This window comes from Garra rufa, chromosome 16, assembly GCF_049309525.1.
Source record: "Garra rufa chromosome 16, GarRuf1.0, whole genome shotgun sequence".
Taxonomy (NCBI): domain Eukaryota; kingdom Metazoa; phylum Chordata; class Actinopteri; order Cypriniformes; family Cyprinidae; genus Garra; species Garra rufa.
The window spans coordinates 13,925,414-13,991,829 of NC_133376.1; the positions used below are offsets into that span (position 1 = coordinate 13,925,414).

Sequence of the window (66,416 nt, forward strand, 5' to 3'; positions counted from 1 at the left end):
GTTTTCGTGAACTATAATCTATAATCAATTTCTGCACTATAAATATCAGGGCATAGTTTATTCAATTTTTGCCTTAATTTAACATTTAATATTTAAACATTTTAATTTAACATTTAATGTTTTAAAATGCATTTATTCAAATGGCTACGCATAAATCTGTTCATTGTAAAAACAATACATTTATATTCAAATAGTTCAAATATAGAATGAAATAATAATTATGTGTAATAATTGTCTCTAATAATTGTGTAGTGTATTTAAAATGCTTTCATTTTATTAGTACTATTACAGAAATATGTAACCTGTTTCATTTATAACACGTGCATCACATTATATTTATTCGTTTGTGTTAAAACATTAAAACGTTTGTGCAATCCAATGGATGGAATTGTATAAGCAATCCAAATGCATACATCTTCAGTTTAGGCCTAAATATTTGAGTGTTTTGAGTGGCTATTTTACCTCCACCTATTTTAATAATAACTGGAAGGGCAATATTCAGTATGCGAGTGTGCATTGTCGAGTAGAGCACTGAAATATGTTTGGAGTAACTGTATAATCAAAGATTCTGGATAATATTGGTACATTTGTCCTATATAAATTGCTATATTTATTTGTTACTTTTTTCCATTTTTATTTGTGTTCAGTTGTTGTTTGTTGCACATATCTGTGTGTATAATATAATGCATTGTACTGTATATAAAATGGAAGTAATTCTGAATATTTCAATAAGCAGGATGTACAGTATTTATCAACCAACTTTAGGCAGGGATGTTTGTTGCATTCTATCTTTGTCCATTCCTTGGGAAACTATTAGTGTAACTCTAAAGCTACAAAGTAGACAAAATATTAGTGGTCTGCCGTCCCTAAAACCTTTAAGATGGAGAGACCTTCTGAGAGCTTCTAGCACAAATCTATGCAGGGTAAATGTTTTTCTGTATGTTGTCCTGATCTGACAAATTGTTATTATTAATAATATTATTTATTGTTACTGCCACTTTAGTTTTTGTTTTGTTACAGTCAAGTTAATTAGCTGTTTACTGGCTTTGCATTTAATTAATATTCAGGACTTGTTTCCTGAATTTAGTTTCAAGCAATAGTTTGCCCAAAATTAAAAATTCTGTCAATTCTATTTTGTTTGTTTTAGATTTGTTTGTAGGTTTCATGTCAGAACAGATATGTATGGAAGCCTGTTTCTGCCACTGAATAAAAAATAAAAGGTAATTGTGACTTTTTATCTCTCAATTTTGACTTTTTTTTTTCTCAGAACTGTGAGATAGAAATGAAACAATTAGTGAGAAATTCTGACTTCATTTCACAAAATTGCAAGTTTATATTTTGCAATTCTGACTTTATAACTCGCAATTGCCGGTTTATATCATGCAATTGTGACTTTATTTCTCAGAATTGCGAGTTTATATCAAAATTCTGACTTAATTCTCAAAATTGCGAGTTTGTCACAATTCTGACTTTATTTCTCAGAATTGCGAGTTTATATCTCACAATTCTGACTTAGCTTGCAATTGCGAGTTTATATGCCCTCAATTCTGACTTTATTACTCACAATTGCGACTTTGTCTCGCAATTCTGGCGTTTCTTTTTGTGATTTTTAAGTCCAGTTCTGAGGAGAAAAAAAGACTATGTTCACAGAGTTTATATCTCGTGACTTTATTTTTCAGAACTGCACGTTTATATAAATTCTGACTTTGTTTCTCAAAATTGCGAGTTTATATTTTGTAATTCTGACTTTATAACTCGCAAGTGCGAGTGTATATCTGACAATTCTGATTTAACTCGGAATTGCGAGTTTATATCACGCAATTTTGACTTAATTTCTCAGAATTCTGAGAAAAAAGTCTGAACTGCGAGTTTATATTTCATAATTCTGACTTTATAACTCGCAATTGAGTTTATATCATGCAGTTGTGACTTTATTTATGCAATTGTGCAATTGTGAGTTTTATAACGCAATTCTGACCTTTATTTCTCAGAATTCTTAGAAAAAAAGTCAGAATTGCAAGTTTATATTTCGTAATTCTGAATTTATAACTCGCAGTTGCGAGTTTATATCATGCAATTGCGACTATTTCTTAGAATTGCAAGTTTATATTTCGTAATTCTGACTTTATAACTTGCAATTGCGGGTTTATATGCCCTCAATTCTGACTTTATTTCTCGCAATTGCGACTTTGTCTCGCAATTCTGGCGTTTCTTCTCAAAACTGTGAGATGTAAACTCGCAATTCTGACTTTTTCAATTTTTAAGTCCAGTTCGGAGGAGAAAAAAAAAACTTATGTTCACAGAGTTTATATCTTGTGACTTAATTTTTCAGAGTTGCACGTTTATATCAATTCTGACTTTGTTTCTCAAAATTGCGAGTTTATATTTTGTAATTCTGACTTTATAACTTGCAATTGCGAGTTTATATCATGCAATTGCGACTATTTCTTAGAATTGCGAGGTTATATTTCATAATTCTGACTTTATTTCTCAGAATTGCGAGTTTATATCTGACAACTCTGACTTAACTCAGAATTGCGAGGTTTATATCACGCAATTTTGACTTAATTTCTTCGAATTCTGAGAAAAAAAGTCAGAATTGCGAGTTTATATTTCATAATTCTGACTTCATAACTTGCAATTGCGAGTTTATATCATGCAATTGCGACTATTTCTCAGAATTGCGAGGTTATATTTCAAAATTCTGACTTTATTTCTCAGAATTGCGAGTTTATATCTTGCAATTCTGACTTAACTCGCAATGCGAGTTTATATCACACAATTCTGACTTCATTTTTCAGAGTTGTGATTTTATATGCACTCAATTCTGACTTTAATTCTCAGAATTGCGAATTTATATCTCACAATTCTGACTTGCAATTGCGGGTTTATATCACACAATTCTGATTTCATTTTTCAGAGTTTTGATTTTACAGTATATGCACTCAAATCTGACTTTATGTCTCAGAATTGCGGAGTTTATATCTTACAATTGTGAGCAAAAAAGTCAGAATTGCGAGTTTGTATAATGTAATGCTGAGGGAAAAAAGTCAGAATTGTGAGATAACAAGTCGCAATAACCTTTTTTTTTTTATTCAGTGGCAGAAACTGGCTTCCATAGAAATGAGCTTGTGTGGATCATGATATTTAAAATGTCTTTGTGTAAAAACCTAAACTCAAAATTGCTGAGTTTTCTAAACATGAATGTTAGGAATCAGCTGATCAGCTGAGGGTTTGTGTGATTGTGTGAGTGTGATTATGAATTGTTGGTACATAGAGGGCGCCATTTCATTTTACAAAGTGCAACTCTGCATTCTTTAAAAAAGGCTCTCTTGAATTATATATGTAGGCTATAGCCAATTGGAAAGCAGTAGATGGTATATTCCATGATAGACCGTATATCTGCAGCAGTAGGCAGTATATATGTAGGATCAGAGCAAAAAAATGTGTAAAAAATATGTGCAATTCAGATTTGTTTTTGTTAACTTGTTTTTGCTTGCATTTTCATTTCTTTCCTTAGATGTTTAAGCTATGCATTTTCATATTATTACCAATTAAATGATTTTAGAGAGAAATCTGAAAAATGTAACTTATGACATATATAAATATTACTGTAATACAATAGCACTGAGACTCTAAATTTGACATTTTTAATGTTTTCTATATAAAATCTATTCATGAAAACAAATGTGTCGTGATTCATTTATTGTGAGCACATCACGCAGGTCTACAAGTGAGCATGAAGTAAATGTCTTCAACGTGAAGTGCCATCACAACCTATTTTGCAAGCGTTTCATGTCAGAATGCAATCAAACCTGAGAAACGGTCTCTCTTGAAACAAACACGCTTTTGATGAGGCCTTTTCACTGGGATGTGGAGGCTCTTCAAGGTCCTTCACTCAGTTCTGATACAAACAAGACAAGACAAATAGAAAGAGTAAGTATGTACCATTACTAAAGTTCTTTTAAATCATTAAGAAATAATAAGAAATACAGATTTAATCGCTGTTCTAAAGAATGCTTTGATGTCTACACACTACACATCCATAACTAAAATGAACCCTGAGGTGAATGACCTCCTTTTCTGATACTCTCTTTTGATATGAAATGGTTTACAGAGTCATGTTCTTCCTGCGAGAGGTTTATATGAAAGTCTGTTTTTTAAACTCATCACATGGTCATGGACTGACCCTCAGGAGTTGCAGCAAAACATTCTGGAGAAGTAATTTATGATGTCCCATGGTTCAGTTGTGACATGAAATATTACGCAAAGGGGCTGCAAACAATACAAGTCTATACAGTGACTAAAGAGCTGTGCTATCTGAAGAAATTCAGTTAATTTCAACACATACTTCAAGTTTTGAAATATGATTTTGGCATTATTATGAGACACAACAAATATGAAATGAATTTGATTTGCTTTTATTTCAATACAGTTGAGGTCAAAAGTTTACATCCCCCTTTCAGAATCTGCAAAATGTTAATTATTTGACCAAAATAAGAGTGATCATACAAAATTCATGGTATTGTTTTGTAGTACTGACCTGAATAAGATATTTCACATAAAAGATGTTTGCGTATAGTCCACTAGAGAAAATAATAGTTGAATTTATTAAAATGACCCTGTTCAAAAGTTTACATACCTGAATAATCCACAGCTGTGTTTTTTTTCTTTTGTTTAGTGACAGTTGTTCATGAGTCCCTTGTTTGTCCCGAACAGTTAAAATGATCGGTTGTGTGCAAAAAAAAAAAAAATCCTTCAGGTCCCAGAAATTATTTGGTTTTCCAGCATTTTTGTGTATTTGGACCCTTTCCAACAATGACTGCATTATTTTGAGATTCATCTTTTCACACTGAGGACAACTGACAACTTATATGCAACAATTACAGAAGGTTCAATGCTCCAGAAGAAAAAAAAAAGCATCCAGAATGCTCCAGAAGGAAACATGATGCATTAAGAGCTTGTCGAGGTTGAAAATCAGGGTGAATTTAACTTACTTTGTCTTCTGGAAAACATCTTCTGTAGCCTCTGATTGGCAGTACTAAATGAGAAAATATGATATTTTAACAAAAAAAAAAAAAATCTTCATTCTGTTCAAAAGTTTTCACCCCCGGCTCTTAATGCATTATGTTTCCATCTGGAGCATCAGTGAGCGTTTGAACGCTCTGTAATAGTTGAGTCCCTTTGTCCTTACTGTGAAAAGATGGAACTCAAAATCATACAGTCATTGTTGGAAAGGGTTCAAATACGCAAAAATGCTAGAAAACCAAAGAATTTGTGGGACCTGAAGCACTAAAAAATAAATGCTCTAAAAACTTTAAGAGAGACCTCACAGGGGTATTTCAACCACCAAATGTTGACATCTGTGCTATCAGAATCAATATTAAGTGTCACCTTTTGTATGGTTAATAGTAAATCACATTTATCAAAAGGCATTTGACCCAGATAAGGGAGGAGGGTGGACCATGGACCTCAACACACACAATTATGTAATAAAAAAGCTAGTTAATTTACACTCTGAAGTGAGTGATGGGAGTTTAGAGTTAACCTTCTTGATGTTCGCAAACTTTAAGTGCTCTTAAACTGTGTCTAAACAATTTTTGGGGAGTTTTTTGGGGACGTTCCCTGTTTTATGGTATCATGTTCCTGACTAGACCTGTCCCTGGAAATGTCCTTATTTTACGGCGTAAACAGAGAGCCTTCAAAAGCGGGTTACTGTGTCCACCCTATGGGCGAAACTTCTGGTTGATTAGCCGCTATCGGTAACAATGGTAAAAAAGTTTGCACTACAAACCAGTGTGTGTTCATAATTAAGATAATACATTAAAATAATATGGTAAGACCCTCCAATTTGCAATATTAAGAAATTACGGAAAAAAAAACAAGATGTTTTGTACAGCTAAAAATAGCTGGAAGCGGAGACCAGAAACCAGACCCATACAATTTACAAATGGCCGCAGCCGTTTAAGGTGAAATATAGTTTCACCTTAAACGGCTGCGGCCATTTGTAAATGTCCTTATCATTTATTTTAGCTCTTGTACTTTTAATAAAGTCATAGTTTTGTTAGAGAGTTTGCACTTACGTAACGGTTTGGTCAGTTAACTGGATGCACGGCCATATGATACTCGGATGTAAACAACAGCATGGATTACACGGTTAATGAATACGTTGTTCTGCTTATTTATGCTGTCTAAACTATGGAAAAATGTGTGGAAGCTGCTAAATCATATAGAATAAGAATAAGACTTAGTTAGTAAGCAGGTAAGGGCACAATATTTTGACAAACTAAAGTTAATAGTTGGTAAAGATACGTACAAGCAATATTAATTAAGATATTATTTCACCTACCTGACTGGAAATGGTAAGAACAAACATGAATGTTGTCGAGATTCTTGCCCTGGAAATCCTGGTTCAGTTTGGCCAACCACAAACGCCTTTTGCACTCTTCTCCTTGATTTGTTTTAACTTTTGGCAGTCTACAGTACTTTAGATGTTTTTCCCAGTCTGACTGAATAGTAAAGCCCAAAACATGACAATAATAGATAATAATAATAGACCTATACTCTTTTCATCTGTTCATCTGTTTGCTACCGTTTTTTTTTTTTTTTATTAAAGAATGATAATAACAGTAAACCGAACCCACAATAATTCAGAAACTAAGCATAGAAAAATGTACTGTCCCCTTTTCAATTTATGTTTAAGGTATTATAATTTGACCACCAAGAAACAGTTCACATTTTAGAAGTCGTTTGAAACTGCTTTAGAGCGAATTCACCTCAGGAAAAATGTATGAAATTAGTCTGTCTGCATTAAAACAGTTTTTGACATGGGTGCCATACTAAAAATCAGAAGGAAGTGCTGTTATGTTCACCCTTTCACCAAAAACTTCAACATCCATAATGCATTATATCTATCAGTTGGCAGGAAGACCATAAGCGGAAGTAAAAAAAAAAAACGAAAGTTTGATTAGCCAAGTAAGTTCATTTTATTTAAATAGCTCTTTTTACAATCTATGTCGTTTCAAAACGTTTTTACTGAAAACAATGCTCTAAACCGTGCTTTATTTTTCAAGCGTGCTGAAATAAACTCAGAAACTTTTATTATGAAATGACTGTACGCATGGCGCATTTTCCGTTTCTGGTTCTTAGCGTCAGCATTCGCTTCTTTTACAACTTGCAAGTCTCAGAGAAACTGTGTATACACGTAAAGATCGACGACTGTGGAAATCTTAACACTCTGTGAACAAACTACATAATATAACCAGTTGTGGTCTCTATTTGCTCGCCGTGAACCCGTATGTCAGGATGGCCGAGCGGTCTAAGGCGCTACGTTCAGGTCGTAGTCTCCCCTGGAGGCGTGGGTTCGAATCCCACTTCTGACAAGTACACCTTTTATTTAAGTAAATGCAAAGAATCCTGTAACGCAATACTAATGTATCGACCAACACCCTCTAATCCTAAAGATGCTGATGGAAGTGCTACACATTCTACATGATATCTACTCATTTATTACAAGCTGTGTGTTGTAATACTCCAGGAATAGTATGTGTATGTTTCTTGACACACCCAACCATTCAAATTTAAACAAGTTGACCTCTACCCTTATTTTTCTTTTGTCACATCACAAAGAAGCAAGCTTCAAACAATGAGTTCAGATTACAAACAACCATTCAATACCCAGACTAACGTTACAGCCCTTGTTTAACACTGCTTACCTTTCTGTGATGCTCAAAATATTTAGGTACTGTAAACTGTTGGACATTTTTTTTTTTAAAATGAACTCTCCTCAGCTGGAATGATAAATTTATGCTTGTTTCTGCTGCAGGATAAAAATAAAAAATAATTCTGAATTTTCTAGACGTACTGTAAAGTCAGAATTGAAAGATTTTTTTTTTCTCAGAATTGTACGTTTATATCTCATAATTCTGACTTTTTTCCTCAGAATTGCAAGACAAAAGTCTGAATTGTGAGATCAATTTTTTATATCTCATGGTGCAAACAAGCTTCCATGCAAATGTTACTGGAGTAACAGTGTGACAACTAGCCCCAGTCTCCCTTACATAGAGCATATTGTCTAAAAATTCTGTTTTCTGTACATTTGTGTGACTATTTATTGTCTTTATCCTGTTTAGTTCTGCAATGCACAGCATGCGTGCACAAAAAGCTTTCTATTGACATTTTAATGAGTATGTGATCAGTGAACTTTGAACTTTGCGGCTCAAACTTAGGAAGGTTTGTTTGAATTGTGTGGGTGTGGAGGAATCACTCACAGATGGTGCTGATTCTTTCAGCACTTTAATCACTTGTTGAAAAATGTACATGAAATATATCTTCTGTTATCCATAAGTAAATACTATTTAATGGTTTTATTACTGTAAATTCATTCATGCATATATCACACTAACAACTTAGATAACATTGACATATACCTTAAATAATATTTAGTGCTATGTTGTCAGGATTGTGCATACTTTTAAATATGACTGAAGTCCAGTTCATTTAAAACAGTCCAAAACAACTTGATTTAAAAAAATCCAAAACACCTAAACATTTCATGGGGATCCAGATAGCAGAGGGTTAACTGGGAGCTGTAACATGATAGTCAGGGTATTGAATAGTGTTTTGTTATCTGAACTCAGTGTTTGAAGTACATTTTCTGCAAGTGGTGTGACCAACAGTGACAACAGAAAAGAAAGAAAGGAGGAAACTTTGCATGTATGAACATCTTTCTTGGCCTTAGCATGGGCGTGAGCTGAAATGATCTTCTTTATGTCTGTATTATCATCATGACAAGACACTCTTTACTGAACAAGATGAACAACATCTAAGCAGAAAGGGAATCCTGGGTATTAAGATATGTATGGCTTAATATAACATAAATGACATAAATGAAATGATTCCATTGCATAAGTATTCATACCCTTTTCTGGGACAGCTGAAATTTAGTTCAGGAGCATTCATATTGCTTGTAGATGTTACTACACTTCGAGTGAAGTTAAGCTGTGGCAAATTCAACTGAATGGGTATGATTTGGAAAGACAAACATCTTAATAAAAAGGTCTAAAATGCATATCAGAGGAAAAACAAAACCCTGAGTTAAAAAAAAAATGCATGTAGAGCTCAGAGATAGCATTGCCTGAAGCCACACATCTAAAGAGTTCAAAAAGAAAACTGCATTGTTTCTCAGAAGCATGTAGTTTCTGTTACCCTTAATGGAAGAAGTTTGAAACAACCAGGACTCTTCCTAGAGCTGGATTCCTAGCCAAACTGAGCAATTGATGGAGAAGGGCTTTGGCTAGAGTGGTGACCAAGAGCCTCATGGTCACTCTTGTTGAGCTCCATGATCATATATGGAGATATGAGAATCCTACAGAAGGACAAACATCGTTGCAACACTCCACCGATCTGAATTTGCAAAAAAAAAACATCAAAAGAACCCTTAGACTGTGAGAAACAACATTCTCTTGTTTGATTCTCTTGGTCCGATGAACCTCAGTACCAAGCACTGCTTATCACCTGCACAGTACCATCCTAAAAAGTAAAGTGTGGTGGTTTTTCAGTGGCAGGGACTGAGGGACTCGTCAGAGTAGTAGAAAAGCTTAACATAGCAAAATATAGAGATAGTCTTTATGAAAACCAAGTCCAGAGCATTCAGAACCTCACACTGGGTTCACCTTCCAACAGGACAATTCTTTTAACTCTGATTCTGACCCCGACCAAAACAAATGTGAATGTGTTTTTAAAGTACATTGTTTGGTGGGGACGGTATATTGATGATGTCTGCTTGTTTTGGTCGGGGTCAGAATCAGAGTTAAAAGAATTCCATACATTTTTAAATAGTATTAACTCTAACATTAAGCTGTCTTTGGAGTACAGTAGAGTGTATTCATTTTCTTGACCTTACCATTTTTAAAGATGATCTAGGATCTTTACATACATCAGTGTTTAGAAAACCTACAGACAGAAACACTATTTTACATGCTAAAAGTTTCCATCCTAATTGGCTGAAAGACAATGTCCCATATGGACAGTTCCAGAGGGTTAGAAGAATTTGTGATCAAGACAAGGTTTTAGAAATGATGTCAAGATTTGTAGAACGGGGATATAAGAACACGATTCTCCAAAAAGCTTATACTAGAGCTAAGCACACTGATAGAATATCATTACTGAAAAGAAATACAGTAAAACAGACGAAGGACAGACCAGTATTTGTCACTAGGTACAGTACAGAGGGTGAACAAATTAAACAAATCATAAGAAAAAACTGGGGTTTTATTGAGAGTGATGATCTTTTAAGCAAGTTTTTTCCTGATCCACCTTTGGTAAGTTTTAGAAGATGTCCTACTCTACAAGATAAACTGGTCCATAGTTATCTAAAACCAGACTCCAAACAAACATGGTTGAGCACCAGAAAGGGTTGCTATAAATGTCACCACTGTAATCACTGTACTAATGTAAGGCAAACAAAATTTTTCCAGGATATTGTTTCCCAAAAGCAATTTAAGATTAATCACTTTATAAATTGTAAAACTACTTTTGTTGTCTATAGATTAGAGTGTCCAGTGTGCAAAGTGTTTTATGTCGGAAGAACGAAACGACGCTTACAAGACAGACTGGTCGAACACAAATATGCTATTCGCACAGGCAACATTAATTACCCAATGGCAAGACACTTCATGGAACACCATAATAGTAATCCGTCTACGTTACAGGCCTGTGGGATTGACCACATCCCACTGTCTTTGAGAAAATGTGATAGACAGAGGCAGTTGAATCAGAAGGAGACTTTTTGGATATTTAAATTGCAAGCCACTAAATATCCAGGCCTAAATGAAGACCTGGACTTTAGTTTTTTTCTCTGATTTTGTGTCTGGTTGTTGCTATCCTTTTATCTTTACACTAGATTTTGTTTACTTCTACCTGGTTACTGTGTGTGTTTTTTAGTATGTATATGTGATATTCAGTGTGTTTCAGGTATAATGTTTATGTCTCACTGTTTGGTAAGGATGACACCTGTTGGTTGTGATATACAGATACTTGTCACCTGACTAATTTATCTGCAAGGTGGAGCTTCCTGATTGGTGTTTTTAGATGTTAAGTACCTCCCCTTACCTGTGAGAACTGTTTGACTCCCTGATGAAGGCCATGTGCTGAAACGCGTTGGAGTTTTTTAGAAAGGTTTAATGTGACCAAGCCGCTGCAATAAAGGCTTTTTAACTTCTTCCAAATGAGAGTGCCATGGAGTTCCTTTTGCTTTGTTGACTTACTATAGTATGTTTGCTATAACAATTCAATTGTGTGTTATGGTGACATTGCACTTCAGGTGACAAGAAGGACCAGTTCTTGATTAATCACTGCTACTACAATCACAAAGCCTGAGTGCAGGAGGGGCCCATGTGTCGAGTATGACAAACATGCTTTAAGATTTACATAGAGATAGAATTGTTTGCATTGGTCTGTCCTTTTGCTGTCAAAACATGCAAGTCACAGTGAGCAAAGCAATAGGTTTAAAAAAATGATTAAAGGCAAATAAGGCAGCATTTGCATGGACCTCGCAAGTTCTTCCTAACTGAGGCCAGGAAAACAAATCAGAATTTGAACATAAATATGGTTTTAACACTCCTTGAGCATTTTATTGTTAAAGGAAAAGTTAAAAATGTACTCACCCTCAGGCCATCCAAGATGGAGATGAGTTTGTTTCTACAATAGAACATATTTGGAGAAATGTAGTTTTACATCACTTGCTCACCAATGGATCCCCTGCAGTGAATGGGTGCCGTCAGAATGAGAGTCCAAACAGCTGATAAAAACATTACAATAATCCACAAGTAATCTATGCGACTCCAACATGATGATGCTAATGTGCTTGTCCTTGTAATTCACGTTTCAGCTGTTTGTTTCATAATTAATATTGTAAAGTGAAATATGACCATTTGTATTGCTTTCTGAGATGCAAGGTAGTGCACCATGTTCTCTATTGATAATGGCTTCCCTGCTGTTCCAGTGTTTCTGAAAATAAAAAAAATGACAATAACCAGACAGACTACAAATGAAAACTATGTAACTGACTGAAAACCTAGACAACTTCTTAGCTAATGCTTAAACTAAAGGCAATAAAATGCAAGTAAAAGCAAATTTTTGACATGCAGGGCTTGCAGAATATCACTTCTAAAACGTATTTGGCTCTTTTACTTTGAGATTACAGTTGCAGCTACTCCTTGTTTGTTTATGCTGGGTTAGCTAGCAGTCTTTTGAGCGGTTACCCGGGTGAGAGGAGTAACAGACTCCTCAGAGATTGAGAGAAGCCAAGCATGAATGCTTTAACTGCCACACAGATCATAGTAGAGTATTTGGAATGCACATGAGAACTAGCCTGGCGAGCCAGACTTACATCAAGATGTTTAGTCTGGAAACTCTCCATAGACGCGGCTTACTCCGAGGGGCGGGATAAACGGTCGTCTCTCAAAATCCCTATGCACGCAATAGGATAGCGCTTCAACCAATCAGAGCAACGAAGAAGGTGACGTAGTTGGTATAATTGGTATATTAAGCTTTTTCCGTATCCAGTCGGCAAAACTCCAAACACATCTTCCTTTTTTAAAAATGACTTAAGTGCCGTTCTTTGCTCGTTTCTTAAAGAAAAACTTAACTCCAAGTCCTCCAGAGTCGCGGCCAAAGCCGATTCGAAAGACCGCTGTTCGACAGCTGCAGCCGCCATTCTTTGTTTTTCAAGTGGCAGCCGTCGCAACTCTGTCGTCATATGTTAAGCCCGCCCCGCCTACTCTATACGCGTTGTGATTGGCCTGACCCAATTTGGGTTTTTGCAGCTAGAAGGTCTATTGAGAGTGTCTAGACCCACCTGGCTGCAAAATAATTTTTGCTGCCGCTAGGGTGCGTCTAGATTTCTAGGCTACATGAGAACATATATATAAACATATATGGTGCAATTTGTGCTTGAAAGCCTTAGGAAATGTTTAGCAGTTTATTTCCCCCAATGTACAATCATCATCAATTATCATTAGTGGTCAGACATGCATTTAATGGATTCTTAATTTGTAAAATAGTACTCTAATGCTAAATATGTGTTTATTTGTCACCTGTCTTCCTCTTTCTTTTGCTGTTCCATTTTGCTTCTGTGTCTGTCTATGTTGTTAAACAGCTTTTTGGCCTTCTAAACTGGAAGAGGGAGACTTGGCTCTGTTCCAGACCAATGCAATTCAACTTGGCATGCAAACTAGGTGAGTATGACAATAAACCACCTCACTTGACCTGTCTTGACCACCTCACAGAGAACTGTCTTTGATTTCCTATCTAATTTTAAAAAAATGTGAAAAAAATAAATACAATCTGCAATATATTATACCCTATGAAAGCCTACTTCTGCCACAGAAAATAAAATAAAGGTAATTGGTACTTTTTATCTCACAATTTGGACTATTTTCCTCATAATTCTTGAAAAAAAAAACGTAAGAATTTCGAGATGTAAACCTTAGAATCACAAAATATATACTTGCAAAATATACTTGGAGATTCTGAGAAAAAAGGGCTCCTCACAATTCTGAAATGCCACTCACAAATATTTGGACACCTGTTAATTTGGAAGAAAAAAAGCAATTGCTACTTTTTATCTCATAATTTGGACTATTTTTCTCACAATTCTGAGAAAAAAAAAAAAAAAGTAAGAATTCCCTCATAATTTTGAGTTTAAATCTTACAAAAGTATGGATGCTTGTTACTTTGGTAGGAAAAAAAAAAGGTAATTGCTACTTTTTATCTCACAGTTTGGACTATTTTCCTCACAGTTCTGGGGAAAAAGAAGTTACAATTTTAAGAAAAAAGGTCTGAATTCCAAGAATTCCTTTTACTTTGGAAGAATATATGGACACCTGTTACTTTGGAAGAAATTATAATGAAAACAAAAAGTAATTGCTACTTTTTATCTCAAAATTTGGACTATTTTTCTCACAATTCTGGAAAAACAAAATTAAAAAGTAAGAATTCCCTCATAATTCTGAGTTTAAATCTCACAAATGTATGGATGCTTGTTACTTTGGCAGAAAAAAAAGGTAATTGCTACTTTTTATCTCACAGTTTGGACTATTTTCCTCACAGTTCTTGAAAAAAAAAAACGTAAGAATTTCGAGATGTAAACCTTAGAATCACAAAATATATACTTGCAAAATATACTGGGAGATTCTGAGAAAAAAGGGCTCCTCACAATTCTGAAATGCCACTCACAAATATTTGCACACCTGTTAATTTGGAAGAAAAAAGGGCAATTGCTACTTTTTATCTCATAATTTGGACTATTTTTCTCAAATTCTGGAAAAAAAAAAAAAAAAAAGTAAGAATTCCCTCATAATTCTGAGTTTAAATCTCACAAATGTATGGATGCTTGTTACTTTGGTAAGGAAAAAAAAAGGTAATTGCTACTTTTTATCTCACAGTTTGGACTATTTTCCTCACAGTTTTGGAAAAAAAAAGTTACAATTTTAAGAAATAAGGTCTGAATTCCAAGAATTCCTTTTACTTTGGAAGAATATATGGACACCTGTTACTTTGGAAGAAATTATAATGAAAACAAAAAGTAATTGCTACTTTTTATCTCACAATTTGGACTATTTTTCTCACAATTCTGGAAAAAAGTAAGAATTTTAAGAAAAAAGGTCTGAATTCCAAGAATTTCTTTTACTTCGGAAGAATATATGGACATCTGTTACTTTGGAACAAACAGAATATGGTAATTCCTACTTTTTATCTCACAATTTGGAACACTTTTCTCACAATTCTGGAAAAAAAGTAAGAATTTTGAGGGGGAAAAAAGGGAATTTCAGGAATTCCAGAATTCTGACTTCTTTTCTCAGAATTCTGAGTTTACATCTCGCAAATATATGGATGCCTGTTACTTTGGAAGAAATATAAAATATATAGGCTACAGACAAAAAACAGTAATTGCTACATTTTATCTCACAATTTAAACTATTATTCTCACAATTCAATAAATAAGTAGGAATTTCAAGATGTAAAACTTAGAATTGTTAGATATAAACCTGCAAGATAAACCGCAAGGGACTTCATAGGACCTAAACTAAAAATATCAAACAAAATGTTATGGTAAATATTAAACTTTTTATTGCACTTCTCTAATCAAATATTAAATGAGTTCATTCTCAACTATAAAATGCTGTTGCATAACCACTGTTTTCTTTGGCTCACGACTTTATACTTTACCTCACTTCAGAATCAGGAAAAGATAATATCTCCGGGAACTGCATGAAGACCTTGCCCCCTATTAAAACATCCTGAGGATGGTTTCAGCTCATAGGTAAATTTAAAAGGTTCAATCTAAGATCATAAGTGCGTGCAAACCAAAACGTATGCACACATTTTCACTAATGCACTTTGTTCCAGCACAGTCACATTTAGTGGTACCACTGATGTCTATTTTCATCTGCAATAATTCTGGACTCACTTCACATCTTGAAGAGTTACATGAATCAACTTGAAGGCCTGTTTACAGACATCATCATTTGACATATGACACTATTTCCACACTGTATGTACATGTCTAGTTTGGGTGTTTCCTATAGTTTTCCATTATAGGCTGTGAAACAGATGTATAATGGTGATTTTGCACTTTTACAGAGCCACAATAAGAGCTGAACAGGACGAACCAGTTCTTATGAAACAACTGCAAAAACCAAACAACTGATTGGCAAAAGGACATGTGCAGACAAACATGAATTGTCAGACTTAACAGATATGCACATACACAGCTTAACAGTTTTGGCTGCATGTTAGTCCCTCTATAAACTAGTTAATCAAATATTACTCAAGGAGTCTTTTTCTATCAGAGTTATGAATGACTTTTTCACTTTCACTCTCAGCACTTCCTTAATAACCAACAAATGACTTTCAAGAATGTGCGTGTATTGCATCACAACCTTCAGGCAAATAAATTACATTTGGAATGACATCAATATATGAAGAAGTTTCTCTTTTGAGTAAACATTACATAATACAGAATACTGCAAGCACATGTTTACTTTTTTCCTTGCAAATATATATACTAAACTAAACTCTGTAGACTGTACAGCCAAACCCTAGTTTGTTTACATCTGGTTAGTTACAGTAATCTCCAGTGCAAAAAGCTGTTACCCAAGTGGATTAAGTAACAAGCTCCTCTGGGATAAACAAAAAGATGCACTGCAATACAAGCAATAAAACAAGATATCTTTCTCACACACTCCTCTCCTCTCTCACATCTGTCTGTCTGTGTGTGCGTGCGTGCGTGCGCGCGTGTGTGTGTGTGTGTGTGTGTGTGTGTGTGTGTGTGTGTGCACCTGGTATTCATCACGTTATGGGTACCAAATGTCCCCACAAGGATAGTAATACCAGTAAAATTTGACCTTGTGGGGACATTTCTTAGGTCCCCATGAGGAAACAGGCTTATAAATCATGCACAATGAGTTTTTTTGAGGAAGTAAAAGTGTGCACAATCTCCTGTGAGGGCTAGGTTTAGGTGTAGGGTAGGTGTAGGGCCATAGAAAGTACGGTTTGTACAGTATGAAAACCATTACGCCTATGGAATGTCCCCATAAAACATGTAAACCCAACATGTGTGTGTGTGTGTGTGTGTGTGTGTGTGTGTGTGTGTGTGTGTGTGTGTGTGTGTGCGTGCGTGCGTGTGTGTTAAACAGTTGTTTGGCAAGCTGTCCAAAATGAAAGACTATGTGCCAGATCAATGCAATAAAAAATACTTGGCAAACTAGGCGAGTATGACATAAAAACATCCTTATCTGACCCCAACTGAGTTGGTTTTCCTTTTCTCATTTCTCTTCTTTTTTCATTTGCTAAATAAAAAGACATGCAAAACTGATCATATTAAACCAGATTCTATCTCAAACCAGAGGAAAATGTGAGTAGCCACAGTGTTAGAGTGTTGCAGGTGGCTACCAAATGGTTTGTTGCAATCTAATCCATTTGTTATGTTGCCTAATAATGTTGAGCTGTTTCTTCTACTTTTTTAAAATCAAGTTCATGTAATGAGATATTAGTTGATTTGTCTGACTCAAACATTTCGTTATGTTTGCTAAAACGACAACCTTGATATTACAAGATTTACTGTTGACGTCAAAAGTTTACATACACCTTACAGAATCTGCAAAAATTTTAATGTTAATCATTTTGCCAACATAAGACGGATCATACAAAATGCATGTTATGATTTATTTAGTACTGACCTGAATAAGATGTCACATAAATGATGTTTACATATAGTCCACAGGGGAATATAATCTTTTAGGACCCACAAATTCTTTGGTTTTCCAGCGTTTTTGTGTATTTGAACCTTTTCCATCAATGACTGTATGGTTTTGAGATCTTTTCTCACTGAGGACAACTGAGGGACTCTTATGTAACTATTACAGAAGATTCAAAAGCTCATTGACGAATTTGAAGATCCGGGTAAATGTAAGTTTACACCCCTGGTTCTTATGCTGCCTTCATGTGCTATCGTAATTATGGTAAATACCAAAATCCGACATCGAAATTGCACATGAACACCCACTCACGTTGTAATTTCCACTGGAAAGCCCGAAATTTTTTATGATACCCGAGTTGCCGAGATGGGATAAACTTTGACCTTTCAACATGGCGGACTGCAACGAAACTATACTGAATGGTAAGCATTGCATGATGTTAAAAGTAAAAAAAACTTATATAGGCTATATAAAATATATATATATATATATATATATATATATATATATAGTGAAAAACAATATTAACCTTCTAGTTGTAAAAAGAGCCTCATATAAGTTTCCGCTCGCGGCCATCTTGCCAGTCAAGAGGTGTCGATCTCCGAATGCGAATGAATGGACTCCATAGGACGAAATATTAAAACTTATATGAGGCTCTTTTTACAACTAGAAGGTTAATATTGTTTTTCACTTGCGACAAAACAACGAATTAGCCGTGCATTTATATGGAAATATGCTTTAGTAGCTATCCATCCTCGCATTCGAAGATTGACACCTCTTGACTGGCAAGACGGCCGCGAGCGGAAACTCAAACAGTGTAAGTGAGTTGTTCAAAACCTTTCTTTTTAGTAAACTCTGTGTACACAAACAATGTTTTCCATGCTCGAGTTCATGTGTAGAGACCCAGGCGATACTTCGAGCAAAGTTTCATAGTGTGTCGAGTCTTCTTTGTGCTGTAGAAATATCGATTTTGATGCGCTCAAAGTTATGCCCCTAGTACTCCCATTCACCGGCCATTGACCACAAAACGAAATCACGGTCAATCTCAAAAACTGCTCGTTTGTTGTTTATGCTTTTAGATATAAGTTTGTCTCGTTTTCAGTAAAAAAAAAAAAAAAAAAAACAGCCCAGGTTGCATTTTGGCAATAGTTATCCTTTAAGAATCAAGTGTATGTATTATTCAGGTCAGTACTACATAAAAAATAGCATTAATGTTGTATGATCCCTCTTATTTTGCTAAAATAATTAACATTTTGCAGATTCTGCCAGGTGTGTAAATTTTTGACCTCGACTATACAAATAATATCCACAGCACACACAGATTATAAACAAACTTTCATTTTGAACGCGATTTATAGCGATTAATGATTTGACAGCACTAATTTTAAACAGTTTCAGCCAACAACACCTGTTAGTCCATCAAAAGGTTTCTACAGACATTTCTAAACGCCTGCGATTCTTTAAACAGTATCAAAACAGCATCTTTTTAAAACGGAATGTAGGCCTATTATAACAGAACAAATGACCCACTGGCAATCAGTCATTCGTTTTTATTAAGAGTTGTCATCGTGAACGCAGTTGTAGTTGGAGCTATGGGCTTTGCGTGCTAAGAGGGCAAGTGCATGACTCATCAAAAAAACTTAGAGGCTTATAAAAGGGGCGTCGCACGAACTCCTGTTTCACTGCATTTCAGGAGCAGCTCACGCACTGTCTGGAACACAGCCTTCACTACCCACTCTCTATTCTACACGAGTAAGTATGGTTGTCTAAAGCTGATGCGTTTTAAGTACGTGTGATCATGCATTAGATCTATTATGTCGGATGTATTGCTTGCAAATAATTGTATTGCGCTGATATAATAAATGATTCACAGCGTCGTTGCACTCATCAGTGAGTCTTCAGATATTCACAGAGCTTAAGCTTGTGTTACATAATGTGCAGCTATTTAAATACATCTGCTCGAGTCCATTCAATGCATGCATGACTAAACTTAACTGACTGACGTAAATTTTAAAACTGCGACATGTTATTGTCATTTCTAACGATTTTTGACTGTGCATGAATGGAAGTATGTTATGTAATGGAAAATACTCGTGCATTCAGAAAAAGACATGGGCGTGGATGAAGAAATTTGCTAATAGTCAACAAAGTATGTTGCTAGCGTGCAAATCTGCTTTAAAAATCGCTGCAATACATTCCCACTGATTACTTCCTTTTAGGCTGCTTTTATGTTCATGTGTGTTTGCAGTTCCTCTCTTAACTGGTTTCCTGTTTTACTCTCTTTTTGCAGTGGCTCCCTACACACTCACATACTTTCCGGTCAAAGGTTTGTATGAAAGGCTGATTCTGTAAACTTGTTGTCACATGATGCGTGTTTAACCCCTCAGAAAAGTCTGGAAAAGTTTTTGTGAGCTGTAACTTAGCGGTTCAGTTGAGGCGGTATTATGCAGTGGAGCCGCAAACGAAAGAAGTACAAGTTGCATGAAATCCGAACCACATGCAACTTTATCGAGATTAGAAATTTTATTTGTGACCTTGGACCACAAAACCAGTTAGTAGCACTGGTATATTTGTAGCAATAGACAAAATACATTATGACCTGTATGGGTCAAAATTATCGATTTTATTTTTATTATTTTTTTTATTATTTTTGTAAAGGTCCTACCGTAAATATATTAAAACTTCATTTTTTTTTATTAGTAATATGTATTACTAAGAACTTAATTTGTACGACTTTAAAGGCAATTTTCTTAATGTTTTGAATGTATGCACCCTCAGATTCCAGATTTTCAAATAGTTGTAGGTATCTCGGCCAAATATTGTCATATCCAAACCAGGGGCGGAGCCAGACGATGTAAACATTCGGGGCTTAGCCCGAACCTAGGGGGGTCCGGGGGCATGCTCCCCCGTGTAGATTTTTTTTCCCAATTACGTCAGCTAAATGCACTATTTTTCAGGCTGTTTGAGATAATAGAATGCCTAAAAATCTATACAATTTCTGGGAAAATGATGATAGTTAGGATACTCAATAAAAAAACAAAAACAAAAAAAAAATTCACCCAGTAGAGCCTACAAGAGGAAATGAAACAAAGTTGAAGTTATTTTAAAAAAGTAATAAAAACTGAGTGAGTGTTTTAGCGCAATTTTCTCACGTCATGGGATCACAACCAGGGTTCGAAATTAACTTTTTTGATCACCAGCCAAAGTGGCTGGTAACTTTCTGAAGTTACCAACCAATCAGAATTTCCATTAGACAAATTTTTACGTGGTGAAAATTAGGGGTGCAACGGTTTAAAAAAATTAAAAGTAAAGAAATACGAATAATCTATCTAACTAGAAGCAACAGCACAAATAAATACAATAGAGTAAAGATGCAATAAAATAAACTGATTTTTCAGGGGGTTTTTTTTAAGTATGTCTAACATTAGTTTTTAGGTGAAGGCCCCCCTATGTCTGACATTTCCTCTAAAGCTGTTTATTTTTAAACTTTTTTATTAACCAAAACATTTGTTTTGCCTTTTTATTCTTCTAATGCATGTTATGAAAACCTCAAACAAACAAACTTTAAATTAAAACTATACTTTTGAATTTAAAAGAAAACCCTCTGCTCAGTTCTAACTTTTTAACATATATACAGATTTAAATCTCCTGAATTCTTTAATTCAGAGATTCTTTACAACTTCAGAGTATTTTTTAAGCATTTAAGCATTCATTATAAAACACTCACAGGACAATCATTTTGACAACTACGAAAATACTTTAAAATTTCACGCAAAAGTACTATGGATCAGAGCCCCGAAAGCATGAATAGTTTGTGAATCAATAGCGGACTTATGTTTCATGCAGCCAAGAGATGAAGTAGACACCTGTTTTCCCGCGGGGGTATAGGCTACTTTTATGCAGGTTTTTGCGGGCGTGAGTGGGGCAAAACATAAATGTCGCAGGCGGGAGCAAGACGAAATAACATTTCTGCGGGAGTTATATTTGCGTGCGTTCTGAGGCGCGAGTTTGCGCGCTTCGGATGAGCGCACACACAGATCTTCTCACTTCTCACTGTGCGCGCGGGTTTGCGTCTTATGGCTCTTAAATGTTGAAACTGGCAAAGCTTAAATGAGTTTAGTTTAAATCCAGATAGCAATGTGTGCACCTATCACCTGCACACGAGCGCTATCAGCACCCGGGAGACGACGGAATAATGACTGCTCATATTACAGCATGCGGCACTCGCACTAATTACGCTAAAAACCTAAAAGATTCGGGGCTTTTGACAAAACATTCGGGGCTTAAGCCCAATTAGCCACCCCCCCGCTCCGCCCCTGATCCAAACAAACTATCAATGAAAAGCTTATTTATTAAACTTTCAGATGATGTATTTCTTTCATTTAAAAAAAAACAAAACTGCCCCTTATGACTGGTTTTGTGGTCCAGGATCACATTTGCATAATTTATAATAGCTTTCATGTATTTTAAAACGTTTTGCTAACGTCCCTTTTAAATAATTTTAGAATCCTTTCAGAATGTTCATTGAACATTTAAAACATCCGGTTTTTAAAGGTTTTAAAAAACAAACGTTATCAACCTTATTTTCGCTGAAAATATATAAAGTCTGGCTTCCGGTCTCATCCGCCTCCAGCTATTTTTAGCTGTACAAACATCTCGTTTTGCTGTTTGATATTGCAAATTAGTGTGTCTTAACGTGTTATTTTAATGTATTATCTTAATTATAAACACAATGGTTTGTAGTGCAAACAGTTTTACCGTTTACTAGACGTTGTTATTCTTCTCATTTTCTCCCGATAGCGGCTAATGAACCGGAAGTCTCGTCCATAGGCTTATTTCGCGTTGAAGAGTAAGGTCAGGGTTGCCAGGTTTTCATAACAAAGCCCACCTAATTGCTATTAACTGTATTAAAGTAGCCCAATTCCGCGGGAAAACCGTGGACTTGGCAACACTTAATGTGGATAGGAACATTACATTTGAATGTTTTTTGAACATTCTGAAACAAGTAATAACATTTAAAAAATGTTGGATGAACGTCGAACGTGAAGTATGTTTTTTGTTTTGTGAATGTTATAAAAGACCAGATAACTTTGAACTTTGTTCTAGTAATGTTTCTGGAAGAACGTTTGTTCATAACTTTGAGAGAACCTTTCCAAAACATTAACCAACGTTTTGAGAACGCTTCTTGTTTGCTCTTTTAGTATTTACAATATATCTAACTATCATGCCTGTTACTTTAGTTAAACGATGCACAGTGCCATCTGTGTTCAGAGAAAGAAAAGTTAAATATTCTTCGCTCCACTGCTAATCTTTGGCAGCCTGCCTGTTTTCTCAAGCCTGCCAGCTCTTGGTTGTCCAATCAAAATGTGACATTTGTATGAAGGCATTTGCCCTAGATTGGGAGGAATGGCAGCAAGCCTCAGGCCCTTAGCCCACACACACTGTGGGGGAAAAAATCCTTTGTTGCTTGTAACTTGAGTGTTTGCAGACTAGAGTGTTATTGTGTTTAAGGCATGTGAAAGCAAACTTAAGAGGATTGTAGAATGCTGTTGAGTCTGTCATGTGCATCTCTCAGGCAGATGTGGTGCCTTGAAGATGATCCTGGCAGACAATGGCCAGCAACTGAAGGAGAATCTGGTGTCCATAGAGGATTGGATGAAGGGTGATAAGAAAGGCAGCTGTGTGAGTTATAGAATTACTGTGTAATTTTTTAAAAATGTAATTAATCAATGCATGGTTTAACGTAGGTTAAACTTGCCTGACATGCTTCTCGGTTTGTTTTAGCTCTTTGGACAATTGCCTAAATTTGAAGATGGTGACCTGGTCCTGTATCAGTCCAATGCCATTTTGAGGCATGTGGGTCGCAAGCATGGTAAGAATCACTATTTTGATATTTACATATCACTATTCAATGCATTAGAATAAAATCAACCATACTTGCGTTTGTTTTTTATAATGACCACCTGAATTATGAAATCAGTCCCACTGTTGGAGTTTTTATGCTGAAATACAATATTTATGTAGCCTGCATTTATTTGATCCAAAATGCAGCAAAAGCAGAAATATTGCAAAATATTTTTAGTATTTTTTAAATACTAAATTTTCTGTTTGAATACATTTTAAAAAGTAATTTATTCCTGTGATCAAAGCAAAATTTTCCACATCATTACTGCAGTCTTTAGTGTCACATGATCCTACAGAAATAACTCTAATATGCTGGTTTACAGTTCGAGAATCATTTATTATTATCAATATTTTAAAACTGTTCAGTAATTTTTCAAGGTCAACATTTATTATTTACAAATTATCTAAAATATAGCTTTTGTAACATTATCAGGGGTGATAGCGTTCCGGCACCACGCCGGATTTCCGGCGTACTGTGGCTGCGGGAAAAAAAAAAATCAGGTTCGCGGATATTGATCTGTCATTTCTCTGAGATGTGCAGGTCAGAGAGCAGCTTGACGCTCAACGACTCAAACAAGTCACATTCTAGCCGATGAGCCAATCAGAAGTAGGGAAGGGGCGGGCCTTGTGTCTTTGTCAAATAGATTGATACAGGTTAAGGCAATGCTTCATGCGCGAAGGTGTTTTTAGCTCCCATACTGTACAATTGCCTCCTACTGGCAACTCAAACCGTAAGTCATGGCTATGTTTATGAAGCAAGGGGAAGACATTAAGGATTTCGATAAAGGCATATTTACAGGGCTCGCAAAATCGCTAGCCCGACGTCCCGGAGCTATTGGGTTTTCCAGTCGGGCTACCAACATTATTTGACCGGCTCCCCGACGGGCTATCCTGAAGTAGAGGGCTCATGGGGTCCTTAAAACTCCTCAATTTAGTTGTATCAAATTTAAGGCCATAAAAAGTGGTAAATATTTTAAATAGTAAAAGAAGAGGATTAATTATTTTAAGAGGTCTTACAGTTGGGGACGGAAAGACGAGAATCGCGATAGAGCTGGATTAAACTTTAAGAGGCAACGATTTCATTGAATAAATATGCTCACTGCACTTTCAAAGTCAAAACTGTTGTCTTTATATGAATGTATCTGAAGGGAAGCGACTGTCCTCAGAAACGTGTCGTTGGCATTTTCATTTCATGACTGATAAAACAGCGTTAATGCTGCTTTGCTTTCAGCCATTCTTAGGGAAACCGTAATATTTCAGCGCTCCTAAAGCGCCCCCTCGTGACATAGAATTAATTTGCACGTCCAAATTTTTAGCTGTTTTTGGTCAGATTATTGCAAATCTCGACCAATGTTTTTTATGCAAACACAGAGTTGTAAATGTGAAAAGTTAATGTGCTTTCTAAAAATCTAAACAATTAGGACATTGTTTTACAGTCATTCTTGAGACATGGGACAAAACATGTCCACCAAATATAACTGATATTAGTTTTAAAAATAAAACATATTTTCAATTGTAAATGCTATGGGGATTAATAATAGAATGTATTTAACACAATTACCCCCTTCAATATCATTTGCTCATTATTATGTGAAATCTATGACACTTATTGTCTTCTCACTACATCTAAAACTGTGTGTCCACAGAGAAGGGTTTATTCATTCATATGCTATAAAATGGATTAAAAAAAATTTTAATGATGAAAAAGACCTTGTTTTATCAAAGGCAACACTTAATAATATCTCATATTAAAGCAAGGTTGTTTTTCAGTCAGACATTTGTGTTTAATAAGGTTTTGAAGGTGTGTCCTAACTTTTTGTCAACACCGTCAGACATTACTTAAAATGTAATAAAATCAGGGAATATCAGGGGCTATCACTCTAAAAGGACCCCCTTGCCACAGTCCTCTTCTGCAGAGTACATCAATGTCACACAGGCTCTGCTAAGTTTTATAGTTTTAGAATATTTTAATTCTAATGTTAATATTTCGTGTGTCACAACTATGATATGTCAACACCAAACATCCAATTTCTGAGAAAATTATTTGAAATCTTTAAACCATTTTATTCTCCTGAAGCAGGTTCCATTAGCCTCTAGCATCAACAGAAAAAAAACTAAATGTCTACTACATGAACTCCATTTGTTTTGTGAAAGAAATGGCAAATTTGTCAACACCGTCAGATGTCACCACCGTAAGATTTTGTGTTCCAATAATATATCAAAATACTTAAATGTGACTCTTGAATAGAAGCTTTATAAACAATAACATACTCACTGTTTGTTGTGGTTGTTTTAATACAGTAATTAATTGATTCAAGGTTTTTGATAGTTAAAATGACTACAAATTCAGGTTTTGGTCAACACCGTCAGATGTGTCAACTCCGTCAGTTCTGTCACCTCCGTCAGATGAATAGTTTGATGATATTTCATTATGATATTTTATATTTGTTGTGGAATTGTTGGTCACATGTGAAAGTGTAATCTCTACTAACATGAGAATGTGTTTTGAAATGTTAAAAACATCTAATAAGCTGTTAAAGATAAAGTTGAAATTATATTACACATTCCAAGTTAAAAAACACATTTTTTTTAAAAAAAGAGAAAAGTTGGGAGGTTGTATCAAAGCATAGCTCAGTAGCTTAGTACATATAAGATACATAAATGTCGTTTTTTTTGTCTGAGTACAAAGTTTTATTTTTTTAAATTTTGCACCCTGTTTTGTCCCACCTCTCAAGAATGACTGTTTAAATAAATGTTATGCATTATATACTTTATTTATTCATTTTAATGGGATAAAGGCTGAAATGCCAATCTATAAGCTTTTTTTGTAAAAAAAACCTTTATCTGACTGAACTGAACCAACAAGTTATGTGTTAAAAGTGCGTCGCATACATAGTACCTCCACCCCACTCACCTCGGGGGGCAAGGGAAAAAAAAGTTCAGGCTCAGGAATTTTTTCCACTATCAGGCCTGCATTATACACCTATACCATTCAAAGGCTTGGAGTATAGTATAGAAAATAATAAGAAATTACTACTTTTATTTAGCAAAGGATGCTTTAAATTGATAAGTGATGATATAGACATTTATAATATTACAAAAGGTTTCTATTTCAGATAAATGCTATTCTAAACTTTATATTCATCAAAGAAACTTAAAAAAAATATGCTCTGCTGTTTTCAACAACAACAATAATAATAATAATAATAAATGTTGCGCAGCAAATCAGAATATTAGAATGATTTGTGACGGATCTTGTGTCAGGAGTAATAATGATATATATATATGTAATAATGATATATATATATATATATATATATATATAGAGAGAGAGAGAAAATAATTATTTTTAAATGGTAAAAATATTTTAGAATTGGACTGTTTTTGCTGTATTTTGGATCAAAGAAATGCGGGCTTGATGAGCAGAAGAGACCTGTTTAAAAACATAAAAAATCTTACTGTTTGACTGGTAGTGTATACAGAACTGTCATATTTTTATTTTATTTTTTTCACATTTAGATGCATATGGAAAAAGCGTCTGTGAGGCATCTCTTATTGACATGATGAACGATGCAGTTGAAGATCTTCGCCTAAAATACATCAAATTGATCTACCAGGAATTTGTAAGTACTACTGTGACTAAGTCTAGTCTGATAAGTCATGTTTTACTAAGTTTAAATCATTTTATATAAATGAATTCCTGTTTTGTTTTTTTTTGTTTTGTTTTTTCATTTAATTTATTTATTTTTATTAATTTGATAAATAACATTTATACACTTTTTTTTTTTTTTTTTTTCTTTTCTTTTTTTTTTTTGATTTATTATTTAATGTAATAGTAAAATGTGCATCAAATATTCAGACACTGGAAAAAAAAAATCTATTTTTATTGTGTCTCCATCTGTAGGAGACTGGCAAGGAGGCGTACTGCAAAGATCTGCCCAACCACCTCAAACCGTTTGAATGTATTCTGTCCAAAAGCAAATCTGGATTCCTAGTTGGTGATCAGGTGAGAAATCCAGCAGAAACAACAGAATGGATGCAGTTTAGCACATGCTTAATTCTGACTGCCGCATATATTTGAAATCTCCTCACAGATCTCATTTGCGGACTACAACCTGTTTGACCTTCTGCTGAATCATAAAGTCCTTTGCTCTTCCTGTCTGGACTCCTTCCCTGCTCTCAAGAGCTTTGTGGATAAGATTGCTGCCCGTCCCAAAATCAAAGCCCTCCTGGAGTGTGAAAACTTCAAGAAGCTTCCCATCAATGGCAATGGCAAGCAGTAATCCAGCTGAACGTTTTCAAACAATAGCACTTGCTGTTAAAAGGCCTTAACTGGTGCTCTGTGATTAGCAAAAGAAAATCCCATGTCTTTGTATGATTATCTTTTGTATGTGTAACTGTTTTTGATAGTTTTTACTAACGGAAGTCCATGTATCAGTTATTCTAAATAAAAATAAATAAATAATAAAAAAATTTAAAAATCCAGAATGGTTTCAGTGCAGCTTGAAGAACAACGGTGTCATTATAAATTGCAATAAAAAAAGTTTTCAAAAATAATTCAATTTTTAAATCTGTGCTTGCCTTTAGTTACATTTGAATGGTTAAAATAAACATACAAATTTATTAAGCTTACAAATAAAAAATATTTAAATAAAGTGTACCAGTGAAGATCATTTGTTAGTCTGAGCCTTGTAAGTAAATTAAGTTTAAATAAACTTAAAATACAATTTAAAAACGTATACATATATACACAGTGGGTACAGGAAGTATTCAGACCCCCTTAAATGTTTCACTCTTTGTTATATTGCAGCCATTTGCTGAAATCATTTAAGTTAAATTTTTTTTTTCCTCATTAATGTACACGCAGCACTCCAAAAATTAGTAGAAATACAGATATGTAGATATATAAAATATAATTGAATAAATATAAAGTGGACCAGTGATGAGCATTTGTTAATCCGAGTCTCATAAGTAATTAATTACAAAATGTAAATATTTTATAAATTCCTGTTGATTTTTTTTCTTTTCTTTTATTATTATTATTTATATAAAAAATATTTAAAGTGAACTATTGCAATGTATACAATATAATTAATAAAAATGATATATATGCTAATTTATAATTTTTTTATTAATATAATGTAATGAAAATGTAAATGTAAATGTGTATATACTTTTATATAGATAAAAAGAATATATAAAAATAATAGAAAAAACTCAACAGTAATGAATTTAAATATAAAATATGCTTAAAAAATAAAATAAATAAATAAATATATATATACATAAACACACAAAATGTATAAAAAATATAATTATGTTATATAGCAATTATTAATCTTAATCTGTTGAGTAATTAATTACTAAATTTAAATCATTTTTAACATATAAATTCATTCCTGTTCGCTTTTTTCTTATATTCATAAATTTTCCTACTTTGTTCAGGAATAATTTGAATTATAAATTATTTAAGCTAATATATATACATAAACACACACCCACACACACCCACACAAAATATATATAAAAATATATAAATTGTATTATATAAGAATTATAATGTTTCTATATAAAATAAAATAATAGATAAAATTAATAATAAAAAAGGAATAAAATAATAATAAAGAAATAACACAAAAAGAAAAACAAATTATATATATATATATATATATATATATATATATATAGTTAAACTAATATATGTACTTACAACATGTACACACGTATATGTGAGTAATATAAGATTATATATTGGATTATATTAGATTATCTAAAATATAAATTCTATTATATAAGAATTATAATGTTTCTATATCAAATAAAATAATAGGGAAAATTAATAAGAATAAAAAAATAAAGAAATAATAAAAAATAAAAAAAAATTTGTAAAATGTAAATGTACAATATTAGATTTACAAATTTCTTTCATTTCTTCATTTCACCATGTTTTCCATGCCTATATTAATATTAGATTCAAAATGAATGATTTTCTTTTGTTTTCGCCATTTTTCCCTATATTTCTACATTTCACCGTGTTTTCCGTGCCACAATGCCTGTCCTGTTTTTGTCCCGCTAGACCGACAGACTTTTATTTTGAAACCGCTTTAGATCACGCGTGTGTCTGCCTTCACGCATCTGTCTGTCAGCTCCCACAGCCATCTGCACAGTTAGCCAGGTGCAGTTTCTATAATGTCTTCTGTTGAAGAAATTTCCAACTCCATGGCGGAGAATTTGGAGGAGGATGGAGTAGAAGAGGAGAACTCTGTAGAAGACACGGAGATGGAATATGAGGAGGCTGTTAGAGGAGGTTATATCTTCTACAGGTGTGTTTAGCAGCTAGCTTAGCACGATAACTGTCAATGAGAATGTGTGCGGCTAATCGGCATAAGATATTTATTCATTTTCCTCTTTACTATATGGGACACCAGCTTCTAATAACGTTTTATATCACAGCTGGCTCGTACATACAAGGACAACTAGTTTGTTTCTGAGTGATTCACATAAACTGAATCAGAAGCGTGTAGAAGATCTGAATTAAAAATGCCTTGAAATAAGTTTTAGTTAATAGTGTAATCCTTAGTTAACACTCTATAATCATCACAGATGTTTTTGATGTTAGCTCTCTGAGTAAATCACGTGAGCGGAATCAATACGCCAGAATGATTCATTTGAACTGAATCATTTTGAACAGGATGTAAATAATCAGTGTAATCCCAAGCAGAGCTAATTGAGTCATTTTGATCCAAATAACACAACACAAGATTAGATTCTTATGGCAGGTAGAATTTTCTGAGAGATTTACATCTGAATTAAAAAGTAATCCTGAGCTAAACGAGTTTTAAAATCCTAATTAGGACTGTAAAAGTCTGTTTAATCCTAGGTAAACCATAAAGTAGCCATTTTTTGAGGGAAATTTCTATTCCTTGATTCAATGACTCATTCATTCTAGATGAGTGAGTGAGTCACATAAGATGAATCCAGAAAACTGAGCCTAAAGATACAGTTATAGATGCTGTCACCAATTTTCTGTTTGATTCACTTTAACTGAATAAAACTACCAAAAGTCTTTGAAAATTAAGAGATGAACCTTTTTCTTTATTGGTTCATTCTGTTGACTCTGTGGTTAAATGCTTTTTGTTTTAGGGACCGAAAAGAATGGGCTGATCTCGAACCCGTTCCTCAAGATGATGGACCAAACCCTGTCGTAAAAATTGCTTATTCAGAGAAATGTAAGTGTCTGTTAATCAATGAAGCTTGAGCCAACGGCAGTTCGTTTTAGTATCACACATTATCATTGTCTCAGGCCATTGATTTCTCATTTCTTTTATGTCTCTTGTATCACTCCACACTGTTTTCTCCTCACAGTTTAACTCATATCCATTGTTCTGTTTCATGCTCATTTAAGTATTCATGCAATTAATGGATAATGTACAGTCAGCCATGATTATAACAAAATAAATCAATTCAGTGTGATAGAAAACCCAACTCACTGTATGTTATCACTATCAGTTGTTCATTTGTTAAGCATGTGTCTTTTCATTTGCAGTCACAGATGTGTTTGACATGTTCAGAGCGCTGCTGAAGAACGATGAGAAGAGTGAGAGAGCATTTGCATTGACTGTAGAAGCCATCGAACTCAATGCTGCAAATTACACAGTATGGTGAGATCAGATTTTAAATGAATTTATATAAACAGATTCATCTAAATGTGAATATGTTAGGTCCCAATGCATTTTTAATGGCAAACCTAATGCACTACCGTTCAAAAGTTTGGGTTTGGTATGTTTTTTATGTTTTATGCTCACCAAAGCTGCATTTATTTGATACATAAATAAATACAGTACAGATAAAATAAATACAAATACAGTAAAAACAGCATTGTTGTGAAATACGATTACTATTCAAAATAACAGTTTTTAATTGTATGTTTAAAAAGTAATTCATTCCTGGGATGCAAAGCTGAATTGTTAGCATCATTACTGCAGTCTTCAGTGTCACGTGATCCTTTAACATTATAATATTCTGATTTGCTGCTTATTTCTTCTTTTTTTATCAGTGTGGTAGATTTTTTGATGATTCTTTGATGAATAGAAAGTAAAATAAAATAAAAAAAATTTTTTTTCTTTACTTACTGATTAACCATAATAATTTCTTTCAAAGCAAACATCTGAATGGTAGTGTACATAACACATAAACTACCAGTTAAAAGTTTTTGAACGGTAAGAATTTTTTTTTTTTTTAAAGTGTCTTGATCCAACGTACAGTAAAACAGTAACAGTAAAATTTTGAAATATTTGTACTATTTAAAATAACTGTTTTCTATTTGAATATATTTTAAAATGTAATTTATTCCTGTGATCAAAGCTGAATTTTCAGCATCATTACTCCAGTCTTCAGTGTCACACGATCCTTCAGAAATCCTTCTAATATGCTGATTTGCTGTTCAAGAAACATTTATTATTATTATTATTATCATCGATATTTAAAACAGTTGAGTACATTCTTTTCAGGATTCTTTGATGAATCAAAAGACCCAAACAAATGCAATAAAACAAAATTATTTTATTACAACAAAACAATTACACTACACCAAAAGCTTGGAGTCAGTATTTTATTTATTATTTTTTTTGGGGGGGAATGAAATTATAGAAAATAATACTTCTATTTAGATTTCTATTTCAGATAAATGCTGTTCGTCTGAACTTTCTATTCTTAAAAGAAGCCTGAAAAAAAATGTTGTTTTCAACATAAGTGTTTTTTGAGTATCAAATCAGAATATTAGGATCATGTGACTGGAGAAATTATGTTTAAAATGTAGCTTTGAATCACAGGAATATTACATTTTCAAAGATACTCAAATAGAAAGCAGTTATTTTAAATGGTAAAAATATTTCAAAGGTTTGCTGTTTTTGCTGCACTTTGGATCCAAATATGCAGGCTTGGTGAGCAGAAGAGACTTCTTCAAAAAACATTAAACCTCTAAGTAGTGTACAGTCTGCATTGGCTGCAGATTTAAACGTCAGCACGCCTTCTGATTGCTTTGGTCTGTAAAAAGCAACAAAGTCAGTGCAAGTCACTGGCATCCTATATTAAAGTGAAGTGTTTGATGTCTGTAGGCACTACAGGCGAGTTTTACTGCAGGCTCTAGATAAAGACCTGAGAGAAGAGATGAAGTATATCACAGCCATCATAGAGGATCAGCCCAAGAACTACCAAGTCTGGTAAGTCCAGTAATAGTGATGCTTCCTTTAGCAAACACCACTAATAAGTACTTATAATACATAAAGCAAAGTATTTCTGTTTTTATATTACAAGTCAGTGTGTTACTTGCAGCTTCTTTGCAGTTATCTGTGCAATTCACTTGCAATTTCTAACCGAAAATTGTTTCAATCGTTTGAATTGTTTCATTATTTAAATTTGTGCAAATCTACAGGCATCACAGGCGGATGGTGGTGGAGTGGCTGAACGACCCGACTGAAGAGCTGCAGTTTGTAGCAGAAATTCTTAGTCAAGATGCCAAGAACTACCACGCGTGGCAGCACAGACAGTGGGTCATCCAGGTACAGATCCAGATCCGGTGGGTTGTAACCATTTGCTGATCTGCATTTGTGTTCATGGCCCATCTCTGTGTGTTACAGGAGTATAAGCTGTGGGATGGAGAGCTAGAGTATGTGGAGGAACTGTTAGAGGAGGACGTGAGGAATAACTCTGCCTGGAATCAGAGACACTTTGTCATTTGTCACACCAGCGGATACTCCGACCCTGCCATCCTCGACAGAGAAGTGCAGTGAGTCTCAAAATCACAGCTTTTTTGCTCAAAGATAAAATGCAGAACTCCATGTGATCATTTGTATTTTTGCAAAGCTAAAAACTTGGGATCAGTGAGACTTGTAATGTTTTTTAAAGAAGTCTCTTATGCTCATCAAGGCTGCATTTATTTGATCAAAAACACAGAAAAAAAAAGTAATATTGTGAAATGTTATTACAATATAAAATAATGGTTTCTGTTTTAATATACTTTTAAATATAATTTATTCCTGTGACGCAAAGCTGAATTTTCATCAGCCATTACAGTCTTCAGTGTCACTGATCCTTCAGAAATCATTCCAATATGCTGATTTATTATTCGAATTATCAATGTTGAAAACAGTTGTGCTGCCAAATATTTTTTTTGGAACCTGTGATACTTTTTTAAAATTCTTTGATGAATAAAAAGTTAAAAAGAACAGCATTTCTTCAAAGTCTAAATCTTTTCCAAGAATATAAGTCTTTGCTATCACTTTATATCAATTTTAAACATACTTTCTGAATAAAAGTCTTAATTTCTTTCAAAAAAAGAACGAATAAAGATTTACGCACCCCCAACTTTTGAACAGTAGTGTGTATTGTTAGAAAAGCTTTCTGTTTTAAATAAATGCTGTTCTTTTTAACTTTTTTAATTATCGAAGAATCCTGAAAAAAAGTATCACATGTTCCAACAAAATATTAAGCAGCACAACTGTTTCCAGCACTGATAATAAATCAGCATATTAGAATGATTTCTGAAGGATCGTGTGACACTGAATACTGGAGTAATGATGCTTAAAAAAAATCAGCTTTCATCACAGGAATAAATTAGATTTGAATGTATAATAAAACAGAAAAATTGTATTTTATATCGTAATAATATTTCACAGTGTTACTTTATTCAGCATTTTTGATCAGATAAGTGCAGTCTTCTTTAAAAAAAACAAAAACAATCTTACTGATTTTTGAATGGTGTATGTCACTTTTCTTAGGCTTTCAGAGTTATGCTTTATGCATTTGAGAGTGATTATTTAATAACTGTACCTGAAAAATTACAATAACAAAACGTTATTGTGCCTATCTCACAGTTCCAATTTTTTCCTCAATTCTTAGACAAAAAGTCGGATTTGTCTATAAAATATATAAAAGACATTTTCCTCACAGTTCCGAGTTTATCTCATAATTTTGACTTTATATCTCGCAATTCTAACCTTTTTCTCTGAATTCTAATTTTACATCTCACAATTCTATTATTTCTAATATCACAATTGTTAGATAAAAAGTTGCAATTACATTTTTGTAATTTCTGAAAATATAGAAACAGGCTATATAATAGTACCTAGTTCTTTCATCAACATTAACATCAACAAAAATATATATCATAAAATGCTTAACATATTATTAGTCACACCTTCTTACCTGAAGAACATTCTAGGCTAGTTACTTGTGACATTATGCAACATGTGAATGTTTATCTAGTTCCACCAGCTTTTAATAAATCAGTTTCTGCAGAATTTCCATATTAAGACTATTTTTTGTTGTTGCTGATAAGCAAATATGGCCAATTAAAACCATGCAATGCCTCTCTCTCCCACTTTCTCTGTCTCTCTATCTTTAGGTACACCCTGAAACAAATAAAGAAAGCTCCTCACAATGAGAGTGCTTGGAACTATTTAAAAGGGTGAGTGTTGCAAACAGAAACAAACAGCCTGTGAAGTCATCTGATTTTCTGTGGATTGTACTTTCAAACATACGACCAGCAGATGGCAGATTCTCACCATTAACAGAAGTAGATGTACTTGCATATAAACAGTTTTCAATGAAGAGCCTGAATGAATGTCTATGACTATGTATCGGCAAAGCATAACATGGATAATTAACTCTATCACTATTATTGTTGCTCATACTTGGAAATGAATATAAATATCTGTAGTATGTGATTAGTCTCAAAACGTCTGTTCTGTGACTCAGGATTTTACAGGATGGTGGGCTGTCCTCATATCCTGGACTGCTGGAACAGGTGACAGAGCTTCAGGACACATGTAGTTCTCCATATCTCACCGCCTTTCTGGTCGACCTCTATGAAGATGCTCTGGAGACCAACAACTCCAGCTACGACCAGCAAGAGACGCTCAGCAAGGCTTTGGAGGTGAGCTGTTAGCCATGTTTACATCATTTTTAGATACATATTATAGAAATTCTTTAAAAAGGGACAATTTACTGAAAATGTACTCACCCTCAGGCCATCCAAGATGTAGATTAGTTTGTTTCTTCATCAGAACAGATTTGGAGAAATTTAGCATTATATCATTTGCTCACCAATGGATCCTCTGCAGTGAATGGGTGCCGTCAGAATGAGAGTCCAAACAGCTGATTAAAACATCACAGTAATCCACATGACTCCAGTCTGTCAAATGTTTTGTGAAGCAAAAATCTGAGTGTTTGTAAAAAAGAAAAAAAAAAGAAAAAAGAAAAATCCATTATTAAGACGTTTTAAAATACAAGTCCTCTATCCAAAATATTACTTCCTCCAGTCAAAAAGTCTCAATCAGAAAGAGAAATATTCACAGATCCAGCACCGTTTACAAGTGAAAACTGTCCAAAATAGTTCTAAACAAAATTGTGGGTGGATTTTGATGTGAGAGAACAACAGGGGATGGACGTTTTCACTGCAGGACGTGTTATTATGGATTTTGGACCTTTTATGTATTTTTATGGCTAGAAGCGACGGTTAAAAGTTATAACGTCCCGATGGATTTGTTTCTTAACAAACACTCTGCTTTTCGATGGTGTGGATTACTTGTGGATTATTATGTTTTATCAGCTGTTTGGACTGTCATTCTGACGGCACCCATTCACTGCAGAGGATTCATTGATTAGCAAGTGATATAATGCCAAATTTCTCCAAATCTGTTCTCATGAATGAAAACAAAATTATCTACATCTTGACTGGCCTAAGGGTGAGTAATCATTTTTGGGTAAACTATTCCAATAGAATATACCAAGTTATCAAAATTTTTCAAATAAACCTTGTGTACTTTTTCCTTTGTTACTCACCTGCATACAGTCATATGGCATTTGTGTTAATTAATACATTTACATCATTAAAGTGCATGTGAAGTGCACTGTAAGGTTTCTCAACACTAAGAATTTTTTCTACTTACCTGCCACAAATAAATAAAATGGTTGTTATTATTGTTTTTGACCCCAAGTGTATATGATATACAATTTTAAATACCAGTTAAATTTTACAATTCTTGATTCCAATTTCAATTCCACAGCAAAAACTACTAGCCTAACAAATATACAGTTCAAACATTATTAAAGACAAGTGAAAAGTCGGTAAATAACACAATTTGGCTGGAATACAACTAATTGAAAATCTTGAATCTGAGGGTGCAAAAAATTCTAATTTTTGAGAAAATCGCCTTTAAAGTTGTCCAAATGAAGTTCTTAGCAATGCATATTACTAATCAAAAATTAGGTTATTTATTTATTTTAGGAAATTAACAAAATATCTTCATGGAACATGAACTTTAATTAATATCCTTATGATTTCTGGCATAAAAGAAAAGAAAAACCAATTCAATGTATTTTTGGCTATTGCTACAAATATGTCCGTGTTACTTAAGACTGGTTTTGTGGTCCAGGGTCACAAATGAAGAAATTACAAGCAACACCACAAAGATCCTAAATAAACCGTGCTTTAGGTTTGTAGGTGTTCAGGTACAGAAATTATTAATCAAAGGAAAAATAGTATTGCATATTCTTTGCTGTTTTTTTACATGAACATTAAGGACACTGACAGCAGTTGGTAAATTAGACATAGTTTGTCACTTTAAGAGACAATACATGGATCAGGTATAATGATACACATCCGAGTTTGCCAAGATGGGTATTTTGACATACTTTTGAATGTATTTGCCCGTTCAAGTGCAAGAAGATGTGAAAAGTAACGCAATATGAGTTGCTGCTATTTGTGTGTGAACGCACTGAATAGAATGCTTTAAAATCTCTTGAATGGTCAAATTTGCAAGAAGTACTTGTCAATTAAAGCAAGACGGGAAAGAATTCTGTGTTTGTGCATTGTCAGAGATGTGGCTCTGTATGTGCACACAGAACACGGTGCGTGAGTATCGAATGTAGTTGCTTGAATGCTTTAAAATCGCTTAAATGTTTAAATTGGCAAGGCTTCGAAACACGTGCAAATTATAAACTTTCACGCATCGCAGCAGTGCCTTGAACTGTCTCAAACGTCTTTCACACTTGCCCCGAACCATCACGCAGTCTTTATTGTCAAGCCCTGTGTTAATAACCACAATAAATCGCTGGCTTTAAGGTAATTAACAGTGTTTATTGTTATTTTAAATCATTAAATAATCATCAAAGCATTAATGAGGCAGAACTGCTGTTGTAAAACTTCACAAAAGTTACATAATGCCCCCTTGTGCAACATTACCGTAGCAGTCTATGATGGATAACACCATCAAACACTGAGTCTTTTTTTTTTTTAATCATAAATATTTCATTAGCCCCATCACATGTAAAGTGTTCTCATAAAGAATAAGTGGTTTAATCCTTTGGTTTAGTAATTGTGTTTCATCTCTTGTAGCATGTAGGTTCACTCACGGGTATCTATATTTCATAACATCTGCTGAATATTTCACAGTTCGGTGGTTTGTACAAAAATCCACATCTAGTGATTAAGGTAATTAGAGACTTTTGGTATTCTGTCTTTAGCTGAAAGCACTTGTCTTTAAATATGAACTCAACACAACTTTAATAGATGTTAATTAATAATTGATCTATGGCTCCCTACCAATAAACAAAATGAATATAAAACATTACATGGCTTCCTCTGTACGTCAAAGAGCTCGTCTCCACCATAAAGGAAGGAAAATGGGGACAGAGAAAGTATTATTCGTCTCTTGAGTATTTCTCCGTGACAGGCCTTGTGTTTTTCTCCGCAAATGTGCGGATGTTGTGTCTGTGTTGAGGTTAATGAGATTTCTTTGCTGTGGGTTTCTCATCCTGTGCTGCGATGATGATGGAGTTGAAAATGATTTTCTGTTTTGAAATTGAGGCCACGTGCGTGTGTGTATGTGTTAAAAAAAACGCTTCAACCTTTCAGCTGCAGTCAGTCTTGCACGCATATGAGATGAGCAGTATGAAAGCTTTTAGAGGAAATGTGTCTAGTATGGATATGAAATGAATACTTTTGTGCCAAGACAAAAAAGGAAACTTTATAGAACTGTGTGGTGGATGATATTCAGTGAGTTGCACATTTCTAGATCTGATTGTAATCCCTAAGGGCATTTGCACACCTGGCTCATTTGGAGTGTTTGTTTTATAACCTGGTGCATTTTCCCTCTTACTTTGGTTCATTTAGGCATATATAAACAAGACAATCACACCAAAACAATCCAAGGTCACCTGAATGAGTAATTCAAAACAGGTGCAAGAATGAAGCTTTGATTCCCACTCTCATAAATATGTATTCATAAGTACACATAATTGGTTTCTCACAGTAATTTACATAAAATGTATGTATATATATGTATGTATGGACCACAAAACCAGTCATAAGGTTAAATTTTACAAAACTGAGATATATACATCATATGAAAGCTTTCTATTTATATAAGGTTTGTTAGGATAGGACAATATTTGTCTGAGATACAACTATTTGAAAAACTGGAATCTGAGGGTTCAAAAAAAATCTAAATGCTGAGAAAATGACCTTTAAAGTTCTCCAAATTAAGTTCTTAACACTGCATATTACTAATCAAAAATTACATTTTGATATATTTACAGTAGGAATTTTACAAAAAATCTTCATGGAACATGATCTTTACTTAATTTCCTAATGATTTTTGGCATAAAAGAAAAATCAATAATTTTGACCCATGCAATGTATTTTTGGCTATTGCTACAAATATACCCCAGCGACTTAAGACTGGTTTTGTGGTCCAGGGTCACATATATACATACAAACATACATACATACACTGTTCTAGAATATTTCTGATGATTTATACAGTGTAACCCTGACGATGGTTAATGCTGAAGCTGATTGACTTTTAATTTCTCTGTCTTGTCTAGTTCTGAAAATGACTGGTTACAAGAAGACTCATTCTTTCAGTTTGCAAATGTTGCTTTAAGTGTTTCATTTATAGGCAGGTTTCAGATTTTAATGCATTTTTAGCAGATACCTAACCAACATTAATATAATCCTTTGGATTTTTTTATTACATCTATCAAAATACGTGGTTAAACAACAATTTGATTGTATATGTATGCTGCTGTTAAAAAGTTTGGGGTAAGATTATTTGTTTTTTTTAAATAAAACAAGTTAACACTTTTATTCAGCAAGGATGCATTAAATTGATCAAAAGTGGCAATAAAGACTGATAATGTTACAAAAGTTTTCTTTTCAAATAAATGCTGTTCTTTTAAACGTTCTATTCTATAGAGAATCCTGAATAAAATTAGCACAGTTGCCACAAAAATCTGATAATGAGAAATGTTTCTTGAGCAGCAAATCAGCATGCTAGAATGATTTCTGAAGGATAATGTGACACTTAAGACTGCAGTAATGATGCTAAAAATTTAGCTTTGCATCTCAGGAATAAATTAGATCTTAAAATATATTCAAACAGAAAACAGTTCATTTAAATTGTAATAATATTTCACAATATTACAGTTTTTACTGTATTTGTAATCAAATGAATGGCTCTAGAAAGGTTCTGAGAGTTTCTTCTTTGGAAAACTCTCACAGTGCTAGAATACGTTTAATGGTTTCTACAGTGGAGTTCTAAAATGGTTCTCAAAGGTTCTAGAAAAAATTCTGATCAATTTTTCTGCCATTGCTTCTGGAGAAATCCTCAGCAGGTTGAGCTGGAGAGCTCAGACCGCTGACCTTTCAGTAAGGATGTGAAGTGCAGAATATTGATGAGCGTAACCAGCAGATTTCCTTTCATAAGGTCTGAACTGGCTTTTACTGCTGCTCAGAGGGAGCCGGCCGTCTTACTGCTGTACGCAGGCGCTCTTTACATGGGAAAGTGTCAGAACTGCATTTAGACTTCCACTCCCCTGTTGTTTTTACACTGTCTGAAATATGTACAGTGTTCACTCAATGTCTTAGAATGTACCATTCTTTTTTTTCATTTCTCGTCAGAATGTGGTAATTTCCGAATCTCTCCCAGAATCATCTCTGCTGTCTTCACTGATTATAAGAGCTTTTATATTTCTCACTCTTTCACACCTCTTTGTTTTTCAGCTGTGTAAGTTCCTGGCTGAGGAAAAGGACACCATTAGGAGGGAATACTGGAATTACGTGTCCCGTTCTCTCCAGAACACGTATGGCTTAGGTGACCCCGTTTCCTCTGACCCGCCTCCTCCCTCGTCCCAGCAGTCCGACGTGGAGCCCAGTGACCCCTGAGGAAAATAGCTGACCTGGACACATGCTTAGACGGAGCAAGAAGAAATTCTGAGACATGATAGACTCTTTATCTTTGAATGAGTGTTTGCGTGTGCGCAACCAGGCTTTAACAGCAGTGCTTGTAAGTCAGAGAACGGTGTAAATCTCCAAGTAGCCATAATGCTTAAATGCGCTCAGAGTGAACTGTACAGTGAATGAAATGGACTGTGGGAGTTTGGCAGTTAATCATACCAGTCATACTTATGTTTTAGACTACCACCTTAAGTTTTCAGAGGTTAAAAGTATCATTTATCAAAGCGAATACATAACCGACATGCTTCAGGTGTAGTCAGAAACTTCTCTTGCCAAAGCATCTTCTGGTTTCTGTTACCAAACTCTGCTCAGACTGTGACTGTACACGCTTTTTTTTTTGTATGTTCAGAAATAACAATGGTTAATGCTAAAGCTGATTGACTTTTAATTTCTTTGTCTAGTTCTGAAAGCGACTGGTTACAAGAAGACTGTTCTCATGTTTGCAAGTGTTTAATTTATAGACAGGTTTCAGATTGAATGCATTTTTAGCAGATACCTAACCAACATTAACATAATCTTTTTGATTTTTTTTTTTCTACATCTATCTGCATACTTGGTTAAACAACAATTTAATTGTATGTGTACACTGCTGTTAAAAAGTTTGGGGTAAGATTTTTTTTTTAAATAAAACAAATTAACACTTATTCAGCAAGGATGCATTAAATTGATCAAAAGTGGCAGTAAAGACTGATAATGTTACAAAAGTTTTTTTTTTTTTTTTTTTTTTTTCAAAATATATGCTGTTTTGAATGTTCTGTTATATATAGAATCCTGAAAAAAGTAGCACAGTTTCCACAAAAATCTCTGATAATAAGAAATGTTTCTTGAGCAGCAAATCAGCATGCTAGAATGATTTCTGAAGGATTATATGACACTAAAGACTGCAGTAATGATGCTAAAAAAATAGCTTTGCATCTCAGGAATAAATTACATTTTAAAATATATTTATAGTTAATTTAAATTGTAATAATATTTCACAATATTACAGTTTTTACTGTATTTGTAATCAAATAAATGCAGCCTTGGTGAGCATAAATGCCTCAAACAATGATTTTAAATAACATTAAGGAATGTATGCACAACCAAGGTTAATGGGTAAAAATGGTTACCTTTGTTTAATATACAGTGGTTTGAAAAAGTGTTGGCCCCTTTAATGATTTAAAAAAAAATTGCATGTTTGTCACACTTTTATGTTTCAGATCATCAAACAAATTTAAATAATAATCAAAGATAACACAAGTAGACAAAAAACCCAAACCCACATGGCCCTGTGTGAAAAAGTGTTTGCTTTCCCCTGTTAAAACACACTACAACGTGAAAACAGCGTTTTCAAATTTATCCACTTTAGCCGGAGTTTTTAGAAATAATCGTTTTCTGTGATAAAAAAAGGGGTTTTCGTGTAAATGAGAGGCCAAACCGCAGGGAAATATCTGCGTCTTCCCTTCGTGTAAACAGGGCCTGAGTTCAGTTTCTCTAGCAACACCCAAGCTTGATTACTGCCACACCTGTTTGCAATCAAGAAATCACTTAAATAGGACATGCCTGACAAAGTGAAGTAGACCAAAAAAAATCCTCAAAAGCTAGACATCATGTTGAGAGCCAAAGAAATTCAGGAACAAATGAGAAAGTAATTGAGATCTATCAGTCTGGAAAAGGTTATAAAGCCATTTCTAAAGTTTTGGGACTCCAGCGAATCACAGTGAGAGCCTTTATCCACAAATGGCGAAAACATGGAACAGTGGAGAACCTTCCCAGGAGTGTTCGGCCGACCAAAATTATCCCAAGAGCGCAGCGACGACTCATCCAAGAGGTCACAAAAGACCTCACAACTATATCTAAAGAACTGCAGGCCTCTCTTGCCTCAGTTAAGGTCAGTGTTCAAGACTCCACCATAAGAAAGAGACTGGGCAAAACTGGCCTGCATGGCAGAGTTCCAAGACGAAAACCGCTGCTGAGCAAAAAGAACATAAAGGCTCATCTTAGTTTTGCCAGGACACATTTTCATGATCCCCAAGACTTTTGGGAAAATACTCTGTGGACTGACGAGACAAAAGTTGAACTTTTTGGAATGTGTGTCCCATTACATCTGGTGTAAAAGTAAAACAGCATTTCTGAAAAAGAACATCATAACAGCAGTAAAATATGGTGGTGGTAGTCTGATGGTCTGAGGCTGTTTTGCTGCTTCTGTACCTGGAAGACTTGTGATAAATGGAAACATGAATTCTGCTGTCTAACAAAAAATCCTGAAGGACAATGTCCGGCCATCTGTTTGTGACCTCAAGCTGAAGCGAACTTGGGTTCTGCAGCAGGACAATGATCCAAAACACACCAGCAAATCCACCTCTGAATGGCTGAAGAAAAACAAAATGAAGACATTGGAGTGGCCTAGTGAAAGTCCTGACCTGAATCCTATTGAGATGCTGTGGCATGACTTTAAAAAGGCTGTTCATGCTCAAGCCCTCCAATGTGGCTGAATTACAGCAATTCTGCCAAGATGAGTGGGCCAAAATTTCTGCACAGCGCTGTAACAGACTCATTGCAAGTTATCGCAAACGCTTGATTGCAGTTGTTGCTGCTAAGGGTGGCCCAATCAGTTGTTAAGTTTAGGGGGCAAACACTTTTTCACACAGGGACGTGGGTTTGGATTTTGTTTTCCCTGATAAAAAACAATTTCATTGGTAGTGCAAATGCCTCTTTAGGTATTTAGTCTATATGATGGATTGTAAAGCTTAGTAATTTTGCATGTGAACACTCAATATCTGTTTGTTTTGACATCAAGATGGAAGAAAAATCATTCTGAAACATGTTTTATTAAAAAAAAAAAAGGTTTTTACAGTTTGTTGTGCATTTAAACACTCCTTTTCGTTAAAAGCAACTCATTATGTAAGTGCGTTTTCATCACAGAATAAACACTTGAAAAGGTAATTGTGACTTTTTCTCGCTCAATTCTGAGAATTGCAACAATTTCTCAGAATTGCAACTCGGAATTGTGAGATATCACAATTATGAAGAAAACAGCCAGAATGGGAGATAAAAAGTTGTAAACTAAGAATTACGAGGGGAAAAAAAGTTAGAATTGGGAGAATTATCAGAAAAAAGTTTGAATTCTGAGTTTATTCGGTGGCAGAAACGGGCTTCCATAGCTCATTGGTTTGCTGTCAAGGCTGTACAGGTATGAGAAAGTCTGTCCTTTATAGCTTCCAGTGAAGGATATTTCTACTTCATTAACTTAAGCTACTGTTTGCTCGTATGAGTCATTTTTTTTGTTACTAAGCACAGGCCGTATTTACTCTGACTTCAGCAGACATCTGCGGGCAGAGACCCAGGTCAAAGCAGGACAGCTTCCCTAAAGTACAAGGGGGTAATGATCCTCGTTCAAGGGCACTCATCTGATGAAGAGCCCCATGGCAGGATCTGAAGTGTTTATGGTGCAGAGCCCTGGCAATGAGACCTTACTGCGGTAGCGGTACAACATTGCACTACTGAGAACACCAGACAAAGAGGACAGTTAGAATTGTGAGAATTGCAAACTAAATCAGAAGGAGAGTCCAATCAGCTGATTAAAAAGAGAGTTATTGCGAATTATAGACTCGGTTTAAAGTCAAAATGCTTTAATGATACATTTATTTTCTTAAAAACGTAGCTTTTCACTTCAAAAGATGTTAGTTGGTTGACTGGAGTCATGTTGAATACTTGTGGATTATTGTTTTTATTACCTGTTTGGACTCTCATTATGACGGCACCCATTCACTGCAGAAGATCCATTGGTCAGCAATGTAATGCTAAATTTCTCCAAATATGTTCCCATGAAGAAACAAACCTTGAGCTACCTGTTAGACTATTTTTGGGAGCAATTCCATTAGTAATTTTCAGCTTAATATTGAACTTTAAAGAGCTTTTAATAAAATATCAATGTTACGTTTTTATTTGACTTGACTCCAATTTAGTCATTGGTTTGATGTTAACTTTGCTCACTCTTTGCCTGATTTAGACATCAGTATTTCAGACTTGCTCTGTTGGGACGAGTTTAAGCACAAATGGGATTTGTGTAGACGTTTCAGTTAACGCTGCATTGAATCAAGGTCACAAAAACAGAAAAATTCCTGCCAAAATATAACTGCAAGTTTGTCAAAAAAAGAAAAGAGTAGCCAAGTTGGCTCTTGTAAGTTGGGTGTGCTTAAACAAGAGCCCCGGAGCTTAATTGAGATGCACTATAGTGTGAGAAAAGAGGATTGTATCTCATTTCCAGATGCAGACAGGCTCCGGACATCGACCGTCCATGAGAAGAAAACAATGCCTTCTAAATCACGCAGAGAGAGCTGCGGAATACAGAGCAGGAAGTGCCCAGGACGGGAGCTCACTGAAAGGTAACTTTTCTTTGAACTTTGCTGCATTTTCACTCAGGCAGATTTGAAAGGAATGAGGTTTGGATGCAGCTGGATGATTTTTGGTGTTCGACAAGATGTCAGAGGCAAGTGATGGTGATGGCTATTACCCCCGTGACAGTGACCGTCTTGTGGGTTACTGGGAGATTTGGCCCCTGGGACTGTCTGGTCACATTTTCAGGTGTATAGACAGGTGTCTCTTTCCATTCTGTTTTATTTTATTTCTCAGGACTTTGATCACACCAGAGCAGTCTTTCAGAATGGAGCATACTGGGCTGTATATTCTTTACACTTCCAGCAATTTAGTGTAGTGTGTGAAACTTTTCAAACATACTTTTCAGACTACTTTGTTGTCATTTGACCTTACTTTGTATTAAGATACATGGTTGCAGTTTATCTAACATCACCAGCAAGATTCTTTTTAAACTTGTTTGATACTCAATTGACCTGAAAGAGAAAGCTGCGGAAACTGTCTGAAAATGCAACATTATATCACTATCAGTTTATTCAGCACACTAAATGGAAGGTCAGGTTGGGAGTTGTGGAACTATTCTGAAACTGTTTGCTAAGCCACAAATGTTAATATTTAACATCCAAGCTACTGCTTTGAACACATATAGCTTGCTATATTTAAGGTACATCATTTAGCAATATGTTTTATGAACAACAGCAACAGAAAGAGCTAGTCAAAGCCAAACCAATTCCTTTGGAAGGATCGGATTTCCAGTATGAACGCAGCACAGGAGAAACAGAGGATCGTTTAGGTGAGTCCGTTTTGTTATTCCCTCAGTTTGAGACAATGAAATTAACTCTAGGTCGCGATTTGTTGGGAAAACGAGCTTGTTACTGGAGTTAACTTTTGGCGTCGGTCTATCCTTAAAGGTATAGCCACGTTGATGAGATTTTGGCGGAATTTTGCGAATATAAAGGTCCAATCTATATGACTTTACTTGGGGTAGTGCAATATTTAATTTCTGACAGAAATGTGAGGCATAGAAATACAATTTGACTTTGTAATTTACAATAGACTATTGCTGTTTAACAAAAACAACGTTCAGCTGTTGAAGCTTGTTTATGTGAAGAAAAAAAAAAACTTTTATTATTATATAAAATAACTAATTATTTTTGTAGAATACTGTCATCAAAGATGGCATTTAAAACAAACACAGATGTTTAAATGGACAGACTATGGATGAATCCTGCTATGATTGTTCTACAGTCGTGGCCAAAAGTTGAGAATGACATAAATATTAGTTTTCACAAAGTTTGCTGCTAAACTGCTTTTAGATCTTTGTTTCAGTTGTTTCTGTGATGTACTGAAATATAATTACAAGCACTTCATACGTTTCAAAGGCTTTTATCGACAATTACATGACATTTATGCAAAGAGTCAGTATTTGCAGTGTTGGCCCTTCTTTTTCAGGACCTCTGCAATTCGACTGGGCATGCTCTCAATCAACTTCTGGGTCAAATCCTGACTGATAGTAATCCATTCTTTCATAATCACTTCTTGGAGTTTGTCAGAATTTGTGGGTTTTTGTTTGTCCACCTGCCTCTTGAGGATTGACCACAAGTTCTCAATGGGATTAAGATCTGGTGAGTTTCCAGGCCATGGACCCAAAATTTCAACGTTTTGGTCCCCGAGCCACCTAGTTATCACTTTTGCCTTATGGCACTGTGCTCCATCGTGCTGGAAAATGCATTGTTCTTCACAAAACTGTTGTTGGACTGTTGGAAGAAGTTGCTGTTGGTACCATTCTTTATTCATGGCTGTGTTTTTGGGCAAAATTGTGAGTGAACCCACTCCCTTGGATGAGAAGCAACCCCACACATGAATGGTCTCAGGATGCTTTACTGTTGGCATGACACAGGACTGATGGTAGCGCTCACCTTTTCTTCTCCGGACAAGCCTTTTTCCAGATGCCCCAAACAATCGGAAAGAGGCTTCATCGGAGAATATGGCTTTGCCCCAGTCCTCAGCAGTCCATTCGCCATACTTTTTGCAGAAGATCAATCTGTCCCTGATGTTTTTTTGGAGAGAAGTGGCTTCTTTGCTGTCCTTCTTGACACCAGGCCATCTTCCAAAAGTCTTCGCCTCACTGTGTGTGCAGATGCGCTCACACCTGCCTGCTGCCATTCCTGAGCAAGCTCTGCACTGGTGGCACTCCGATCCGATCATCTGATCACTCTTCATAACATTCTGGACTATATGCAAATTGCTATTATAAAAACTTAAGCAGCAACTTTTCCAATTTCCAATATTTATATAATTCTCAACTTTTGGTCACGACTGTACTTTTAAAGCATAAATTAGATTTAAACAGGTCTACATAATTTTCACATGCCGTTGATGGGGGACATTTTGTATTAGCCTTACAGTTTAAGCATGAAAGACTATTTGAACCTGTAACATTTTGCATAACATTTACCTATTTTATCTCACAATTCTATATTTTTATCGCAAATGCAAGTTTATATCTCCTAGTTCACACTTTATAACTCGATTAAAAAAAAAAAAAAAAAAAAAAAAGAAGAAAAAAAGCCAAAAGTGTGGGATATAAACTCTGAGCTGAGGGGAAAAGAGAGATTGACGAGATGATTTTTCAGAATTCTGAGATATAATCTTGGAAATGTGAGAATAAAACCATAATTTTAAAATATCAACTAATCATAGACTAAAAAAATAAATTTTTTGACAACAGGTAGGCTCTGCCCACGAAAAATGTCATCAGTAGGTAAGTTTCCATTTTTGCAAAACTTTTACAATGTTTTATAAAGGTCAATAAGAAACTGTTGCGAAATGACAGCGTTTCCATTAACTGTTATGTCTAAATTATTATTTTTTTTTTTTCACTGCGACACAACATGGCAATGGATGTTTTCTAGGTTTATATATGTCAAAGCCACCGCACTAGCCATTCATTTTAATTGTAGAAGATGTAGGCATCTATCTTTACAGAAGCAGAGCAGAAAGCCACGGCGCACCTGGTATAAATGCAAGCATTGACTAGAGGGGCCTCGATCAGCTCTGCAGACTTGCGCAGTGTAAATAAGGAGTTATCCAAGCTTTAATGACAATGAATGTGGTTAATGCTTGTGTAAGCGGCCACTTATGAGGTGTTTTTCTGAGGTTATGGTACATTAGCTCCTAACTTAAAAAAATTTGGAACACGGACAAAATTTCAGGAGAACCTTCTAATCAATAATCAAAAAATTTGATAAAATTTGCCTTTCCATTACGAGGTGATATTTGACTACTTAAAGTGACTTATATGGGAAATTAGTTTTGACTTTTGTAATGGCACTTTTCTAACTTTGATAAAAGTATGTCATCTTTTGTAATTTTTTTTATTATATTTTATAAGCTTTTTAAAATTTCTAATTAAAACAACAGAATAAGAACAAGTAAAATAAGAATAATATTACATAATAATAATAATAATAATAATAATAATAATAGTAACTACATGGCTGCAAAGAAAAACACAAGTGGCTTGTAGGTGTATTTTCATGTTTAATGAGGCTTAGAGGTGGCAATCAAATTCATAAATTCATGTTGAGATTAATGTTTTAAATATAAAATAATTTAAGTAACTGAAAAGATACTTACTTAAAGAAACTAAAACTTCCAGCAGGTGGCAGTAAGTCACTGATTTCTTTACTGAATATTCAATTCACTTGATTGGTTCCAATGGCAGAATAAAGCAAGTGACTGTCTTAATGAATGGGAAATTAAATAATTGACTCAGTAGATTTGTTTGTAAAACACATGCTCATTCATAAACGAAACACCGCTGTGTTTGACTGAAGATGCGCAGCAGCTCAGTTGTAACTTGTTTCAAACTATTTTTGATGACAAAATAGAGCAAAATCAGGCAATAGTGTTATAGTAAGACAATGTAAGTCACCTAATATTAACTTCTTAATTATTTAACTGTTGTATTAAATCAATATCTCATTTACTAACTTCCTTAAAAATGATTAAAAGCTGTCATCTTATTTCATCACAATCTCACAAAGTTCCATTATAATCAGCGAAGCTCTCTACACTGCACACTGAATCTCTTATTTACACTCTCTATACACTTTGTTTATGAAAGGATTTGTTAGATATGTCAGTGATACATTACTTAATGTAGCAAAAACATGAAACCTTTGAAGCTCCTCTGATCAGGTCAGTCGCACATAGTGCTCCTAAATAATTTTCATAATTGCATGCAGTAGTTTTCAGTCACAAATGCGGACCCACATTCTTCAAAATATCTTCTTTTGTGTTCAACACAGTGTACTTGGGTTGTAGGCTGTAGACATTTAGGGTGTACTCACACTAGGCACGGTTGCCCTGAACCGGGCCCGAGTACGATTGTCCCCCCTCCCCACTCCCCCTCTGGCCTGCACTCACATAGGGTTTCAGCATTCGTGCCGGTGCACGCTTACGTAATTATGTTGCGATGGTTCCAGGATAAACAGGAAGAGCAACGCTCGCGCTGAATGCGAAATAGTTTACTTTGTGGATAATTATTTTAAATCGTTTGGTCCGCGGTGGTCCACAGCCCTCTCAACGCCTATTGTTAAACAGGTCTATCGCCTAAGTGGCACGAAAATTTTCATGCAATCGTGCTGCTCGTCTGAGAAGGTTTTCAATTACCAGCTGAAGTGCAACAATGACTTTGCAGCTTTGATTACGGACTACAAAAACGTTGATTACCTCGCAAAAGCGTGACCACACGCGTCCTGTTCCGTGCTTCAGCACGGTTAGCGCTCACACTGCATGCGAAGCTAAACGAGCCACGTCCGGGCACGGTTCGGAGCACTCACACTAGTCAAACGAACCGTGCTTTGGTGGTCAAATGCACTCGGGCACGGTTCAAACTGCCTGGTGTGAGTACACCCTTAGTATTCCATACTTTCTTTCAAAGAATAGTTTGCAGTATGCCATTCAAACACCCCATGGTTTTTGAAGTTAAGCATAGAAATGAACCGATTGTAGCTTCCAACCACTCCAGTAGACATCATTTGTCAGATTCAGATAAACAGGCATCCATTACAGCAGATGAAAACCTTGGTTGAACAAGGCTGGATGGAATGAGATAAAACACATCACCCGCGTGAGTCCCACACGGCCTTTATCAGAACCTGACACGGGACCGCAGGGGCACAGAGTTTTAATGAAGTACAAATCCACATTAATCACGTCTCTTCAGACCCCAGTGGTTCAAATACCAATTCCATACTGTAAATCCTCAATTTGCAAGTACGCCATGACAGGATTTTACAGTCATTTGTGTGAGGTGACAACATGTGCAGCTGAATTTCACGGTCTGTTTCATAACCTTTCCATCCGGCAATAGACTGCAGCAGAATAGAAGCCATCTGAATGGAGAACGACAGAAAGCGAGACGTATCTCAGCCAGCTTTAAAGAGTTCCCGCGAGAAATGCCAGGAACACGATCCTAAATGAGGCAGAAACTCATCAGAGGAGGTCTGGAGGAAATGCCTTGTGCTGTTTCGCGTGTAAATAACATCCATCCATTATTAATTGCAGCCTGTGCCAAGACCTGCTACCCGACACATACAGCGACGCCAGAGGTCAGACAGCTCATCACCTGCCCTGCTGCCTCACAGGTGTGCGTGTGAGTCTCCATGGCTTCATAAAATCCCTTTCTCCGCATTTTTCTCACTTCACAATGTTTGTGCTAAACAAACCAAGCTGCTACACCATTTTTATTTGTCCTCCTCACGCTAAACTTTGATACTTAATGGAGATGATGGTTGCTAGGCGACACTGGGGTAAAAGTTGCTTCGCGAGGCGTTCGTCATAAAGCCATGTCTGTGTGCATGAATGAGATCGCAAGCATCAAATGCAGCTGTTGGTGGGCAGGTAAACCTTTATCTGTTGTCGAGCTCAGGGAGAGAATACTAATAGAACATAAAGCCCTACACATCCGAGACGGAGATGAACAACAGTTTGAAATGGGAAGATGGGAGGCCACACTGTTGATAATCGTGAATGTGTTTTGTGATGGAGCCAGTGTTGTTTTCGTCAATGATGACGATGACGAAATCATTTAGTTGACGCCACTTTTTTTCATGATGACAATGAGACGATGACGAGATAAAAATGGCTCGTTGATGACTAAAACATGACGAGACGTGTGGGAGTTTTCGTTGACGAGACGAGAATAGACGAAAATGTTAGTGGGTGGTCCGTCAGACGTTTAAAATGCATGACATTTCTGCTTATTGTGCATGCCAATTAAAACCGAAAAAGTATCTGCCGCTATGGCAAGCCGTTTTAGCATTCTATCCTTGTTTGGTTACGCTCAACACGTCACATTGTTGTCACTCAGACAGACAGACGATTAACCATGATGGCGACAGTTTGCACACAGGGTGACAGGGTGGTCTCAAACGGTGAGAAGACCTATGGGTGTATTTCAAATATATGTCTTTTATGTCTAAAACCATTCCTTCATTATTGTAATTATTGGTGAAAATAGTCGATCCGGAAGCTCACATTGTGTTGAACTATAGATCTGCTATTTTCACAACTTATAAGTGACAGTACCAAACAAAATACTTACTGACCTACATTTTGTTCTTAAGACTTTTTCCCCTTTTTTTGACTAAAACTAGACTAAAACCTTTTTGACTTTTCGTCGACTAAAATTGGACTAAATCTATCACATTTAGAATTGACTAAAATTTGACTAAAACTAATACGCATTTTAGTCCATAAGACTAAAGACTAAATTTAAGATGGTTGTCAAAAACAACACTGGATGGAGCTGTGAACGTTCATGCAGTGCCTTTGGATGTAAGTCAGGGCCATTATGGTACATTTGTATCTTAAAGGGATCAATCAGCTAAAAATGCAAAATCTGTCTTTATTTAGTCGCTCGCACATCATTCCAAAACTCTTCTGTGAAACAGTAAAGAAAGTAAGAAATATTTTTGCCAGAGAAGTGGAACTCAAAAGGCTCGAAAGCTGTTCCCAATACTCTTCAAAATGTATTCTTTTGTGTTCTGCAGAAGAAAGAAAATTTTGGTTTGGAACCACATGAGGGTAAGTATTTTAAGAGGATTTAAATTTTTAGGTGAACTATGCCTTCAAAAAACACCACTATAGTGGAGATCAAAATCAGTCTATAAATGTTTTCTGAAATACACTCTTAGAAATAAAGGTGCTTCACGATGCCATAGAAGAACCTTTTTTTGTCTAAATGGTTCCATAAAGAACCTTTAACATCTGAGGAACCTTTTTGTTTCACAGGTTCTTTGTGGCAAAATAAGGTTCTTCAGATTCTTCATGGTTCTTTAAAGAACCTTTTACTGAATGGTTCTTTGTGGAACCAAAAATGGATTTTCTATGGCATCGCTGTGAAGAACTTTTGAAGCACCTTTATTTTTAAGAGTGTATTGTTATTCGTCATTGCTCAAATTTAGGAGGAATATTAGCTGTGGGTATACCACATTTCTACTAACTCGTTTGACAAAATGACCAAGACATTTAAAGAGATCTAAGTTAAAGTACTGTACACTCTTAAAAATAAAGGTGCTTTAAAAGGTTCTTCACAGCGATGCCATAGAAGAAACATTTTTGGTTCCACAGAGAGCCATTCAGTCAAAGGTTCTTTAAAGAACCATCTCTTTCTTAACTTTTTATAATCTGAAGAACATTCTCTTGTCACAAAGAACCTTTTGTGAAACAGAAAGGTTCTTCAGATGTTAAAGGTTCTTTATGGAACCATTTAGACAAAAAAGGTTCTTCTATGGCATCGTGAAGCACCTTTATTTTTAAGAGCCTAGCACAAAAAAAGATCCCAGCTAAAAAGCACATCTGCGGCTGAAGGACATCACTAGTTTCTCAGACTGCGCTGGTGTGATCTTGTTCCACTCTTCTATAGATGGATAACTGTAGTGGGTTTCATAGCCATAACTTTGTCATCAAGGATTTGCATTCACCTGCCATGTATCTGAAGAGGTCCAACTCCTGTTGCAGAAAACATCCCTCAAACCATAACACTTCCTTCTTAACTTTTCACTGACTTCTTTATGCACTTGGGCTTTGGTCTTTCCTCAGTTTGACACAGAATAAAATGTTTCCCATCAGACCTAAATTAAACTTGCTCTCATCGCTGAAGTGAACTTTGGACCAAAGTGATTCCCCATTGAGAGTCTCTGCGTTTCCTGTCTTCTTGTGCATTTGTCTTACATGGACCAGCCTTTTTGGAAGACTTGAATGAATTGGTGTCATTGTAAACCTGTAATATTCGAGAAGTCGCAGATTTGAAATGACCAACTTCTCTTGCAGTGTCTGAAAGTACCATCCCTTTGGCCTTCATCTGGACAACCTGCTGTTGCAGGGTTTCAGGCACCTTAGAGTGGCCCACAATCTTGCAATCGCAGTGAAAATAGGAGGAAAGCTGCCAGTTAAATAGGGTTTGTCATATAATTAATAATAAATATAATAATAGATTAGCAACATGTGCTAGATTACCACCAATAACTTGGAGGTATCTGTAAGTGTTCTCTAATTTTGATCAGTTCTTTTTCAAATATCTCATTTAGGTTTTTTTATACAGTGCTTCAGAATACAATTAATTTATGAAATATGCTTAAAAAACTGCCCTTATATTCCTGTTAGGATAACTTCAAATATAACTAAGCAGTGACCTTGAAATCTAACTAATCTGAAATCTTGTTCTCTAATTTTAATCTCCACTGTGTATAGGTTTCTCATATTGGTTTTATTTGTATTTGAACATTGAAAAAGTCTTTCTTTCTTTCTTTCTTTCTTTCTTTCTTTCTTTCTTTCTTTCTTTCTTTCTTTCTTTCTTTCTTTCTTTCTTTCTTTCTTTCTTTCTTTCTTTCTTTCATGCACCAATGTATGATGCTTTTCTCAAGAACAGGAGATATTTTGAGAAATGTCTTCAGATCAGTGCTTCTAATGTTTTAATGCGCTAGTGTCTAATGGTTTTCTTTAGTGTCTAATGGTTTTTGATAGTAACCACTGTACACTCTTATGGGAAATGTCTTATTTTGAGAAAAAATATTTATTTTGGCTCTGCAGAAGTCATAATGGTTTGGAACTACAAAAGACATATATGGGTTCTTGTAATGGTTTTATGTGTGTTTGGACATTTGAAAAGATTTTCATTTAACATTTTAGGGTTTTCAGATGATTGTTTTGGTTTTTAATTTTGTAATGCGCCAGTGCATGATGATTTTGTAAAGACATAGAAAATAAGTTATACTTACAAAAAGTCTCTTCTTTTGACAGCATCTTGAAGATATTTTGAAAAATGCCTCAGTTTTTTTGTCCATATGGTGAAAGTTCAGTGATGTTAGTTTTTAATGTTCTTCAAATATCTTCTTTTGTGTCCTACATGAAGGCAAGTCATAATGGTTTGGAACCACAGAAAGGTGAGTCATTTTTATTTTTGGGTGGACTATGCCTTTAAGATCACCATTTTGTGTGTATATATGGTTCTTGGGATGGGTTCATGTATGTTTGGACATCAAAAAGTGCTAAATGTTACATTTTAGGTTCTTTAGGTCACTGTTTTGGTTTCTAAGGTTTTTTTTTTTCTCTGAAGCATTTCTCCTTAATGGTTTTCCAATATAAGTTACTTTAAATAGTCTCTTCTAATGACGCCAGACTATTAAAAACCTATATAGCCTATATAGACTTTTGACAACTGAAAACTTGCTTTCTTCACACTTTACATTTGTGTCCTTTTAAAATTCTAGATCTCACTGACTACACTGACTGCACATTTGTATTTACACCAAAAACTTTACACTAGTGTCATCAAATGGATTGAAATCTCTTTGTTTGAGCAGCCCAACATGGCAGCATTGACTCAAACAATGGCGTGAGTCTGTGGTGGGAGGGTTTGTCTGGTGCTTGTTTGTCTGAGTGTTTGAAAACAGTCATTATTTTTGCTTTTCTGTTTGGTGCTGCTAGTACACAGGAGGAGAGCTGTAATCTTGCATTCACAGTATATCTCTGATTCACATTTAATATGGAAGTCGAGTTGTCTCCTCTCTTCCTCTTGTGTGAGCTCTGTCACATGTCACTGTAATATAATTAGACTAAACAGTTAATCAATATAAAATACATTCTGCGTTTCATTGTGGCTTGACCTTCTGGTTGACTTGGCGCTGTCAAATCCAATCAGTGTGTGTCATGGAGGGAACGAGTCATTGCTGCTGCTTTTTGAAAGAGTGAATTTGTTAATAACTAGGATAAACTGCAAATCATTACTTGAGAATGAGACGTGTTGAAAAACAAGGGAAACAAGATTAGGTCTTCAATTAGAAGTGTTTGCTGAGTCAAGCATCAATTTTATTATTGCTTTTGGGAAGTGATTTAAACAAACTTGCGAGTTTATATCTCAGAATTCTGACTTTTTTTTTTTTCTCGCAATTCTGACTTTATAACTCGCAATTGCGACTTTATATCTTGCAATTCTGACTTTATATCTCGCAATTCTGACTTTATAACTTGCAATTCTGACTTTATATCTCGCAATTCTGACTTTATAACTTGCAATTGCGACTTTATATCTTGCAATTCTGACTTTATATCTCGCAATTCTGACTTTATAACTTGCAATTGCGACTTTATATCTTGCAATTCTGACTTTATATCTCGCAATTCTGACTTTATAACTTGCAATTCTGACTTTATATCTTGCAATTCTGACTTTATATCTCGCAATTCTGACTTTATAACTCGCTATTGTGACTTTATATCTTGCAATTCTGAGAAAAAAAGTCAGAATTGCGAGTTTTTATTTATGTTTTATTTTTATTTTTTTTTTATTCAGTGGCAGAAACGGGCTTCCATACAATTCTGACTTTATAACCTCCCACTTTCTAGTTTATATTTTATAATTCTGAGGAAAAAAAGTCAGTTGTGAGTTTGTATCACAATTCTGAAAAAATAAGGCAAGACTGAGAATTGCTCACAGTTGCAAAAGAAAATCATAATTTCGAGATAAAACTAAATTCTAAAGTCTAAAAGACTTTATAACCTTGCAATTCTGAGTTTATATAATGCAATTCTGAGTTTATATAATACAATTTTGAGAAAAAACAAAAGGCAAAATTGTGAGTTTGTATAAATTCTGGAAAAAACAAAGTCGCAATATAACCTTTTTTATTTAGTGGTGAAAATGGGCTTCCATAATTGTTGGCTCTTGTGTAATAAACATGATTCTCATTTGTAAATTACTTTTAATTGACCTTATGCACGGAGCGTTCTTTAGAACTTCCGCATAAAGATAAGCCAGCTCATAAACTTCCGTTGAACCTCATTTTATATGTGCTATTTATTAGGTGACCACTCTTGAGACTCATCTACTGCCTCGTTCTTATCAGAAACTGAGAAAAAATATAATTGCAACATTATAAACAATGTTAGCGGCATGAACATTCAGTTTCATATTATTTAACATTTAATTTAGCCTGGCAATCCCATACTCTCCGTATCTGCATATTTGTACATTTTAAATGCTGACATCTAAACACTATCATAACGTGTTTAGGCTAATGTTAGCTAGGTAGCAATACTTATCTTCAAGGACATTTTAGTCGTATTTTTGATAATCAGTAACCTTGATAGTCATGAACACTTTTTTTTTTAAATCTTGCAATATTTTAAAGCATTTATTATTTTCTAACTCTACAGCTGTGAAATAAAATGTACTTCAAGGACTCACTTTTCATTCATAAAAACAGCATCGGAAAAAATGACTTTTCAAGGAAAACAACGTCTATTTATGGAATTACCCATAGGCTATAACCAATAGATGGCAGCAGAGGACTAAATATTATGCAGCTGCCTTTTAAACTCCCTATATTTTTCAAGACGTCTTGCTTTTCGATTTATTATAAAATTACTAGTATAATAAATTGTAGTACTTTTACCGCCCTTAAGTCTAGGCCTATAGTATAGCAAGTGCAGAAAAACATAAGGGTGAATTATTTAAATACTAATATATAGTTCACTACAAATACATTAAATATTGATTGTATAATAATTAAATAATTCACTCAATATGAATCGATAGGAATTTTAAATATTTAAAAAATATTATAGCCTACTAAGTTTTATCTTGAACTGTAAAATCTATTAAATAGCCTATATTTAACCAACACAAACTTGTTCCTGCTGTAGTTTTGTTACTCTGAATTTAGTCTGAATCATTTAAGCTCTTTTTTGACATCAGCTTGTCAGATATCTTATATAGCCTAGTTTCGTCTTATATCAGATATAGTTTCGTCTGGTTATTACTGTCAATCACAGCAATGACTCGCGCATATTTAGCCGTTTTCCTCGTGTATTTTTTTAAACGGGCATTTGTCATTCTTGAAACGGTATACATGGACGTTTGGTCGTCTTAGATAAACACTTTTCTTCGATTGTGAATGGATTATGTAAGGGATAATCAATGGTTTGCCGTGCATTAAAGGGTTTTAAATGCACGATGTGGAGGCTAATAACCGCCCGACGCGAAGCGGAGGGTGGTTGCCTTCGTGAAGTGCATTTTAAATCCTTTAATGCACGGCAAGCCGTTGATTATCCCGCGTATTCCATGGTCATTTGCTAAGTTATAGACAAGTTAAAACTAGTATTGCTCTTTGCAGCGCAAAATTTGACGAATGGGTAAATAAGACGGTTATTTTCGTCAGTTATGACACGCAGCTCTAGCATTCTGCCCGCTTCAAATCAGACACAGAGATGATAGTCCGGTAAGATCACATTTATTTGAATGCATTATACATAGCATTTGTTTCAGTAAATTATCGATCGACCGAGAGAAGGCGAGAGAGGGATGACAGTTGTGTGTGTGTGTGTGTGTGTGTGTGTGTGTGTGTGTGTGTGTGTGTGTGTGTGTGTGTGTGTGTGTGTGTGTGTGTGTGCGCGTTACGTTACCTGCCTGCATGCTGTGCGTCTCTCTACAAACAACGAATTCATTCAAAAACAGCAGTTTTACCACTTCGTTGCTGAGGAATATAATGTAGCGATCTAGTATCTAGGCTATTTTAATAAGAATCGCGGGCAAGAGCTGACAAGAAGTGTATGTATGTGCGCAGCACAATGCGATCTCCAACCTCTCTCTCTCTCTCTCTCTCTCTCTCTCTCTCTCTCTCTCTCTCTCTCTCTCTCTCTCTATCTGTGTGTGCGTTTACGTGCATCAATTAAAGCAGCGCATTAATATAGAACGGTGATTAAACTGACTTGGAACTACCTGTGCATTAAACGGTTTTACTGCATACCTGCCAGCCAATCAGAATCCACTATCCAGACAATCCATGGAATAAGTAGAGAAAACGTATAACATATAGCGGTACAGTAGGGGAGAGTGTGGACAGTTGCAACGTGTGGCAGTTGCAACATTGCTTATTTCTTCAAGCAGGAATAAGATACAGTGATAATATTCATACTGCACATGCTTTAATGTCCCCCTCATACTTCCCGAAAGAAATCAGTCACATGTGATCATTCCTTCTACCCCAAATCATTTTCTTGGTAAAAAAGTAATTTTTTTTTAAAGATTAGATTTTTGGTCATAGTGTCTTTGTTTGTGTGACAAATTGTAAAAGCAAAACATTTTAATCTGTGCGTTTTCAGTTTCTAATTCGGCATAGTTAGAGTATGCCAATGATATGTTGTCAAGCTAATATACCAATTTTTATCATGGCTATCACTGTAGGGACAGTTGCAACACACTGTTGCAACCATCCCAACATGCTGTCCCTTACCACAATATTGATTTAAAAGCTTGCCATAACATTACATAATTGTAATTTTATAATGATAATACTAATGAACCCTTTCAATAGTTAGTTATCTCTCCTTTTTTTAAGTGAATAGGTAAAAAAAATCTACTTGTTACTTAACAATGTTTTTAATTTACTATTCTTTTTTTTTTCTTTTTTTTATTAAATTTAACCTTATGACTGGTTTTGTGGTCCAGGGTCACATATTTAAGAATGATTTCATTACATTTTATTGAATGTTGCAACTGTCTCCTATTGTGGGGACGGTTGCAACATTTCACTTTGTCTATTTAAGTGTAAAGTGTACGTATATTATAATATGTACACATGTTGCAGCAATATGGGTGAGTAGCTGACAGATGCAGCTTTATTGTATTAAAATTTCGGCTTTCTAATACAAACAGTCTCTGAGAAACTAAAGGAAATGCAAAAAGTGTTGCAACCGTCCCCACTCTCCCCTACAGTTGACCGGAAATGACTTATGGCTTGTCTAAACAAGGAAGTAATCCATGCATATGGTCAATTAAATTGTCTGCTAAATAATGTAATGTAAAACCACTCAAAACAGTTAACAAATTTTGCAAATAATTACAAAAACCCACAGCAAATAACACACTAAAGTAACTGAAATATTGAATGCCTGAAATAGAATTTTTAGTAGTTTAAAAATCATTTTTTAAAGTATTGAAATGTCTTTGAAAACCACTCACGATACCTTAGCGCTATGGCAAAGTTTTGTGTTAGCAAACTGCACCCACAGCAAACTGCACCCACATATATTCGTGAATTTGTTGTTATTTATATTTCCGTGCCGCATTTCATACCCTAAAAATGTCTAAACCATCTGATGTGCTCCTGCCACCAGACACTGAAGTCTTTTTCATTTAATTCTGCTTTTGAGGCATGCTTCCAGTTTGTGTCCTGTTCCAGATGAGTGTGTGCTCCTCATCCTGATTTTGAATAGTGAGAGCTCTGTTGTTGTTAAGTTATTTGGCACTCCTGTGTCTCCAGCTTCCTGTTTGTTTCTCCTGGGATTTCTTAGATCTGCCGGCGCTGCCATGTGCCAATGAGCGTCTGCGCCGGAGAACAGACAATGCCGAGATCTGCTCTTGACAGACAAGAGGTATACACTTTACGCAGAATTGTTCTGTTCAGTCTATCCCATGCAATTATAATAAATGGGGACTGAAGGGTTTCCAGCTTAAAAAAAGACACAAAAAGCAATATTCAGATATAAAAATAGCCCATATGTTTTGCCTGCTGTATTTTGAATCGTATACATGTGTGAAACAAACTCAAATTTAATTGTCATTCACTGGAACTTTTCATAAAACTGTCCACTGAGCGACTGCTCAATACACAAAATAGTTGCTATTTTTGTTTTCTTTGCGCACAAAGCATGTTAACAATGTCCTTACTACCTTTTTGGACTTTGAACTTGTCATGTGTGTCGCTGTCTATGTCAGAAAGCTGTCAGATTTTATCAAAAATATCTTAATTAATGTTCAGAAGATGAACCAAGATCTTACAAGTTGGGAATGTCATGAGGGTGGGTGAGTAATTAATTCAAATAATTAAAAATAATTTTCATTTTTGGGTGAACTATTGTTTTAATAGGTGCTTTTATTTTTAAATAATAATCTGAAGGACCAGTTTTTCTGCTAAGTAACAATAGCTGTAGGCTGTTTGCAGTTGTAATGGAGCATCTTGCTTGGGTTCATACGTTCCAAAATTGAAAAATGATCTTTTGTTGATGAATCATGTTTAAATGTCTTTGGCTGATTTGTTTGGCCTTGGGTTGTGTTTGTCAGTCTGACAGGCTTCAAGAGTTGATGATGTTTAATATGAAAACAAAAGTTCGAAATTCTGAAACTACCTGTATGTGGCAGGTTTACTTGTTTTTTGAGACCTGTTGGCAGGCAAAAAGAAAAAGAAACTCAAAGCCAAGGCTTACTAACTGCTAAGAAGCAGAAAGATTTTTTTTTTTTTTTTGATATCGCTGACAACATGTCCAAAACCTTGAAGAATACTCTACAAACAACTCTGTTCTTAAGTTTCATCCTCCTGAAGCTTTACTCAGATGGGACGGTGATGGTAATGGTGGTAGAGACGCGAGTCAGGACAGATTTAGGTAAGGGTGACTTATGTCCAGCATCTCAGTGTCCATGTGCAAATTGCTTAAGTCAACATCAAGTTTGTATTCATAATCTTTCATCAGAATAACTCTCTGAAAGTACTTACATAGGCTATTGAAAATGTTGAAAATATGAAGATGTTCTGAAAGTGTACTCACTCTCAGGGTTTCCAAGATGTAGATGAGTTTGGTTCTTCATCAGAACAGATTTGGAGAAATTTAGCATTACATCACTTTGCTCACCAATTAATAAAATCCTCTGCGGTGAATGAGTGCCGTCAGAATGAGAGTCCAAACAGCTGATAAAAACTTCACAGGCAAACCAGTCTATCAAATAATCTCTTGTGAAGCAAACATCTGAGTGTTTGTAAGAAACAAATCCATCAAGACATTTTAACTTTAACCAACTTGCATTGGGCTGAAACACAAGTCCTCTTTCCAAAATATTGCTTCCTCCAGTGAACAAGTCTCAATCAGAAAGAAACATATGCACAGATCAAGCACTTTTTACAAGTTAAAACCATCCAAAATAGTTCTAAACAAATGTTTGTTTCTTCATCAGAACAGATTTGGAAAATTTTGCATTACATCTCTTGCTCACCAGTTGATCCTCTGTAGTGAATGGGTGCCGTCAGAATGAGAGTCCAAACAGCTGATAAAAACTTCACAGGTAATCCACATGACTCCACATCAAATAATGTCTTGTGAAGCAAAACTTAGAGTGTTTCTAAGAAACAAATCCATTAGATGTTTTTAATTTCAGCCAACTTGCATTGGGCTGAAATACAAGTCCTCTATTCAAATTATTGCTTTCTCCAATGAAAAAGTCTAAATCAGAATAAAAATGTGCACAGATCAAGCACTGTTTACAAGTTAAAACAGTCCAAAATAGTTCTAAACAAATGTTTGTTTCTTCACCAGAACAGATTGAGAGAAATTTAGCATTACATCACTTCCACATGACTTCAGTCTATCAAATGATGTCTTGTGAAGCAAAAATCTGAGTTTTTGTAAGAAACAAATCCATCAAGACGTTTTTAACTTCAACCAACTTGCACTAGTCTAAAATAGGAAAAAAGTCCTCTATCTAAAATCTTGCTTCTTCTACTGAAAAAGTCTAAATCAGAAAGAGAAATATGCACAAATCAAGCAAAGTTAAAACTGTCCAAAATAGGTCTAAATATTTTATTGTTTGTTTGTTACTTAATCAGAACAGATTTAGATAATTGTAAACTTTACAAGTAAGCCAGATGACTCCAGTCTATCAAATAATACCCTGTAAAGCAAAAATCAGTGTTTGTAAGAAACAAATCCATCATTAAGACATTTTTAACTTCAACCAACTATTTTGGGCTAAAATACAAGTCCTCTATCCAAAATATTGCTTCCTCCAGTGAACAAGTCTCAATCAGAAAGAAAAATATGCACAGATCAAGCACTGTTTACAAGTTAAAACCATCCAAAATAGTTATAAGCTAATGTTTGTTTCTTCATCAGAACAGATTTGGAGAAATTTAGCATTACATCACTTGCTCACCAGTGGATCCTCTGCAGTGAATGGATGCCGTCAGAATGAACATGAATGTGAAGCAGAAATCTGAGTGTTTAAAAAAAAAAAAAATCTATCATTAAGACGTTTTTAACGTCAACCAACTTGCATTGGGCTAAAATACAAGTCCTCTATCTAGAATATTGCTTCCTCCAGTGAATAATTCTCAGTCAGAAAGAGAAATATGCACAGATCAAGCAAGTTAAAACTGTCCAAAATCATTCTAAACAAATGTTTGTTTCTTCATCAAAACAGTTTAGAGAAATGTAGCATTACATCACTTGCTTGCCAATGGATCCTCTGCAGTGAATGGGTGCCATCAGAATGAGAGTCACTACTTCACAAGTAGTCCACAGGGCTCCAGTCTATTAAATATTTTTTGTAAAGCAAAAATGTAAGTGTTTGTAGGAAACAAATCCATCATTAAGACGTTTTTAACTAATGCACAGATCAAGCGCTGTTTATACAAGTTAAAACTGTTCAAAATAGTTGTAAACAAGTGTTTGTTTTTTCATCAAAACAGATTTACAGAGATGTAGCATTACATCACTTGCTCACCAATGGATCTCTCTTTGGTGAATGGGTGCCATCAAAATGAGAGCCCAAACCGCTGATAAAAACTTCACAGGACTTCAGTCTATCAAATAATCTCTTGTGAAGAAAAAATCTCATTTTTTAAAAATTAAGACATTTTTAACTTCAACCAACTATTTTGGGCTAAAATACAAGTCCTCTATCCAAAATATTGCTTCCTCCAGTGAACAAGTCTCAATCAGAAAGAAAAATATGCACAGATCAAGCACTGTTTACAAGTTAAAACCATCCAAAATAGTTATAAGCTAATGTTTGTTTCTTCATCAGAACAGATTTGGAGAAATTTAGCATTACATCACTTGCTCACCAGTGGATCCTCTGCAGTGAATGGATGCCGTCAGAATGAACATGAATGTGAAGCAGAAATCTGAGTGTTTAAAAAAAAAAAAAAATCTATCATTAAGACGTTTTTAACGTCAACCAACTTGCATTGGGCTAAAATACAAGTCCTCTATCTAGAATATTGCTTCCTCCAGTGAATAATTCTCAATCGGAAAGAGAAATATGTACAGATCAAGCAAGTTAAAACTGTCCAAAATCGTTCTAAACAAATGTTTGTTTCTTCATCAAAACAGATTTACAGAGATGTAGCATTACATCACTTGCTCACCAATGGATCTCTCTGTGGTGAATGGGTGCCATCAAAATGAGAGCCCAAACCGCTGATAAAAACTTGACAGGACTTCAGTCTATCAAATAATCTCTTGTGAAGAAAAAATCTGACTGTCTGTAAGAAACAAATCCATCATTAAGACATTTTTAACTTCAACCAACTATTTTGGGCTAAAATACAAGTCCTCTATCCAAAATATTGCTTCCTCCAGTGAACAAGTCTCAATCAGAAAGAGAATTGTGCACAGATCAAGCACAGTTTACAAGGTCAAGCTGGCCACAATATTTCTATACAAATGTTTGAACAGATTTAGAGAAATGTAGCATTGCATCACTTGCTCACCAATGGATCCTCTGTAGTGAATAGGTCCAAACAGCTGAAAAAAAGGTCGCAATAATCCATGCGACTCCAGGTCATCAATTGCCATCTTGTAAAGCGAAATGCTGCATGTTTGAAAGAAACAAATCCACCATTAAGATGTTTTTAACTTCAAACCACATTGCCTCTGGCTAAAATCCTCTATCCATAATATTACTTTCTCCAGACAGAAAGTAATTTCTCCAGTGTATATTTCTTTGACAGAAATGTACACAGATCAAGCACTGTTTATAAGTGAAAACAGCCCAAAACAGCACTGAACGAACGTGGCAGTGGATTTTGACGTGAGAGGACAACAGGGTTATGGCAAGAAATTATGTTTAGAAGTTAATGCAGTCTTTCACTTCACAAGATGTTGATGAATTATTGTGAAATTTTTATCAGCAGTCTGAACTCTCATTCTGCCAGCACCCATTCACTGCAGAGGATCTATTGATGAGCAAGTGATGTAATGCTACATTTCTGCAAATCTGTTCCCATAAATAAATAAAGCCGTCCACACCTTCGATGGCCTGAGGGTGAGTTTCAATCTTCATTCACCCAAAAATGAAAATTCTGTCATCATTCACCATCCCTCATGTTGTTCCAAACTTATGACGTCGGAAAGCCTTTCTAAAATATTGCCAATAAAGACTAATGCAATTACAACACTATATTGCAAACATTCAAGTCAACATTCAGTCAGTTCCTATAGTGGATATGCTGCTCTACTCAGAGATGTTAAGGTAGTGTAGTGTATGAAAAATAAACAAATATCCAAAGTCTATAGCAGCTGCTATAAGAGCAATGTTTTTTTTTAGCTTAAAAAACATCAACATGCAGTGTCTCGGGAATTGCACCGGGAGCGTTTTCACGATGTTTCGTAGTCTTGAATGTCGTGTTTTGTCTCTGCATGAGGTGTAGACAGGAGACGCAAGCGAGACCGCCTCTCACCCAGAACAGCATTTAATTGCAGTGATTAGCAGCATTACGGAGATAATTGTTAGATTCTGTGGTTCAGATTGGAGCTTTTGGGGATAATTTGCGCTGTTTTAATGTGTATGTATTGGCTTGATAAACTGGTTTCTCCAGGGAATCAAAAAACAGCCCTTCTCTCTGCAGGGGGCTTGAGGGAATCAGCCAGTCCTGAAATTGCCAGCCCTAATTTCGCTTCTCGACTTCGCGTCAGTCCTTTTGAACTCTCAGCTCAGGCTGTTTCTCTTTAATACGTATTCAAAACGTCTTCTATAACTAAGAATAACTAGCTTTTGCTAGGGAATAGTCTTTTCTGGTTGCAGTGTCTGCTTTACAACTTGCACAAATCAATTAGCTGTAAAATCCTAACTTTCCTGTACTGTACGTGTGTTTTTTATTTATTTATTTTTTATTTGGAAAGCTCTTATTCTTGGCTTTGAGGAGGCAAAGCATGGGCTGATAGTAGTTTGTCTCCTCCATATGATATAAAAGCATAACATGAGTTCAGCAGCCAGCAGAGCAGACTGTGTTCATGCGGATTTGGTGCAACATGCTCATTTGTGAGACAAAGAGTCAATTTTCCGTCTGTGCTTCTGTCTCTGGGGTGTGTGCAGATGAAAATCCGCTGCCATCAAACACCTTTCAGCATCACTTGCTGCGACACACAAGGCGCTCCCAAAAATAGGATGCGTGCGGTTGCGCATGCTCTAAAGACCCCGTAAAAGATGAATCATCTGCACATCAGACACTTTTTTTAAAGGTGACGCAGAGACTTGCTGAAGATCGACCCAATCATTCGAAAAGGTCCTGCCCTGAAAAATACAGCTTTTGTGACTTTTTTTCCTTCCATTTGCCAAATAAGTGCATTACAGATGTCACTGTACCACTTGGAAACGCTATAGACTGTTTGGAGGGGTCTAGGGTCTCGTTGCATTTGAGCTTATAATTTCATTGAGATGGAATGCAAAGTGTGGATAATTTTTTTAATAGCTATAATAAACATTGTAGCATAGTGAGTATACCTGTATATTGTACAAGGATGATTCATCTGGTATATTTTAGGTGCTCTTTCAGGTCATCATTCCCTTCTTGTCAGTTCACCTATCCACCTTCCTGTAACAGCTGTCACAGCAATTTGTAAATTTTATCTGTGAGGCTTCCGGTCTCATCCACTTCTAGCTATTTTTAGCTGTACAAAACAGCTTGTTTATCTATATACAGTTGAAGTCAAAGGTTTACACACAACTTGCAGAATCTGCAAAACATTAATTATTTTAGCAAAATAAAAGGGATCATATAAAAAGTGCATATTTTTTTTATTTAGTTCTGACTTAAGATATTTCACATAAAAGACATTTACATATTGTCTGAAAGAGAAAATAATAGTTTATAAAAAATGATTTGTTCAGAAGTTTACATACACTTGATTCTTAATACTGTGTTGTTACCTGAATGATCCACAGATGTGTTTTTTGTTTAGTGATATATGTTCATGAGTGCTAAACAGTTAAACTGCCTGCTGTTGTTCAGAAAAAAAATCCTTCAGGTCCC

At 35.1% G+C, this 66,416-nt stretch overlaps 3 protein-coding genes and 1 non-coding gene across 4 annotated transcripts in view; all 4 read left to right on the forward strand.

The window, feature by feature from the left end:
- The window catches only part of trpc3 (transient receptor potential cation channel, subfamily C, member 3), a 60,422-nt gene extending 56,767 nt beyond the window's left edge, over positions 1–3,655 (forward strand). Inside the window, exon 12 of the mRNA XM_073820104.1 lies at positions 3,000–3,655. Coding sequence (XP_073676205.1) covers positions 3,000–3,144 — 145 coding nt within the window. The 3' untranslated portion in view covers positions 3,145–3,655. The remainder of the gene's footprint in view (positions 1–2,999) is intronic.
- A 3,644-nt stretch (positions 3,656–7,299) lies between these two features.
- Positions 7,300–7,382, forward strand: trnal-cag (transfer RNA leucine (anticodon CAG)). Its single transcript has one exon. It is a non-coding gene; the product is annotated as a tRNA-Leu (tRNA).
- An 11,478-nt stretch (positions 7,383–18,860) lies between these two features.
- gstp1.2 (glutathione S-transferase pi 1.2) lies at positions 18,861–27,653 on the forward strand. Its single transcript, XM_073820879.1, has 7 exons — positions 18,861–19,013; positions 19,552–19,587; positions 22,837–22,943; positions 23,046–23,133; positions 26,685–26,788; positions 27,070–27,171; positions 27,260–27,653. Exons 1-7 carry the CDS (start codon positions 18,884–18,886, stop codon positions 27,446–27,448), a joined length of 756 nt encoding a protein of 251 aa, XP_073676980.1. The 5' UTR covers positions 18,861–18,883; the 3' UTR covers positions 27,449–27,653.
- A 1,622-nt stretch (positions 27,654–29,275) lies between these two features.
- fnta (farnesyltransferase, CAAX box, subunit alpha) lies at positions 29,276–40,836 on the forward strand. Its single transcript, XM_073820791.1, has 9 exons — positions 29,276–29,488; positions 30,309–30,394; positions 30,712–30,826; positions 32,282–32,386; positions 32,599–32,725; positions 32,804–32,952; positions 34,570–34,632; positions 34,923–35,100; positions 40,231–40,836. The coding sequence occupies exons 1-9, from the start codon at positions 29,355–29,357 to the stop codon at positions 40,390–40,392; spliced, it is 1,119 nt and encodes a 372-aa protein (XP_073676892.1). The 5' UTR covers positions 29,276–29,354; the 3' UTR covers positions 40,393–40,836.
- The last annotated feature ends 25,580 nt before the right edge of the window (positions 40,837–66,416 follow it).

Bases quoted from the DNA above. Each gene is read 5' to 3' on its own strand.
- gstp1.2 (XM_073820879.1), top strand. From the start codon at position 18,884: ATGACTCATCAAAAAAACTTAGAGGCTTATAAAAGGGGCGTCGCACGA. The intron at 19,014-19,551 runs GTAAGTATGGTT...CTCTTTTTGCAG, and splicing joins CCACTCTCTATTCTACACGA to TGGCTCCCTACACACTCACA. The intron at 27,172-27,259 runs GTGAGAAATCCA...ATCTCCTCACAG, and splicing joins GATTCCTAGTTGGTGATCAG to ATCTCATTTGCGGACTACAA.
- fnta (XM_073820791.1), top strand. From the start codon at position 29,355: ATGTCTTCTGTTGAAGAAATTTCCAACTCCATGGCGGAGAATTTGGAG. The intron at 32,726-32,803 runs GTACAGATCCAG...TGTGTGTTACAG, and splicing joins ACAGACAGTGGGTCATCCAG to GAGTATAAGCTGTGGGATGG. The intron at 32,953-34,569 runs GTGAGTCTCAAA...CTCTATCTTTAG, and splicing joins ATCCTCGACAGAGAAGTGCA to GTACACCCTGAAACAAATAA.